Source organism: Tenrec ecaudatus, chromosome 5, assembly GCF_050624435.1.
Source record: "Tenrec ecaudatus isolate mTenEca1 chromosome 5, mTenEca1.hap1, whole genome shotgun sequence".
NCBI lineage: Eukaryota > Metazoa > Chordata > Mammalia > Afrosoricida > Tenrecidae > Tenrec > Tenrec ecaudatus.
Window position 1 is genome coordinate 10,378,425 of NC_134534.1, and position 55,360 is coordinate 10,433,784.

Genomic DNA, 55,360 nt, shown 5'->3' on the forward strand with positions numbered 1-55,360 from the left:
TCTTAAACATTCTTTACTTTCTCTTTGATTGATGTTTTCTCGGTTTTGCTTTGTTATTGTTGTTAGTATATATATATATATATATATATATATATATATATATATATATATATAATCCAGGATAGGTAAATCTATAGAGACAGTAGCTGGATTAATTGTTCCTTGGGGGTATCGCAGGGGAGGCTCGTTAGAAATGGGGAGCTAAAACCATGAGTACAAGAACAGAGACCATGTTCTCAAACTGTTTGTAGTGACATTGTCCCACTCTTCTTGATGTGCTGGAATTATTGAAGTACAAGTGAATTATATGCTAATTAAAACTGTTACTAAATAAAGCTTTAAAAGAGTTGGTCCTGTGAAAGATGTACAAAACTGATAAGTCACTGGCAAATCTAATGCAGAAATGGCATGAGACAAAGTAAATTCCATGAATAAGAAATGAAATGGATAATAGGACAACAAAGCCAAATGTTTGGTTTTTTTAGATCACATAGTATTGTGAACAACTGTACTCCAACAAATTTGAAAATCCGTAAGGAATGGATTTCTAGAGATGTCATTTTTTATCTGAATTACTACAGAATGTTGTAGAAAGTCTCAACCAGCCTAAAACACAAAAAGAAATACAAGTGTGTCATGTAATTTAAGAATATGCCCCAAACTCCACCTTCAAAAAATTCAGGGCCAGATGGTTTTACTGGGGAATTTTATGGAACATTTAGAGAAAACTTAATACCAATGTTACATAAACTGTTCCACACTATACAAATGGACAATGTCCTACCCAAATCATTTTACTAAGCAACTATAAGTCTGATACTTAAGCCAGGCTAAGACATCAGCAAAATTGAAGATTACAGACCAATAATTCTAATGAATATCACTACCAGTATTTTAAATAATATCCTAGTCAACAGAATTCAACAAAGTATAAAAAATAATAATACATCATGATCATTGGAATTCATACCGAATTTGAAGTGATTAATTAATATTAGAGAAACAATCCATGTAATCACCGCTTAAAATAAAGAACCATATGATTCTATTAATTGAGGCAGAGAAGGCATTTGATAAAACACAACAACCATTCCTCATGAAAACATTCAATAAGATAGAAATTTAAGGGAAATTTCTAAACATCACCAAGGCCATAGATGCGAAACCAATAGCCTGCATTTCACTTAGTGGAGAGCAATTGAAAACATTCCTTCTTTGAACAGGAACTAGACCTGGTTGTTCCCTTTTATCACCACTTTTATTTAACGTAACCCTGGATATTTTAGCTACAGTTTTAAACCTCTTAAACACACAAATGGTTTCCATGTAAATAGGAAAAATAAAATTTCCTTTATTCATAGATGACATAATCCTATATACAGATAATCCAAAAGATCAATTTAAAAATTACTTGAACTCAGTGGAAAATTTGGTAGCATTGTAGGCTAGAAGATCAACATATAGAAATCAATTGGATTCTTATATATTAAAGATGATGACACTGAGAAAGATATTAAAAGAACAATACCATTTACAATAATTACACAAAAGACAAAGTATTTAGGAATGAATCTTACCAGAGAAACAAAAAAGTTATACAAGGAAAACTATAAAATGCAACTACATGAAACCAACAGAAATAGACACAAATGAAACAAGGTACCTTGTCCCTGGACAGGCAGACAAAACTTTGGAGAATGTCAAACCAAACCAAGCTCTCTGCCTTTCAGTCAACACTGACTCACAGTGACCTTACAGGACAGACTAGAACTGCCTCTGTAGCTTTCCAAGACAAGGACTCTCTTCAGGAGCAGAACGCTCCATCTGTCTCCCAAGGAGCACCTGGTGATTTCTAACTGAAGAACTTGTGGATCACAAACCAATGTGTAACCACCACACCACACAGGCTCCTGTGAAACTGAAATATGACCCAAATACCTTTTAAATCCAATCCTGATCCGAATCCCACCACAATCCTTCCAAGAAATGGAAAAATTAAGCACCAACTGTATATGGAAAAGAAAGTAACTCAGGATACCTAAAAAACTATTAAAAGATATAAACAAAGTAGAAGGCCTTTGACTCTCAGACTTTGCATTTTATTATGCAGCCACAGTAATCAGACCAGCCTGGTGCTGGTATAACGAGTGGTATAAAGACCAATGGATTAGCATTGAGAACCCAGACATAAACCAAGTTCCTAGAGATACGTAATCTTTGATAATGAACTAAAACACATTAAGTGAGGAAGAGTTAGCTCCATTTAACAAACGGTGCTGGGAAAACTGGATCTTCACCAGCAAAAGCCTGAAACAAGATCCATTTCTCACACCAGGTACAAAAGCAAGCTCAAGATGGATCAAAGACCTACATGTGAACCACACAATCATACAGACCATCAATGAAAATAATAAGGGCAAATTTAATACAAATCACACACACACTACCAAACTTGACGAAAAATGTCCACTCTATAGAATACAAGATAAAGAACTGGGAAGCTCAGATTTGACACTTACGCACATCAAAAGAGTTAACATAGAACCCACAGATTGGGGGACTTATTCACTAATACAACATCAGATAAAGGGCTAAGCTCCAAAATGTATAGGAAACTACAGCATCATAACAACAACAACAACAACAACACAAATACAAATAACCCAATTAAAAATGGGCACAAGACATTAATAGACAATTTACCAAAGATGGTATCCAGGCAGCCAACTACCATATGAAGAAATGTTTGAATTAATTAGCAATTAGAGAAATAGAAAGTAATTGCTGGAGAAGATGCAGAGATCAGAATACTTTTACATGGCTGGTGGGATTGTAGAATTGTTCAACCCTGTGGAAATAAGTATAGCCCTTCCTTAAACAAAGGCAAATACCTTATGATCAAGCAATCTTTCTCCTGGGTAGAAACCCTAACAAAGTAAAGAATACAACACAAACAGACATACTCACGCTGATGTGTATTGCAGCACTTCCAATAATAGGAAAAACATGAAAACAATCAAAATCCCTGGTTATAGAGGAATGCAAATACAATGTAATATTATGCATTAATAAATATCAATGACAATTCTGATGAACACCAAAAGACATGGCAAAACTAGAGAACATTATCCTTAGCAAACTTAGTCAATCTAAGAGATATCTATTGATAACACCATCATTATAATGAAAAACATCCACCCCCCAAAAAAATCCCAAATAATGTACTTTACACACCAAAAGACAAGACTTTGATGACTATGAGGAGGCCAGGCATGGGTTGGGAGGGGAGAAAAAGAGAACCACATTTATGGAGGGTTTAAGAGGATATTGTGGATTTTATTTCTTGAGGTGGACTGTGTAACTATATACAGTGTACTTTAAAACCCAAAACATGAAAAAGAAAAAAATCCCTCGACATTCCTATCCATTGCTGCTAAATATTGTTCTTTGCCTTAGTCTGGGTAGACTAGAGAAACAAATTCATAAACACTCGCACGTATATAAGAAAGAGCTTTATATAAAGATAATTACATTAAGAAAACATCCCAGTCCCGATCAAGTCCATAAGTTTGATATTAGCCCATATGTATCATACCAATGTATAAAGTCCTCTTCAGACTCAGGAAGCACATTCAATGACGTCGAATGCAGGAAGATCACAGGCCAGTTGGTGGGAAGTCTTGTGGATCCAGTGGCATTGTAAGCATCTCAGCGCTGGCGTGGGTCTGTGTCTTCTCAACAGGAAGTGAGCATGTGTCCCGCCTCCTGTGAGCTCTTTATTTCCTTAGGGCCACCAATTGAGGTCATCAAGCTACAACCTGATTGGCAGGCTAGACTCCACCCTTCACTCAATCCTCTCAAATTGACAACAGATTATGTAACTACCAGAGTCTTAGTGGGCTAAAAAAAAAGGGTGAAAAGTAAAACTGAAATGGATTTGACATCTTTAATGACAAATTCACTGCAAACACAAGAGCTCACAGGAAAAGGGGAACTGGAATCCCTGAGAGTGTGCTGTGCTGCCCACCTGACATTGTGCTAAACACTTCATCTGCCCCCAAAAGTGCTCCCTTCGGGCTGGTGGTGCAGATGAAACTGAGATCCTGGCTGCTTCAGGCCACACTGTGACTGCCCTGGGCTGCAGGCACCTGTGCCCTCGTGGGGCCCCTTCTCCATAAAAGCAATCAACAGAGAAAGAAAGAATGAAAGAAAGAACAAATGAATGAATGAATGAGAGAGAGAGAGAGAGAGAGAGAGAGAGAGAGAGAGAATGCACTGTGTTTATTAGAGAGACAAATATGAGGCACCTAATTTTACAGTTCAAAAACAAAATGTAAAAATAGATTTAAAATTTTAAGAAAGACAAACCCATACTGCTCTGATGGACTAGAGCAGTGTGGTTTGCAACCTTCCTAATGCCACAACCTTTTAATACAGCTCCTTGTGTTGTCATGAAGCCCCAACTATAAAATTATTTTTGTTGCTACTTCACAACTGTAATTTTGCTACTTCTAGGAATTGGGCAACCCTGTGAAAGGATTGTTCGACCCCCAAAGGGGTCGTGACCCAAAGTCTGAGAACCCCTGGACTAGAGGAAGCCCCAAGAATGTGACCTGGAGGAGATTCCACCCCTAGGATCTGCTGTCAGCTGAGCTGTAGGCTTAGAAAGGGAATAACAAGTCCAGGCAGTAACGTCCCTCTCAGTACACTCAAGCCTAGGAGAGCAGCAGGGCAGAGTGTGGCCCTGAACAGTCAGAGGCAGGAGGTGTGGGTCAGAACAGATGAAAACAGGACAGCCAGGGAGAAGGGGAAGTGCATCCTTCTATCAAAGGATTACAACCAGTGTCCCCAAACAGTCTACCAGCTGTTGGCCAGAAAATGAATTCACTGTCAGCCTCAGTGTCAGACCTGTTAACTACAATAAAAAAACAAACAAACTGGACAATTGTGAGAGGGCTTCAAAAAGGTCTTAGGAAAGATCCAAGATGACCACCCGGGACACCCAATGGGGCAGTTCTACTCTGTCCCCTGGGGTTTCTGTGAGTCACAATTGCCTAGAGGGAGACCCCGTGTGCTGTGATGGGTACTGTGGAAATCTTGGGACACTCCACGATACAGAACCTGAGCCAACAGGAGGGGGCAGGGCAGCTGTCCTTCCTTCCTGAGCCTGGGCCATTCTAAGGTGCAGCATGCCCAAGGCCGGGGGTAGCAATGTGGATATGGGTATAGGGAAGGGGTCCTGAGTGCCACCCAAGAGGATGTCCTGTGACTTAACTCAGCAAATAGGGAAGGGGCTTCAAAAAACTCATGGAAACTGGAAGTCCTAGACTATGGAATTTTCTTTCTTTCTTTTTTTTTAGATCATTTTATTGGGGCCTCATACAACTTCTATCACAATGCATATATACATCCATTGTGTCAAGCACATTTGTACATTTGTGGCCCTCATTCTCAAAATATTTGCTTTCTAATTAAGCACTTGGTATCAGCTCCTCACTCCCCCCCCCTCTCTCTATAGTCCCCTATCCCTCATGAACCCTTGATAATTTAAAATTATTATTATTTTGTCATGTCATACACTGTCTGAAGTCTCCCTCCCTTCACTCATATTTCTGTTGTTTGTCCCCCAGGAAGGAGGTTATATGTATATCAATATAATAAGTTTCCTTATACTCAGCTCTCCCTTTCTACCCCACCTCCCGTCGACCCTCCTGTATCACCACTAGTCCTGACGGGATCATCTGTCCTGGATCCCCTGTGTTTCTGGGTCTTATGTGTACCAGTGTACATTATCTGGTCTAGCTGGATTTGTAAAATAGAATTGGGATTATGATAGTGACCGGGAGGAAGCACTTAAGAATTAGAGGAAAGTTGTATGTTTCATTGTTGCTACACTGCACACTGACTGGCTCATCTCCTCCCTGAGACCCTTCTGTAAGGGGATGTCCCATTACATACAGATGGGATTTGGGTCCCCATTCTTCACTCATCTCATTTACAATATGATTTTTTTGTTCTTTGATGCCAGGTATCAGACAATGAAATTTTTCTATGAAGATTGTGAAGCCCCATTATAGCTGCCACACTCTGAAAATCACTGCATCCAGATGGGAGTGGAGTCCCCAGGGATTCTGAGCTGTGAGTCCCAGTGTGGACTGCAATGAGATGACCCAGAGACTTTTTAGATCCAATATTCCATGGACAGATCCTGATCAAAAGCACAGAACTGCAGTATAGAAAGCCATATCCCTGTGTGCGCTAGACGTTCTACAGAAATGAAGGGTGGATGCTCCCCTAAAACCAGTGCCCTCAGATCTGCTCAAATAAAAAAAACATGCCTAGTTTTAAAGATGAATATTCCATTTAACTCATGAAAAAAAAAAAGGGTACCTTAAGCTTGGTTTTGGACAAGAATACTGAAAGTAACCAGACTGTCAGACCAGTCAAATCTGTCTAGGAAGCAGGTCAGTCAGCATGCTTATTAGAAGCAGGGCTGGAAAGGCCATGTGGAGGGTACTCTGCAGCTAAGTCGTCAGCAGAGATTGATCCTGGAGAAGGAAGGGGCATTGAAACAAGAGGAACCCGGGGACGAGACGCAGGGCGGAGGGACTGCAGCACAGGGCTGAAGCTTCAGGAGGGCGGGGGGGGGGGGGGGCGGGGTGTAGTGCAGCACAGTGGCGCTATGAGGTGGAGCCAGTGCGATGGCACCTGCAACAACACGGGCTGTCCAATGGACAAGCGCAACTCGGACGATGAGATGGAAACCTGGGGAGCGGTGAGTGAAAGTTCATGGGGAAGCCCTCAGCAGAGGGTGTGGGGGCCGCACAACTGGAAGGGGGACCTGCACACGTCACTGAGAAATACGTGCAGAAACCTTGGATTTGCCGTGTTTAGTCTCAACAACCAAGGATGAACATATGGGGCCTTTAAGATCGTGGAAAATGGAATGAAAAGATAATGGAATTTTTAATTAAATGCGTTTGGCATCGTTTTTCCCATTTGTGCCTCAAAAAATTGTTTACTTATGTGCCTTGAAGGACAAGAGGATTATGAACACATTCAAATCTTCTTCTCTCTGCCCCCTCCCTCCCTCACTTTCTGCCACTGTGTAACCCACACCATCGAGTCAATTCCAACATATAACCACCCTCTATAGGGCTTCTGAGCCCATCAAGTTTTACAGGAAGAGCCTCATCTAGCTGCTGGATCTGAACTGCCAACCTTGCGGTTAGTGACTCGATGCCCAAGTCACAGTGCCTCTAGAGCTATGCAGCCACACCCTACCCTGACTTAACCTTTAGCCACCTACCTCACCCCTCTACCAACTGAACATTGGAGCACAGATGTCTGGCCTTGGTTTGTTTCTTGCCTCTTCTGGGTATATGCCCCATAGGGGGTTGCTGGGCCATACGGTACCTTGATTTCTATCTGTTTTAGATAATGCCAGATTGATTTCTGTAGTGGCGGTACATACTTACAGGTCCAACAGCAGTGGATGAGAGTTCCTGTCTCCCCACAGCCCCTCCAACACTTGTTGCTTTCTGATTTTTTTAATTGGGCTATCTTTGATGGTGTTAGGTGGTACCTCATTGTTGTCTTAATTTGCATTTCTCTTATGGCTAAAGATCGGGAACATTTTCTCATATGTTTGTTGGCCGTTCAGATTTCTGCCCCTGTAAAACTTCTGTTCAGGTCCTTTGCCCACCTTCTCAGTGGGCAATTCATTTTTTGCTTTTTGGAAGCTAGCAGAGTATTGCAGATTTTAACAATAAGGCCTTTGTCTGATGTGTCACTGCTAAAGATGATTTTCCAGGCTGTGGACTCTCTTATTACTCTCGTAGTGAATTCTTTTGATGGACACAGGTGTTTCATCTTCAGTATATCCCATTTTTCCATTTGTGCCTCCTCTGTGTTTGTGTCCTTCCCTATTTCTGATAGCCTGTGTGTTCCCTGCGCCAAAGTTCTCAAGCTGGTCCCAATTCCCTCGTTGATGGCTCTAATAGTTTGGGGTTTAACTTCAAGGCCTGTGATCCACCTTGAGTTTATTCTTGTGCATGGAGTGAGATAAGGGTCTTGCTTCATTTTTCTGCAGGTAAATATCCATATGTTCCAGCACCACTTGTTAAAGAGGGCATCTGCTCCCCACTGGATATTTTCTGGGCCCTTATCAAAGATCAGTTGTCTGTATACTGATGATTTTATTTCTGGGTTTTCAGTTCTTTTCCATTGGTCCGAGTATCTGTCATTGTACCAATATCATGCAGTTTTGACAACTGTGGCTGTATAGTATGTGCTAAAGTCAGGTAAAGCAATCCCTCCCACTGTAACCTTCTTCTTGAGAAGTTCTCTGCTAATTCTGGGCTTCTTCCCTCTCTATATAAAATTGCTAATCAGTTTTTCCACTTCGTTGAAGAAAGATGAGGGTAATTATATCTGGATTGCATTAAACTTACATAGTACCTTAGGCACAACTGACAACTTTAGTATATTGTCTTCCAATCGATGAGCATGGGATATTCTTCCATTTGTTGAGGTCACTCTTGGTTTCTTGTAATAGTGTTCTGTAGTTTTCCCCATAAAGATCTTTTGTTCTTTTAGTCAGGTATATCCCTAGATATTTCAGTTTGTGTTTGGCTATTGTGAAGGGTACCACCTTTTTGATCTCCTCTTCTGTGGTCTTATCTAATGTGTATAACAGTCCAATGGACTTCTGTTTGTTGATCTTGTATCCTGTCACTCTTCCAAACTCCTCTATTGCTTCCAGTACCCCCCTTGAAGTACTTTTGGGATTTTCCATACATAAAATCATATCATCTGCAAATAACGATAGTTTCCCCTCTTCTTTCCCCAAACAAATACCTTTGATGTCTTTTCTTGGCCTTATGCTGTTAGCTAAAACCTCCTGCACAATATCAAATAAGAGTGGAGAGAAGGGGCATCCTTGTCTGGTCCCCTTTTTCAGTGGAATTGTTTGTCTTTTCTCCACTGACTACCACGTTGGCTGTTGGTTTTTCATATATAGCTTGTTTTGTCTTGAGGAAATTTCCGTCCATTCCTATCTTCTCAAGGGTCTTAAAAAGGAATTGGTGTTGGATGTTGTCGAAAGCTTTTTCTACATCTATTGATAGTATCATGTGGTTCTTGCAACTTTTCATGTCAATGTGACAAATGATATTAATAGTGGTTCATATGTTGAACCATCCCTGAATCTCTGGTATGAATCCCACTTGGTCATGGTGAATTGTTTGTTTTATAACTTTTGTATTCTGTTGGATAGTATTTTGTTAAGGATTTTTGAATCAATGTTCATTACGGATATTGGTCTGTAGTTCTCAATTCTTGTGGGATCCTTGCCTGGTTTTGGTATCAGAGTTATACGAGCTTCATAGAAGGAGTTCGGGAGCTTGCCGACTTTTTCTATGTTCTGGAAGAGTGTGTAGGATTCGTGTTAGCTCTTCCCTAAATTCTTTGTAGAATTCTCCAGTGAAGCCATCTGGTCCAGGGGATATTTTTGTTGGTAGGCCCTTGATAACCTTGTCTATTTTGTCTATTGCTATGTGTCTGTTGAGATTCTTGACATCCATCGAGGATAGCCTACATACATAGCCTGAGATAATGCCAAACACTGGCAACTATTCCCCAAGGAAAATCTTACTATCACAACTTCATTGCTAAGGACAAGACTCTATGATTTCCAATAACTTGCCTGAGTTATGATCAACATGTGACTCCTTACCCTGACAAAGTGCTTGCCCTTTCTGTTATGCTACATGGCTCTTGATTCTTGCAAAAGTTCTTTTCTTTTTGAGCTCAAAGTCCATATATCTGGCGATGGTTCTTCCAGGTAAGAAGCATCCTGAAGCCAAATTTCAAATCCCCCAGGAACATGTGCATCCCCCTCCATCCGGAGCCTTGCACCCCTCCAAGATGAAGGCGCTGACATCACTTATGGCCTGTGGGAGGCGTGTTGTCTGATAATAGAGTTGAATAGTCCCAAGTTGACTTGGGATTTAGAAGTCAAGGAGCCTCCCCCTACCTAAGTCAGAACTCCCTCGCTGCTGCAGCAACTGGCTGGTCCCTAAGCCCTGACTGAAATAAGCAGTCATTTCAGAAAGGCCTGGTCCCTACAAAATTCTGTGCTGGGAGGCCCCAGTGAGATCAGAAGACAGAGGCCCCTGTCTATCTGCTTTCTGTGATGAGTAAAGACAAGCATCTACTATAGGGAGATTTGAGGGAAATTTCTGAAATGAGGGAAACATTTCATATCTCACATAACTCACAAAATTCATTGAATCAAATGTTCAATATTTGACCATTTCTCTAAAGGAAAGTTTTGCTTCAAATCTGTAAAAAAAATGAATCATTAACTCTTGTGAGCAATATGGCTTCTGATTTGTTTGGCTTGTTTGCTAATTGGGCATTCACCCCAGCAAGGATGGTTACCATATCCCAAAGCTCGACCTGGACAAAGACTGCAAAAGATCCTTGAACGGAAAGCCAAAACTCGCCACGTAGGACAGGAAAAGGGACAAACACAAGGATGAATCACTCGCAAAGATGCAAGAGTCAAATGTCTTGTACACAACTTCCATGAAACTGGGCCCCTGGTGGGGTGGGGAAGCACTTCTGTAATTAGATTCACCCAGTGCAGCTTCTCAGGTGATTTGCTCACCATGAAGATTGAGTAAGTGAGCAGGAGTACAAGGGGGAAATGCAGTCCTGACACACACCTGCCCAGTAGTTCCTCTGGAATGACTGCCTCATGAGCTCCGTGTAGGTTCCACATGAGCACGTTGTAGTGTTTTGGAATTCCCATGTTACCCATAATTTCTTAGGACACATGCAATTTAATGCATTTGCATAGCCGATAAAACCCATAAAACACCATTCTGGTACTCTCTGCTTTCAGCCCAGATTCACTTGATACCAATAATGATATTCTCTCATTCCATGCCCTTTTCAGAATTTCTGGCAGGTTCCTGTCAATATGTTATTGCAAGCATATTGAAATTACCTTCAGCAAGCTTTTACTTGTAGATGATATTATATGATCATTTGTGCATTGTATTGGAAAGGGCACACATACGAATCCCTTCAAGTTAGTTGGCCAAGTAGCTCTTTCATGGATTGAAAGAAGACTCATTAAGGACCAGCATATGCAGATGACATGCTTTGCTTGCTACCAGTGAAGAGAAGCTGAATTTCAACAAGATGGCAAATGAGGCATACAAGTTAGACACATCCTCTACCACAAAGACACCAAAGACCAAATGAAGTTTGGAGCACTAGCTTCAGAGGAAAGAAAATAGAAGTGAGATAAATACTGAGCAATAAAACAGCTGAACAAAAGAGATCAGAGAGGAGAGAGAAGGCTGCCCTGTCAGCTGGCCTGATGGGATGCAGCCATCTGTGCTTTGCCACCAACGTGTCATTGACACAGAGCCTTGGTGGCACAAGTACCCACCAGGGGCTGACCAGAGGAAAGGTAAGATCCCCTTTGTTCCACACAACCTCATGGTGACCAGAAGGACTCCCATCTTCTCCCACTCAGAGGCTGGTGACACCCTACTGCACAATCCTGTTCTACCTGAAGTCAGAGCATTGTGCTTCATGAATGATTTTGCAATGTCCTCTTTGACAATGAATGCTGTGCCATTACTCTTGATTGAGTCATTCCCGGCATAGGAAATCATATGCAATTTTTTTTTATTCCAAATGGCCAATATCAGTCCATTTCAACTCACGGATGCCTAGGATATTGATCATTATGCATCCCATTTTATTTTTGATCACTTCCCTTTTTCCTAGATTCAAACATTGTACATTCCAGACTCTGATTATGCATAGATTTCCCTAGCTGTTTCTTCTTCGCTTGCATTGTGTCCCATCAGCAAATCCCACAGGCTTTCCTCCATTCGTGCCGCCATGGCCGACGCTATGTTGAGAAAGCAGCTCCTCCTCGGGCACATTTTGAGTGCCGTCCAAGACCCAGGCAGCTGATTCCTTCTTGGCTGTCTCTTCTTACTTTGGCAGCTCCACTGAGACCTGTTCACTCTGTGCCAACCCTGCTGGCACTTGAAGCGCCAGTGACAGAGCTTCCAGCACCGCACCAATGCATGAGCCACCACAGGACAGCAGCAAAACATCTCTGCCTTCAACACTTTCAAGAGGCCTCGTGCAGCAGATTTACCTAACGCAACTCATCTCTTCGTTACTTAATGGCCGGTTCCGTGAGCATGGCTTGTGGACCCAAGAACTTCCATCTTTTCTCCCCTGTCATGACCCTACCGCTAGGTCAGTTTGGGGGATTTTTGTTTTCTTTACACTGAATTGCAATACATAGTGAGGGCTACAATCCTTGATCTTCATCCACAAGAGCTCCAAGTCCTCCTCACTTTCAGCAAGCAAGGTTGTGCTAGCTGCATATCACAGGCTTTTCACAGCCTTCCTCAAATCCCGATGCCATATTCTTCTTCATTAAAATCCAGCTTCTCTGATCTTTGGTCGGCCCACAAGTTGAATGAGTATGGTGAGAGGCTGCTACCCAGATGCAAGCCTCTCCTGAGATTAAAGCATGTAACATGAGTGTGTTCTTTCCCATAACTGACTCTGGATCCACGTACAGGTTCTTCAGCGATGGTGTCGGGAAGGTGAGCTGCACAGAGTGCCAGATTATTAGAACAAAGAGTTCTTTCATTGAAGGATGACTTGAGTGAAGGCCCAATATCCATCTGCTACCTTAATATTTAACATATAAATATATGTGCATAGGCCTACATTCATATAATTATATCAGTATATTACATGTAAACATGCTTATCTTTATACCTCTCTAAATGCCTTTTGCCTCCTATTTCTTTCCCTATTTGCTTTTACTTCCCTCTTGTCCCACTATCATATTTGACCTAGGTTCAGATCTCAATAATTCCTCTCGGCTGCATTGCACTTGATCAAACCTCAGCAGGCATTCCATGTTATCCTCGCCATCGATTTTAGAGCTCTTGTTGTTCCCTTGTTCCTGGGCTTGTTGGCTTCCCCCTCCCTTTCCCCCACCTCCTCCTCTCCTATGTCCCCCCAAACCATCGGTCCTGTTGTTTTCTCCTCAGGATTGTAAACAATCCTGCCAATCTTATATAAGTAGACGTGTGTGTGGAGGGGCGGACCTATAAATAGCCTCAGGTCTGTCTGCTGACCCTTATGAATGATTTCCAATAGGGTCTGATGAGACGCCAAACCCTACCCTCCAAGTCAGAAGTCTGTTTTCAGACAAATCATCCGCAATCCTCAATGCATCGTGACTCCATGGTTAATCAATTTCTGACTGAAGACATTAGAATTCTTTCACTTCCTTATTACTAGCTCTTGTGTTTGGAGCCTCAATTTGAATGATACTTGCACTGACTGAATGTCCTTGTATGTGGGTGCATACTCTCCATCACGAACAGCATTGGACCTCAAGACGGATCTTGAGATAGCCATTGTGATCATGAATGCAGTCCTCCTGAATCTGTTATTTCCAGCATAGGAAACCATCTGATTTTCTGATTCAAAATGGGCAGCAGTAGTCTGCTTCAACTCAATAACCCCTAGAATATCAATCTCCAGCCCTTCCATTTCATTTTTTATGACTTCCAATGTTCCTAGATTCATACTCCCTACATTGCAAGTTCCAATTACTAATAGAAGTCAGACTCTAGACCACTGAAATAAACAATAATATCCAAGAGAAAATGGTTCCTTTGAGCAATCAATTACATGAGAGTGAGAGGACAACATTTGCCCAAAACAAATATGTGCAAGCAGAAATGGATAGACAATCCCAAGGAAGGAGAAGGAACCCAGGCAGAAGAGGAGAGATGCTCAAACATTGTGGGAAATGTAACCAATGTTGTGGAACCCCAAGTGAGCCAAAGTCATCACTGTCTCTTGTTATATAAGACTGCAAGCAGGTTGCCAAATTGTTGTATTTTATTTTTAATAATAATTTATTGATCTATCTTACAAACTCCAGTATACCCATTCACGTTGTACTGTGTAAATGAACTTCATCACAGCAAATTGAAGATGCGAAATGAGCCAAATAAGGTGTTGTAACTACAGTGACTGTAAATCTATGAGTGGAAACTTGCACAAGTCACTGTTGTCATCATTAAAGGAGCCTGCTCCGGGAATCGCCAGCTGCCTTTCTCCGGAAGGCGCAGCAGTGACACGCTCCGAACACTACCAGATTCTGCTCCTCATCCTGCGCAGGAGAAAACTTGCCCGACCCACAGACACCTTGGCAGGAAGAAGGCAGAACAGAATCCCCGGAGAGGGACCCTGGAGAAGTCTGTGACACACTGCATGACATCAGAAAACGCGAAGGTTGGCAGAGCCCATACTTCATCTCACTTTTCCTCAGCAAACAATTGTCATCCGGTAAGTTCTCGCTGGAGACGGGGGCAGGAATAGGAGGAGAGGTGCTCTGGGCAGAGGCTGAGATGTTCAGGCTGGATTTGGGAAAGGAGTAGACGGATTGGTTGTTTGTTTGAACATTTTCACCCCCAGCGAGGCAGCATATCTGCATCAGTTCTCCTTAATGGGGGGGCAATCTTGAGAACATCCACAGGCAAGCCTGCCAAGGCAACAGTTCATCTTTGTCAGATCGACTTTACAGATGCTGCTTGTTTCCCACCTTCCCTCATGATCACTGATGCCTTCCTTGGCCAACACCCCACCGGATGGAATGCTCCCGGGGGCTTTTCCATGAACTCTGGTGTCAGATGTATGGGACGTGTTCCAACTGTGTTCTACCTGGAGTTATGTGCCTTTTTGAGTTCCTCAATCAATGTGTTTGTTGATTTTCCCTCCTGTTGTTTCTTAGCCTTGCTATTAGTGGATCTATTGTATTTATATTTTCCTAAAATCAGCTTGAAGATTGTTCCTGCTCTCCAGCATCATTTCCCTGAGGGTCACATTGATTTCTAGTCTCCCCTTTAAGTATCTTCCATCTATTTGTTCTTCCGTGTTATAATATCTTTTATGAACTTCTTGGTTTCGATGTTTGGCTTGTGTCTTTTCTGTCTTTTTATTTAGTAAAAATACTTGAAGCTCTCATTGTATCTCTTGGTACATCTCAGCTGTATTCAATAAACCTTTATTTGTAACATTCCCATCGTCATTTTTCTTTGACCTATGAGTCTTGATAGAGGTTTCCTTTTATTTGTTTCCAAACACTGGGATTCTAATTCTATTTTTATTATTAATTGATAATTAAATGAAATGGTAATAAAAATGTAAACTGGTTGTATACATTTTAAAGTATACTTTTTATGTAGCATGCAGATTTTTGTGTATTCCCATTAGATCAAGTTTGTAATTGCATTTCTCTGATCGTCTAAATCTTTATGGCATTTTAATATTTGACCTACTTAGTTACTAATATTAAAAAAGTAGTATTTATATGGTTTGAGGATACAGACTTAGTTCACACAAGTTTTGAGTTATTAATATAGAATTAATCTCTTTAGCTTAATAATCTTTTTAGAGTTTCAGTTAATTTTGCCTAATATGAATATGTATATGCTAGCTTTATATTATCATCGGCTTAGTTTGTCTTTTTCCATGCCTTCAGATTTAACTTCCTAACCTGGGGATGCTAACTACTATGTCAGAAATTCAAAACCACGAGCCACGCTGAGAGAGAAATGTAAGATGTTCTGCTCCTGTAAAGAGTTACAGTCCCAGAAACCCACAGGTGCAGTTCTATATTGTCCTATAAGCCGCTGTTAGTCGGCATCAACTCTTGGTTGTTGAGAGAACTTTAATATTCTAAATGTATTCTTTGTCCCAATAGCATGTTTCTAGATTTTTGTTTCTTATCTAATATGACAAGTTCTGATTTTTGCTTTGGGGAGAGTTAATCCATTTATATTCATTATGAATTTTTATTTACCTTTGTACATTTAATACGGGTGTTCTATTTTTTTTCTGCCTTTTCTGTGCTTCCTTCCTTTTTCCTCTCACTGATCTAGATACTAAATATTCCATTTTTATCCACTTAGTGCTTAGCCCTGAATTGTTAACATGCAGACTCTCTTCTAAGACTGCTTCTTCCTTGCAAAGGAGCCTGGGTGGTGTAGTGGTTGAGAGTCAGACTGCTAACCTGGAGGCCAGCAGTTCAAAAGCACCAGCCGCTCTGCAGCACAGAGACGAGGCTTTCTGCTTTCATACAGGGTTACAGTCTCAGAAAAACACAAGGCAGTCCCATTCTGTTCCTTAGGGTCACTGAGTCAGAAAATACTTTGTGGCAGTAAGATTTAAGGTCTTTTGGTTACTTCCTTGAAAAATGAGAAGATATTTTAATATTTTATTGTGATTTCCCTCCCCCTAATTTCTATATTATAAACTAGAAATTTAGTCATAGCTAGTTTTGCAGCCCAAATTAGTTGCTATAGATAATTTGTAATGTAGATGCAAAGCTTTCTTCAATTTGCACATGTTTGCTCATGCTTCCTTCTTAGATTTCAAAACGATCCTTATTGGGGAAATGTCATTTCATCACAACTGCACCATCCAGGAGTCCTGTCAAGGAGAGTCCATTATATCTCCCTTTGTTGGTTGTTAATCTGATAATGGCCTTCATTTTTATTAATGTTAGGAGGGCAGTCTTGTCAGTGTGTTAGTCTGGGTAGACTAGTGACCCAAATTCATAGACACTCTTATGTGTACAGGAAAGAGCTTTATATATTATATATTAATATTATATACTGAGAAAACATCCAGCCCAGTCCAGATCCAGTCCATGTGTCTGAGATTAGCTCAGGTGTCCGATACCAATCTATAAAGTCCTCTTCAGGCTCATACAATACAAGCAATGACGCCGAATGCAGGAAGATCACAGGCCAGTGTGTGGAAGGTCTTGTGGATCCAGGGGCAGTAGAAACATCTCAGTGCTGGCAGGGGTCTCCCGTGGCTCCTTTAGCTCCAGGGCTCTAGCGTAACTCCATGTGTCTTGTCAACAGGAATGTCTCTCAGGGAGTGAGCATGTGTTCGTCTCCAGCGAGTTATTCATCTCGTTAGCACCTCCAAATGTGGTCATCAAGCTGCCACCTGATTGACAGGCTGAACTCCATCCCTTCATTCTTAAGTCTCAAATGGCAACAGGTTATGTGACTAACATAGTTGGACTGAAATTTTGATAGAGTAACTTTTCTTAGCATCTTAAAAGTGGTATCCCATCTGCTCTTGCACCTGACAATTCTACCCTCGACAAACTGCTGTTGTGAGCTTCCTGCCTTTCAACCTGGGATCGTGACACCTTTATGTGCAGCAGGTGGGAGTGCTGTCTCCTGCTGTGTCACTGCACAGTCACCAGCATGTGTCGACCTCTGAAGGTACTGCTGCATGGCCGTCATCCCAGGTCTCTGTTGTCCGCACTGGCTCTCAACTTCACCCAACACCACGTCCTCCTCTGGCAGTTGATTCCTGCTGAGGAGGCACCCAAGCCAGCCAAGCGATGTTCTGCTGAAATCTGCAAGAGCTTCACCCTCTCTTTTTAGGAAAAAAATCATTAACTCTGTTTTCCTTACCACCTTAGTCTGCAGGTTCCACTGAAACAGGGCTCTGATGAGGTTTAAGATACAAGTGGCATAGCTTTCCGCATCACAGCTACACATAAGCCCCTGCAGTGCAGCAAACTGCCACTGGGTGGAGCTTCCATGAACGTCGTTCCTCTCCAGATGATCCCGTTTTTGTTTGGAGAGGCTTGAAGGTCCTCATGTCTTTCTGTTCCACAGTCCCATTACCATCTGTGCATTTCATTTTTATTTATCTTTTCAAGACTCATTGTGCTACTTAAACCGAACATTTGTGTTTTTCAAATATGGAAAATATAGTCATTTTCTCTGTGCTTAGTGCTTTGTCTCATTTTTTTCTGTTCTAACATATACATTTTATTCCCATATTTCTTAATTTCCTAAAATTTTGTTTCTTTATATTCCTCTACTGAACTATAGTTAAGTTCTAAAACCTACCTTCTAGTTCACTAGTTCTCCCCTACATTAACTCTAATAGACTTAGAGCTTATTCACTGTCTTAGTAGGTATGATGCTATGTTTCATTTCTAGTGGTTTTTTGGGGGGGTGTCATTTTTTCAATTTTCCTGGTCATTTTTAAGGTAACACTGTCTTTTCTCTTATTGTTTCCTTTTTTATATTTAAAACAATTGTACATACTTCTCTTGTAATTCACATCAGATTATTCTATTTTATGAATTTTACTTATAGTAAGTTGATTCCCCCTTGGGTTTTGTGTTATTGGGCTACAAGTTCACCTTACATGGGAGTTTACCTGTGCATCTCCTATAGATCCTGTACTGAGTGTGTTTGAATTTCCAATCTAATGGCTAATCGGCTGGACCATGCTTAGCTTCTGAGATGAGATCCAATCGGTGTGTTCAGGGCAGCACAACCATAGGCAAGTGCTGTTTGCTCCCAGGAGCTTTTCCATTTGTATCTACCAAACGCCTCAGGTCGACTACAAGCTGAGGCGCATTTATTTTAATCACTCCTCTTTAAAGCTTTATACTGAGTGTTATTTTGCTCTTAAAATACCCAAGGACCCAAACTATTTATAGAGAACGGCCTGACCTGAACGCTACCTGCTTCTAGATCCTTCCCTCCCGCCCTCTTTGATGGCTCACTCCACTCCCACCATAGGTTCCACTGCTGTCCATTGTGGGCATAGGTTTCCAGCTCTGCCACCTGAGATGATTAAGGTTTATTGTGCCAACCTGGCCGATAAGCACATATGGGATTACTTGAATGTCAGAGAGATAAATGGCTCGTTGAGCCTTACCTTTCTGGTTCTCTGGTGTCTTGCTCTCTAATTGTCGGACCATTGGCCGGCTGCCTTTGCTGGCAAGGCTCACTTCCTATGAGACCTCCCTGAGGAAAAGCCACATGGACTTACTGTGATGCAGCCCTGGGTCCTGGAACCACGTGGAGACTCCTGTCAGCGCTGTGATGCTCACACTGCCACTGGATTAAAAGACTTTCTTCTCACTGGCCTGCGATCCTCCTACATTTGGCATCATTGTGTGTGTGTGTGTTTGTGAATTTGAGGTTGAATTTGTAGATTGGTGTCGGACATATGGGTTAAGTTGGACTTAAGGGCTTGGACTGGACTGGGTTGGGATGTTTTCTGAATGTATACTTACCCTATATTTAAAACTCTCTCTTCTACAGATGAGTTTATGTGGATTTGTTTCTCTAGTTTACCTAGATTAACACACACCCCAAGTACTGCTGGCTGTCACTTCTGCATGTGTTCCTCTTTCCTCCATCCAGTGTTAGTTGCCTCTACTCATTCTTCCATCTATGTAATTCCTTCCTTAAGGAGCATCTTCCTTCCTTCTCCAGTGCCCTTGATGACCATTGCAAGGACCCACAGCACCCCCTCTCTCACCCGCTTCATTGTTCAGTCATTCCATGTCTATTCCCATGCAGGTTACAACCTGGTCTTATTTCAATTACAGCAAGATTGTGTACAATCCTGAAGGACAGAGGCTACAAGCACTGTCTACAGGGAGTTCACAGCCACATACAAAGCAGCCATCTAGTTGGTAACTACAAATCATGCCCTTTGACCAGTTGAGTCTTAACCTACGGTGAGCTAAGAACATGTATATGTTTACCCTCTGCAGGGGAAAGTGTCCTTATTGCCACTTCCAACACATTAGCCAAGTGCTCTCTAGGGCCCCTGTGTGTCCTGGCAGGAGTTTACAGTCTAGCTATGGTGTCTCCGGTGTCTAAATGACATCCTGCTACATGGTGATTTAAGTCAGATTTCAGTCAACTGACCAGTTGGAATTGCTAACATGACATCACTAGTGTGCGTAAGCTGTTCTATTGTGTGTCTCTTCCAAAGGCTGAAGTCTCTGGGGGAAGTATTCAGATTACCATGCCAACACCCTCTCTGTATGACAAGGTTTACCTAACCCTTTATGTAATTGCCAAAGGGGCTAGTCCATGACAATGAACCCAGCGTGTCCCTCAAAATATTCTGACACTATTTTACATGCCAGATACAAGTACTTTATTCTCTGGAAGGTTGTGGGCCAACTCCCACTTTCTTATCTTAGGCACTTTGCCAGTATGGAACCCACCCCTCCTTATCTTACTTTATGGAGCTGACTCCCTAACAAACAACTGAGTTCTGCACGTTTTCCTTCTGTTTTATACACAGCACTTTCCCCAGGTTCTTGTACTCCCATGTGTTTCTTCTCTGTACTGCGTGCCAACACTGTGGCCCAATCCAGCGCCAGCACTTATCTTTCTTATTGCAATACCCGTAGAGCTAGACTTTCCAGTTACGCCTTTACAATGATCCCTTGTCAACGGTAACCCCAAATTTAAAAAAATGCATCAACTTATGCTATGCCTGTCTTCAAAGGCCTGCAAGGTGCCCGAGGTGCCCACACCCTCTAAATTCCAGTGTTCTTTGAACTCATCTGATTCTATCTACCTCACTTTTCCCAGGCTAAGCTTTCCTTGGAGTCTTTACACGTACGGATTTCTCCACTTGAAATCCTTTTTCCAAGATTAGATATAGGGTTTACTTCTTTCCTCCACTAAGTCTTGGTCCAAACATCACTTTTTGATAAAATTGCAAACTTACCATCCTCCATCCCCATGTCCTCTTTGCACGTGAGTAACATTCTCTCTGATCCTTCAGTTGACAACAAAAATCAAGGGCAGGTTGGAGGGAAATAGGGAGCTAATCAGTGAGGAGAAGAAAGAATGCATGTTCGAAAACTGATTGTGGTAATGATTATATACAGCTCTTCTTGATATCATTGAACTATAGAGTTGTGTATGTGGATTATGTGCCAATAAAATTGTCTTAAACTAAATTGATGATAAAATCAAGAAATCCTGCGATTTCACACTCTCCTTGGGTTGAGGGCTGAGGAGCCTGGAGTCGTCCTTATTTCAGTCACAAGGAGCAAGGAATTTCAAAGTTGAGAGGGTTGTAATTTAGTCACTATTTCATGCTTAGCACTGGCAATTGCATCACGAAATCCTTTCCCTTTAGGAAAAATGTCAAAGACCTCTAAAAGAATTCCCACCTTCTTCTCCCTTCCAATTTAACTTTGTACTCCCTTCCTGTCTGATCCTAGCAACATGCCTTCCATTTTGGAGAATTATGTGAAGAAACTGCTTGAGAAGACTGGAAAAGGAGATCTGAAGCCCATCAAAGACATCAGTGTAGCCAACAAATTGCAACAGTTTAACGTGATATGGAAGGAGCGCCGCTCATTTTCATTGTTTTCTAAGGTAGAGGACAAGCCAGCAGAATTCTCCATCTTGGACATCCTGGAGGACTCGGGTTCTTCATCAGCCCCAGGTACTGCCAGCCAGTGGTGAGGGGACAAGGAATACAGCAGAAGGTGCCCAGGTAGAGGTAGCTCACCAAGAAAGACTCCCTGAAACACCAGACAGGCAGGTCTCAGGATCAACCTTCCCGACAGGCAAAAGGGCAATGGATTAGATTATATCAGAATCTACTAACTAGTTGGGCCCAGAAAATATGAGGTCATTTAGGACTTACGTCAACCTTTAGAGGTAAAGGTGTTATATCCATTTTATATACAAGAAATAGAACATAATAAACCCATTTGGTCAAGACTACAGACCCGGTAGAACTAGGATGCAAAGCAATGTCTGTCTGCCACAAGCCTTTTCAGCTCCAGTGTGCTGCCACCCAGGAACAGGTGCTGTACCTGCTGCACCAGGAGACACTCTGGCAGTAAAGACAATTCTATGAGGCTCCTGTCCAAGTGATGTCATCAGTTCTTAGGGTGAAGCTAGTAACTCTGCTTATCAACCCCTGGATGGAATCAAGCATTTGAAATACTGACTTAAAACATTAAACATGATGAATGACTTAAAATATTAAACACAAACACCCAGTAAACAGTTGCACAGAGCCCTGGTGGTATAGTGGCTTCTACTTCATGTTGCTTGCTAACCGTGAGGTGGTTGTGGTTGTTGTTGCTGCTGCTGCTATTTTGTTGAAGCCGCCATCAAGTCAGTTCCAACACATAGAGTAACAGAACAATATACAACACGGTCCTGGGCCATCCTCACAGTCTTTCCCTGCTCAAGGCCATTGTTGCCGTCACCGTGTCAATCCATGTCGTTGAGGGTCTTCATCTGTTTTGTTGCCCTTCCTCTTCACCAAGCACATTGTACTTCTCCAGGGACTGGTTTCTCCTGGCAATATATCCAAAGTATTTAAGTCGAAGTCTTGCCATCTTGGCCTCTTAAGGAACATTCTAGCTGTATGTCTTCTGTGACAGATTTGTTTATCCATTTAGTGGTGCCTGGTACTTTCCAGCACCGTAATTCAAATGCATCTCTTCTTCTTCAGTTCCTATTCAATGTTGAGCTTTCATCAGCATACGAAACGACAGAAGATACCATGGCTCAGACCAAGTGAACCTTAGTCCTCAAAGTAATGTCTTTGCTTGTGAGAACTCTACAGAGGTCTTGAGCATCAGAGTCATCTAATGGAAACCGTCTTTTGATCTTTCGACTGTTGCTCCCATGAGCATCCATTGTGGATCCAGGCAAGACAAAGTCCTTTTCTCCACTTATGATGATGTTAATTATTGGTCTAGTTGGGAGGATTTTGGTCTTCCTTACATTGAGTCACAGTATATACTGAAGGCTACAATCCTGGATTTTCATCAGCAAGTGCTTTAAGTCTTCCTCCCTTTCAGCAAGCAAGGTTGTCATCTGTTTAATGCAGGTTGTTAATGAGCCTTCCTCTCATCCTGATGATACATTCTTCTTCATATAATCCAGTTTCTTTGATGATTTTACTCAGCATACAAATTGAATAAGTATGCTAAGAAGATACAACCTTGAATCACACCTTTGCTGATGTTAAACCATGCAGTATTCCCTTGTTCTGGCCTCACAACCACCTCTGAATACATGTACAAGTTCCCGATGAACTGTTAGTGTGGGTTGACTAGCCTCCTTGGCAGTAATCCCAAGTATGGCTCAGGGTAAATGTTAACTGTGTATTTAAGTTTATCTTATCTGGAATGTCTACTAGAGAGATTAAAATGAATAGTTTCTTAAGAATTACAGGCCTACAATATAAAACAACAATTTTTATTCAAAACAATGTACCACTTTGGGTACAAAATTACTGACATAATTAGACCACCAGGGAGGTTAAAGAAACAAATTCAAGGAGATTTATTTGTGTTTAAGAAAGAGCTTTATATACAAGAGCAATTGAATATTGAGGAAACATTCTAGCCTAGTCAATGTCAAGTCCCTCTCCTATCCTCTTAAACCCCTGATAGATTATTTTCATCTCTTACACTGACTGCTGTCTTCCTTCCGCCATGTTTTCTGTTGTTCTTCCCCCTGTAGATGGGTGTATTGTTATGTGTTGATCATTGTGATCAGTTCCTCCTTTCGCCTTTCCTCTGCCCTTCTTCCCCCTGCCCTCTGGTATCACCATTATCATCTCTTATCTATAAACTTGTACATGGTCTGGTCTAGTCTGAATTGAGACATGGCACTGGGGGTCACGGTAGTGGGGGAGAGGAAGCCTCAAGGAACCACAATATAGTGTGTTTCATGGATGCTTTACTGCACCCTGGTGACTCATCCCTTCCGTGTAGCCCCTCTGTGCATCGATTGTTCCCTTGTCTTCAGATGGGCTTTGGGTCTCTGCTCCAACCCCCCTCATTCTCAATAATATGTTTTTGTTTGTTAGATGTCTGCTGATGTCTATTACCCACTCCCTATGACTGCTTCTTCCATGTGGACTTGCCGCTTCACTGCTGAATGGCTGCTTGTGTAACTTCAAGCATTTAAGACCCCAGACACTATATCTTTTAATAGCCGGGAACCATCTGCTTTCTTCACCACATTTGCTTATGTACCATTTTGTCTTCAGCGATTGTGTCGTGATGGTGAACATCTCAGACTGCCAATTTGTTAGAACAAAGTGTTCTTGTATTGAGAGGAGGGTATGAACAGAGACCCAAAGTCCATCCCTATCTCACTGTATTGCCGTATAAATATATGTACATGGTCCAATACCTCTATTTTTGTGGATTAATGTATTTGCATATGTACACTGCTATGTTTATACCTGTATCCATTAGTTTGCTTCCTAGGTCCTTCCTCCTGCCCCACTGTCACTGTTCCCTTATTTCTGCCTCATGGTACCTCTTCTTAGCTAGTTTGCTGTCACTCTGACACTCCCACCCCCTTGGGTCCCTATTTGCTCCTTGTTATTGACTGTATCACACCCCATTTGTTTTCTTGTCCATAGCGCAGCCTGCTCACCACCCCTTTCCCCCACTGCCCTCTCCTCCTCCCAGGTCTCCCCAGGACCTTTGGTCCTGCTGTTCTCTCCTTGGGCATGCCTCCCATGCCTATCCTCTGTAGGTAGGCATACCTACCACGACATAGCCCAAAATGATAAAAATAAATAAATAAATAAGAAAATTTAAAAAAAAATTTAAGAGAAGAAATATACAAAAACCCAAAGTCTGTTCTCTGGGCTTTGTGACAGTCCAGGAACTGTCCCTCCAAGTCTGGAGCGCCCCCTTGGGGGCTCCTCAGGGCCCATAGCTCTACCTTGTTCCAGCTGCTGATCTGGTATGCTCCTTTCTTGGTTAACTCAAGGGGGATTCAGACCGCACTGCCTCACACTGCCTCCCAATGTAACCCCAGAAATATCCTCTGTCGCAATCTGCTCCAATAAGGGGACAGCATGACATGTGCTGTTTCTGGTTGCCCATTGCCTGTTGTGTTCCATTAGCTCCCCGCAGGGATGTCATCCTCCAGGCCTGGTGTGCCAGTGTGGGGTCCAGTCCCACTCTCTCTTTATCTTCCTCCCTCCTGGCCTGCCTCCGTGTGGGTGTAGTATGCTGTCCCCTCTCCCCAACTTGTAATTTCAGTGCTGCTGTCTGCCACAACCACTTCCAGGGAGGGGGTCAGTTTGGCTCTGGTTGGTGCCAGCCCTGTACCTCTCTCTTTCCATGTATTCTTCCACGTGGCCATGTGGTCCTCATGGTTTGGTGCATTGTGGTAGGGTCTGCATTCCACTCCCAATTCTGTGGAGACCTGCCCAGTAATCTCCCCCTCGGTGGGTTAGTGCCTTGCTCCCTCCGTCATGTCAAATTGACAAAAGGTTATGTACTGACCACATGACCATAATCAAGTGTTCTGGCATTTCTATTCTTCTCAAGGTTATCCGTAGATTATTATGACCCACAGAGTCAAATGCCCTGGAATAGTCCATAAAACACAAGTAACATTTCCTTGTCTTCTCTACTTTGACCCAAGATTCACTTGATAGCAGCAATGTTGTTCCATGTCTTCTTCTGAATCTGACCTCAGGCAGTTGTCAGTGAATGTACTGCTGCATGTGTTGTTGGGTGAGCTTCAGCAGAATTTTGCTTGCATGTGGTATCAGTGATGTATTTCTATTGCTTAAGCATTTTGTTACATCACCTTTCTTGTAATGGGCACAAATATGAATCACTTCCACCCAGTTGGACTGGTGCCTGTCATGTCCAAATTTCCTGGCATAGACTAGAGCGCTTCCAGTCCTTCATCAACTTGTTGAAACAACACAAGGAATGCATTCGAAGCACTAGTCACTCCATGGAGAAACATGAAGCTTGCTACTCTTGTAAAGAGTTGGAATTGACTCAATGGTAGTGAATCTGGTGATTTTCATTTTGTTTTGCTTTGAGTAGCCATTGAATGCCCTCTAACTAAAACTGACTCCATCCACATGAGAGCAGAACTGTGCTCAACAGGGTTTCCAATGGCTGCTTTCTAAGAAGCCTATCATCAGGTCGTGCTCATGAAATGCCTCTGGGTAAATGCAAATCTCCAGCCTTTGGGTTTTTAGGGCAAGAACATTAGCCATTTGTTCCACCCAAGGAATCCTGAAGCTGGATACTACTATTGAGTCCATTCTGACTCATAGCGACCCTATAGGACAGAGTAGAGCAGATCCCGAGGGATTCTGAGACTAGAAATATTCATGAGAACACACCTTCCTCCCAAAGAGCTGCAGTAGTTTTGAACCATCAGCCTTGAGTTTAACAGTCCCAAGCTTAACCCACTGTGCAAAGAAGGCTTCAGAGGCAGGGGCAGGGGCTTCAGTCACCCCATTACTTGAACTACATGTTTCTATGTTAATTCTTGACTAAACCTAAGGTCAACTTTTCTCCTCCCCAGAAACTGTCTCATCAAAACCAATCCCCATCCAACAACTTGAGAGCCAGGAGACAAAGCTTGATGTGAATGTAGGGACAACCACAGGCCTAGAAATGAAGGTGTTGTATGAAGCTACTGAGTTCGAAGAAGTAGCCCTTGAATTTCAGTATGTTACAATTCCTCTCAAAACCTGGACAGAACTTCAAAACAGGTGAGTCCATGAGAAAGGACCAGACCACGTCAGCAGTGTCCCGGGGAAGCTTTCCTCTTGGTTATGTGGCATCTAGAAGCTTTACTACTGAGACTAGGAATGAGGATGATGGTGTCAGAGATTATACTTCCCTTATAGGGCATGCATTTCTTCATTCAGCAAATAGTCACTGAGATTTACCTGGTCCAAGCCAGGGCATTTTCTATTGTCAACCAGGCATGTGAAATTGGGACACTGACTAAGAAAGCCTGAAGAAGAGTTGATGCACTTGAATTGTGTTGCTAGCAAAGAATACTGGAAATGCCATGGACTACTACAAGGACAAACAAATCTGTCTTGGAAGTACAGTCAGAGTGCACCCTAGAGGTCATGATGGCAAGACTTCGCCTTACATACTTTGGACATATTGTCAGGAGAGGCCAGTCCCTGGAGAAGGGCACTGTGGTTGGTAACGTGGAGGGCCACTGTAGAGAGGAAAGCCCTCGGGGAGATGGACTGACACTGGCTGTAACAATGGGCTCCTGTGTTGTTGTGTTCTGTTGTGCATAGGGTTGCGATGGGTTAGAACCATCTCAAAGGCACCTGACAACAACAATCCCCCAGTTAGTCAGCTAGCCTCCCTCCCCTTCAGGGTGACCTTTAAAAATGTTTCCTTTTGTGTGTAACTTTTCTCTGGGCTTTTAAAGGCTTGGTCTCTTACGATAAGGTGCCCTGTGATTGACTAATTCATAGCATAATGTTCTCTGTACCATGAAGAATGTAACGTAAAGTTCAGTCATGTTGTAAGGTATTTGTCATATTTGTGGTTTTATTTATAACGATATAGTATTGAAATCAAAACTTGAAATTCAGGAAAGAAAAAGGATCTAGTTGCAGCCGGTGTGATCATGAGGGGTCAATAGGAAAAGGTATCAGAAGTTCAAAAATAAACAACCAAATTAGTGTGAAGGGCTGGGGATGTAGCAGAGACCCAAAACCCACCTGAAAGATAATTGTACATTCCCTCTCAGAAGGGCCTCACAGAAGGGAATGATAAATCCAGTGTGCATTATAGCTCTGATGAAACACAGAAGTATCCTCAAGTTCATTAATATTTCCTCCCCTTACTATTATGGTTTTTATTTGTTTTACTGAAGTAGTCGCATAAGACTTTCATATGTTCATTTCTATAAATAAGATCGTTCATGACATGAAAGCCAAGATAGACAACCTTCAGAAACAGTAACAGGAGTAATGGTTCCCAGAGGGAAGGGGGAAGAGACAGCATTGATGACTGTATAACCCCACTCAAGGGGAGTGAACAAGGGAACCGAATGTGAATGAATAATGGGATGGTATAAGATGTGAAAAAAAAAAAGGAAAAATAAGGGTCCCTGGGGGTAGGGTGGGGTAAGGGATGGTTTTAAAGGGAGCTGTTACCAAGGAGCTCAAGAAGAAAAAAATGTTTTGAAGCTGATTGTAGTAGCAATGGTACAATTCTGCCTGATGTGATTGAACTATGGAATATTATGCCATCTTGAAGAGGTCCCAATAAAATGATTTTCAAAAGAAGGGAAACGAACCAAGTCCTTTCAGGAAATGCAACAAGAGGCATGTAATGTTTTTCCAGTAAAAGAGTGCTGAGACAGATTCAGGGACGGGTACTCTGAAGGTGATAAACAGGACCCGGTGAAAGAGGACAAGGATGAAGGAGTATGTTAGGTCTCTTGATGGTGCAAGAATTTAACCTGAGAACAGAAAGGTCACAAAATACCATCAAGAGAAGGAGCAAAGGGGTCTACATGGAGGATCTATATCTCCTGGGACAGGACAGAGCCTCGTGTTTTCAGGAATCAGAGAAAGGCCAGCTGGATGGAGGCTGGGCCAGCCAGGACAGAACCAAACTCATGGTCATCAAGCCAATGGGGACTCATAGTGACACAATAAGACAGGGTAGAATTCTCTGGGAGTTTCCCAGATTGTATCTCTTTAGAGCATATGCAAATTCATATGGTGGTAGGAAGTGCTGTCTTTTCCTGAGGGGTGGGTGGTGGGTTTGAACTGCTGAATTTGCAGTTACCAGCCCAATGCATAACCACTAAGCCACAAGGGCTCCCATCCACACAGGATAAGGGGAGTGGGGTGTAAAATGAGGCTTGGGAGATAAGCCGAAGACACAGTAAGGAGCTCAAATTTTACGACAAGGATCAGAGGACAACCCGGGAGCAGATATATTGAGTAACCTCTCCCGGCATACAGGAAGTGAAGTGCCTCAGTATTGGATACACCTGGTATCTAGAGCATTGTCCCCGTAGTGGCCTTGGTGGACAATCAGTGTTGGGGCCTCAACCTTAAATGAAGATGAAATTTGTCTACAAGGCTTCCAATCTCTCACATGTCCCAAAAAACTGTATTCAATTGAACTGTATTCAATCTACCTACCAAGGACAGGGAATCCATTAAGACCCACCTGTACTAGTCTTGGAAATGATGCAGGATCCTCTCTGTTCCCTCCTGCTTTATCCATTCTCCTCTAATCCCCATCCTGATTGGGTCATCCCTGTGCGTTTCCCTGGAGGCTGTTCTCGATCATCTGGATTGGTTTAGTTCTAGGCTTTTCTCGTGGGGTACCCTAGTAGGTAAATGTAAACCCCTTTTGGAGCCCAGGTTGCATCGGGTGTTACACCAACTGTAAGGTCAGAAGTTCTAAACCACCAGCCACCACTCCGGAGAGAGACAAAGCTTTCTAAAATCATCAAGGGTCTCCAAGTTCTACCTTGTCCTACAGAGTTGCTGTGAGTCAGAATTGACTCTGTGGCAGTGAGTTTGGTTTTCGGTTTCTCATGATCTATATTGTTTAATAACACGAAGATGCCCTTAACAATAGGGCACACATACTCTTCCACCCTAAGCATCAGGAAAAAAATGTTCTGTTCCCATGGGTGTCTTAGCTTCTTATGTCAGTCAGTAGCTTCCAACCCATTGAGAATACATCTGTCAAAGCCTACATGTACTGCCCTCCTTCTCGGTCCTCTGCAGAAGTGTGGCCTAGGACAAGACAAGAAGATTTAGTCTTCCAACTCTGATGCTTCTCTCCCTTCCTTACACCCCCAGGAAACGAGTAGAGAAAGAGCCATGGTTTCTGCAGCAGCTCCGCAGGAAAAATGCTAACCTTTACGTGGTGACTGAGATCATGAAACTGACCAAGAGTACACCATTGCACACCAATGGAAGTGTGAAGGGTGGGGGAGAGTTATCCATCCCCCAGATTCCGTATGTCAAGGTAAAGATCTGTCTTATAGTGGGATGAAGGCACAAAGGTCCTGCCAGACTTGCCCCCCTCCCTTATGGCTCTAGGTCCAAACCAGGGTCGCTGTCTGGGACTTGGGGTCAGACAGAGTCATTATTTCTGATTTCTCAGCTGCTGAGATATAGTCAATTACTTAATATACTCCTTCTACCATCTCTTCTCAGTTGTATTCCTCTGTGCCTATGATTTTAAACCCATTGGGAGGGAGGTATCTGATATGCAGTGGACAGCATTAATATAGGATTAAGTTTCCACCTGTGTGGTAGTTAGGTTTATTGTACAAGCCTGGCCAATAGTAACATGTGGAATTCATGAAGTCGCAGTTTGATTGGAGGGCAAAGATACATGGCTCTACAAGGCCTGCTCCCCTCCCTCTTGTTCTCCTCTGATTGGAGCATGCTGAAGGGTTCCTGCTGCTTTACCTAAGTTCTCTGCCTCAGCCTGTGAGCTACGCCACCTGTGGGACCGGCCAGGACAGTCCGTGGATCCTATGTCTAGAGCTTGATGCTCCTTCCAGACCTGCTTCCCCATTGCTGCTGGTGTGTGCATTGTACATCGCTAGAGCTAGAGGCTGGTGAATTCAACATTCCATCCTGGCCTGCTTTGCTAAGCTACTGAGCTACTGACTGTTAGTGACCTGCCCTGCTGCTAGTTGCCTGTGGGCACACTCTGCTTTCTTTGCCCCAAAGAAGACTGCTGTTTCCTTTTCCTTGGACCCAGCAGCTCACATGAGTTGAAGGACTTTCAGTACATTAACTGTTCCACAGAAGTGAGTTGAACTGAACCCTCTATGTTGCAGTGTTGATTAATTAGCTGTTATATTCCTTCCCACTGTGCAAACGTGGGAAGACCTTGCAACACAGGGAATCTAGAACAGATAAAACCCTCAGGACTCCTATTGAGAGCAGTGATACCAGGAGGGGGAGGGGAGGTGGGTGGAGAAAGGGGGAACCAATCACAATGATCGACATATAACCCCCTCCCAGGGGGATGGACAACCAAATGTGGGTGAAGGTAGACAGTAGTCGGAATAAGATATGAAAAAAAAATTATCAAGGGTGTGAGGCAGGGGGGAAATGAGCTGATCCCAAGAGATCAAGTACAAAGAAAATGTTTTGAAGAGGAGAATGGCAACATATGTACAAATGTGCTTGACACGATGGATGTACATATGGATTGTGATAAGAGCTGTAAGAGTCCCCCCAAAAAGATTTTAAGAACAACGAAAACTTCATTCATGATTGCAACTTTAGGACATCATGCTGAGTGAAATAAGTCAAAAAAGACAAATATTGTACAAGTCCACTATGGTAAAGGTCTAGACAAGAGCATCACATTAAAAGAACCATTATTTTTGGTCACCAGGGGTGTTGAGGAGGAAAGTATAAATCTGTGGCCAAAGCAGAAACACAGGTTAACTTGTGCAAACGGGAGAGCCACAGGCAGTATGAGTGAGGTCAGCAGGCATTCATGTTTTAATTATGGCAGAGATGACACTGGGAGGAGTGCAAGGGTTAACAGAGGCCAGGACCATTAGATACTCAATCCTGTGATCACAAGAAGGCGGGAGTCCATGCACCAACTGCCATGCAGGCTAAGTGAGAGTGGAAAGGAGAGTGAGACTACAGGCAGGCAGACATAGAGGTTGGACAGAACATGCTTCTTCACGTACATTGACTTTTACTGAAAAGTAAAAGCTCCATGGATGTGGTGCCCACACAGGGGGAAGCTCCAAAAACTTCTTAGATAAAACCAAATGCCTTCAGGGAATGACTTATGGGGCTGGGGAGTTCAGGATCATGGTCTCAGGGGACGCTGAGGTCATTTGGCATACACAGTTCACAAAGACAATGTTCTACTTCCTATATTGGTGAGTAACCACTGGGATTTCCCAAGCTCATGTGTAGCCATCTAAGGTCTCTCCCTATTCAGAGCAATGAAGAGTGCAAAGACATGGAAACCATCAGTCAAATGGACCAATGGACCACCTGAAACCCAGTCTCTACAACCCTGAGTCCAGAATGAGAATGCTCCACCTGCTCACAGGAAAGGGTCCTAGATAGAGTGGAAGAGAAATCTGGAATAAAACTAAAATCATGAAAAGACCAGGTTTACTGGCCACCCCGAGAATGGTGGAACTCTTGAGATTATGGCCCTCAGACACTTGTCAGGCCTAGAAATGAATTCACCCCCCCACGGCTTAATGTTCGAGCTAACGTTATACAGGCAATAAGGGCAACTTTAACACTACGGAAGAGCTCACATCTTGGAACAACCAACTTCTGGGAGCCAATGGGAAGGACAATGTTCAGAAGGGTCAGGAATGAGAAATGGAAACAGGCAACACAGAAAGTGAGATGAGTGATGGAAGAGTGTGGGGATTGAAATCAGTGCCATGGAACAAAGTGAAAATGAATCATTTAATGGAAAGCTCAATTCCTAATAAAAAGTTTAAAGAGAAGGAAAAAAATCCAAATGTTGCAATATAATCATTAAATTTTGAAATATGAAGGTAAATACTGAATGAAATAGTGGGAAAATGAGTAATAACTGAAAAAACAGAAACCAGAAGTAGAGAGGTGACTGTTGTGGATATATTTTTTAGGGGGTTTCTTTTTTTTAAACATTTTATTAGGGACTCATACAACTCTTATCACAATCTATACATATACATACATCAATTGTATAATGCACATCTGTATATTCTGTGCCCTAATCATTTTCAAAGCATTTGCTCTTCACTTAAGCCCTTTGCATCAAATCTTCTTTTTCCCCCTCCCTCCCTGCTCCCCCCTCCCTCATGAGTCCTTGGTAATTTATAAATTATTATTTTGTCATATCTTGCCATATCCGGCATCTCCCTTCACCCCCTTTTCTGTTGTCCGTCCCCCAGGGATGAGGTCACATGTAGATCCTTGTAATCGGTTCTCCCCGGAGAGGGGGATATTTTTTGCTCTCAGGAGCTTTTTAATCAATTTGCCTTCTAAATTTTTACATAGATGTATTATTTTCATTAGAAATAAAATCATGTTTTTCAATGATACTGTAAGGCAAATAACTTTGTATTTCTGAACCTGGTTTTTCTCCTCAGGGTAAAGTTCAGGGGAAGGGTCTCAAAGTGCACAAGGAGAAGATGGACCTGCCAGAGGACATGGTGATAGCCTATCAGAGGAAGCAGCTGGTTTTCAAGGAGGATGGCTGGGGTGAGCAGAGGCTGAAGGAGGTGGGTGGGATGAGGGAGTCTGCAGGTCCAGAGAAGATCATCTGGAAGGAAAAAAAATCATCCACTTACAATCAGTTTCTGTTTGAGGATGTAGGAGGTGTCAGGATATACACACAAGTATATGTCTTCCAAAACTCCCAAGAATGTCTCAGCTCCCTGGGAGATACAAACTGCCTATGTGGAGAGGCTTAAAGGGGTGCCCAACATGGAAATGGCCTTTAATAGGAACCCCCTTGAGCAGACTGAGCTTTTTAATGGTTCCAACCCCCAACCAAGTAGCTTTTACCAGTTGGCCCCTTCTCCCCACTAACTTTCCTCCCACCGCTCACTTTCTCAAAGGCTCACCCATCGAGTCGTGGTGTCATTTCCTTATCTAAATGTCATGCCCCAAACCATTGAAGTCTGTCCTCCAATGAATTCACTCAAAGGCAGTCACCAGTGAACACACTCCACTAGCCCCTCCTGGGAATGCTCCTCTCCTGCACACGGACATGACCCAGTTCTCTGAGGTCTCCTTTTCTCATCTGCCTCCCACAGGCTCTTTCCCTCATCAAATATTTACATGGTGGTCTTGTCCAGAGACAAATCTCTCCATGTGAAGGCTGCATCACCCAGGAAGAGGGCAGGGTGGGGAGTAGAGGAGGCAGGGCAGGAAATCAAAGGACAGCAGGGAGACAACGCTACAGGATGAGGGAAGGAGGAAATCCCCTTTTTCCCCCACAAGATAAGGAAGTTCTTAGATGTCAGAGCCCAGAATTAGCACATGAGGCACCTTCTTAAAATGCAGTTCTGGATCCTCCTCAGAGGATTCAGAGAGTCTGACCCAGAAGACAGATTGAGGAAATCTGTCTACACAAGCAAAACAGGGAATCATTTTAACAAGCAAGTGATTGTCCTACCAATAGTCCCCAGGCCACTCTGAGAAGAGCTGCCACAGTCTGGCCTGGCTGAGGACACTGGGGAGGCTGCAGGTACAAGACAGTGACAGTCTCCCCACAGAATAGCCGCTCTCTCACTCCTCTGCTCCCTTCCAGACATCCTGTACTACTCCAGGGATGATGAGCAGGAAACATTCCAAGATGGTGAGTTCCTGCTCTGCCTCCCTCCCACCTCCCCCTCTCCCCTGCCTTTGGCCCTGACCCTGGCCCCTGGGTCAATGGAAACCCAGACTATGTCCTTGCAGTCCCGGGATCTGGGGTGGGGTGGGGCTGCCTGAGGCTCTCCTACGACCTCAACGATTCCGAAACTCTCTGTTTTGCAGTTGCAGAAATTACCACACTGCTACGACATGCAGGTAAGGCCCAGGAAGAAGGGAAAGGAAGAAGGAAAATATACGAGAAGAATGAAAACTGGTAACAGAGGGAAAGGGAGGGGGCGACTCATGCATGTTTAGTGAGGGAGCACTTTTGTCTCTCGTTCCAGAAGTGGAAATAGAATACTTCCGTTCAGGTGAGTGTATTTAATTTGGTCTCTCCACCGCACAGCTCTACACGAAGGTCCAAACCAAACCCAGCCCGACTGTGGTGGCTGATGATACCAAAGACTTTGTAATCTGGTCTGGGCAAAGCGTGTGGGATGGACAGGAGACAGTTGGGGAGGGAGGGAGGGAGGGAGGGAGGGAGGGAGGGAGGGAGGGAGGCTGGCAAAACCACCCATCCTCTGCAACTAACTCTTGAACGAGAAGAACTGACTTTCTCTTTCTTTCCAACACAGATGTTCTCCCAATAGGTGAGTGGGGTTGCTGGAAGCAGGAGGGAACTGATGGGGTGAGCGGGACAGGTGGCCCCTGCCTGTGTCACCCCAGCTCTGTGGCCTTTGCTCTGCATTTCCTGTGGCGTGGGAATGAGCCCAGAGAACTAATGATCCAGGAAGGGGCTAGATCAGCAGTTCTCAACCTGTGGGTCACCACACATTTGGGGGTTGAACAACCCTTTCACAGGGGTCGCCTAATACATCCTGCATATCAGGTATTTACAATATAATTCATAACAGTAGGAAAATTACAGTTATGAAGTAGCAAAGAAAATAATTTGATGGTTGGGGGTTACCCCAACATGAGGAACTCTATGAAAGGTTCGTGGCATTAGAAAGGCTGAGAACCACTTGGCTAGGCGTAATGCAAAGGGTATGGGGCAGCCAGAGGAGGTGAGGGATGGACAGAATGGGGGAAGGAAGGCACTAAGGTGGAGGAGGCAATAAGGAGGCAGAACTCTCTAAAGTGTGGCAAAGGCCACCGGGGTTGATGGGAAAGGGAGACCATCAATCACTTGCTGTTCTCTCTCTAGGAAGAATAGAGGAACCCCGTTCTCAAAGTGAGTGTGTGCTCCGGGACAACCTGCATGGGAAACCACAAGCCTGAGTATCCCATAAACTCACACCATGGAGCTCTAGTTCCTTTTTTGCCTTCTCTCCATGCCATTATTCATTTATTTCTTAGAGTATCCATGCAGCAAAGGTTTATGCAAAGGACTGAGCAACACAGATTCTGGGCACTGGGAATATAGTGATAATCATTCTGGGCACTGGGCGTGCTGGGCGTGGCGTGCGTGATTGGAAGCCGGGTGGAGGAAGGGGACCAGTAACAAGTCAGACAGGAAGGCGCGACTCTCTCAAGCTTCCAATGTACAGATCACATCTTCTCAGCAGAGGACACAGTCATGACAGGAAGTATCTGGGAGGGGCAATGCATGTCCAACATCCACCCATCAATTACTTTTTTTCTTTTATTATTATGATAATAAAAATTTTTTACTTTTACAATTCAGTGAAACCAACTACATTAATCATGCTCCAGTGCCTTATTTTCTATCCTGATAAATACAAGCCACAATGATATAACAATAGGGGTAGCTCATGTATGCCAGGCACTACCCCAGTCACATTACACTCAGAACTCACTTTGTCCTCATGATATGAAACAAATGCATCAACCAATGTGGAAACTGAGCTCAGAAACTGAAAATCTCACCTTTGAGCCAAGCACTAAACAAACACACAAACCAAACAAAAAAAACCAAACTCCCTGAGATCGAATCAATTCTGACTCATATCAACACTATAGACTAGGAAAGAACTTCACTGTGGGTTCCCAAGACTATTAACTGTTTATGGGAACAGAAAGGCCCATCTGCATCCCAAGGAAATCCACATATGGTGGATTCGAACTGTAGACCTGTGGTTGACAGTCCAAGGCAGAACCCACTCCATTGCTGAGGTCCTTACTAGAATAACTAAATGCTCTTCCTGACATTTCCCAGAAAAGAGCACTTGGTCATTTTCTTATAGTGACCTCTTTCAAAATCTCCATCTTAACCTCCCTGTATTCTATCCCTCAATGCAGACATGTGACACTGTCCCTCTTTCTATCCTATCTCGGCATCTCCATCCCCTGGATTGGGCTTCTCTTCACAGAAACACTTTGGGACAGTCAGCAGCTGAAAGAGCTAGAGGAGCTTGGCCCATTTTAATGGGGAAGGGCTGATGATCCTAGGAATGTGCTACTCAGTACATTGTTCCATTTTCTGTTTGCCGGTGATCTGTGGGGGCAGATTTCAGTCTTCTACTAGAGGAGATAGAAAATGAGATGAAAGCCTTGGACAGCTTCCCAAGAAAGCTTCAAGATACACTATTCCATAGCATTCTGGCTATGCTCAAAGACGGGGAAGATTTTCAGAATCTTATGGATCTGGTAAGGAGAGCAGCCCCATTGGTGCACGGGGCAAAGGTGTGGGGATGAACAACACAGAGAGCATGGACTTAGAGATATGAATGCCTAGATACATGGGGGAGAGGAATGGAAAAACACCAGAGGAATGACATTAGGTCAGAGTTCAGAGGTTCTGGTTCCAGGGAAATCACCAGGGCCAAAGAGATAGACATCCCCTGGGAAGATGGAGAATGCTTGCCTTCCCCTAACTGTTTATTCATTTTTAGATCTAAAAAATAATCAGAAAATGACATGTAATGGTATTATTGTTATTATTGCCAGTGATGATTAATATTTATGTCCTCTAGTTGGATGAGAACTGCTCGGGTCATTTGGAAGGCCATGGTGGCACCATCCTAAATGAACTACAAAAGAATTATGAAGATCCAGGGGCCGTCCCAGTGCACTGCATCCTTTACCTGCTGGAAGCCATAATGGGTGAGAGTGATTTCAGGGGGAGGGAGATTCACAGGCTGGAGCCCCGGGCCCTTGAACAGCACGCGTTAGAGGCCACATCCCAGAAACCCTTCATATACCATGATTTTTCATTCTCACATGGTGCCTATCACAAAAGGCAGGAGGACTTTGTGTAATAGACTTATATTTGACTCAGAAGCCTGAGACCTAGAAAGCACCTGCCAGGATATCACCAGAGAGAAGGATCCCCGCACCTGCTTTCTAGATCTGAAGACTGTTGCCTAGAGCAGAAAGACTTCCTGTCGCTGAGAATTCGGCTTTCCAGTCTAATGAGACTTATCCCTCCCCATCAGGTTCCCCTCACTGGTTCTACTAGTTCCCCAGGGGCAAAGGGCCATCTGGACTCAACACTCTCTTCCCCAAATGTCTCCCCACCCCAGTGCTGACTGACATCCAACATGACCTGCTCGCTCAGTCCATGGAGAGGAGGATCCTGGCCCAGCAAAGAGAGATGGTAAGGGAGCCCTGGGGGCTAGCAGACAGGGGAGGGGGAGAAGGAACCTAAGACAAGGATGGTTCTGAGAATGACAGGATGCAGCTCCCCCTGGAAGGGATAATGGGATCCCAGGTGGTATGTAAACCCTCTGCTGCAGCCTCCAAATGGAGGGAGGGCAAAAGAGGTGTGAGAGGACCTCACCAGGGTCAGGTTCCCCTGGCAACCTTTGAAGAGGGGCCAAATAGTTCTAAATTAGTCACAGGGATATAAGTCCTGCCTCGAGCTGAAGAGAGATGAGTCTGACTGCCACTTTTACCCTCTCTTGTACACGCTGCTCTCTGTTTCTCTCCCCATAGAAATGTATGTTGTTACTAGGTGTCCCTGAGTCAGTGCTGACATCTAGCACTGCTATAGACAACACCACTCTGCCTGGTCTTGCCCCATCCTCACAATGAGTGTGTTTTCAGTCCATTGTTGCAGCCACTGAGTCAATCTGTCTCATCCAGGCTCCTCTTCCTTTTCTCATCCCTCAACTTAACAAGCACCAGGTCCTGTTCCAGGGACTGGTCTCTCCTGAAACATGTCCAATGTACGTGAGATGAAGTCTTGCCACCCTCACTTCTAATGAGCATTCTGTCTGTATTTCTTTAAAGACAGACTTGTCTGTTCTTCTGGTGGTCAAGGGCAATTTGAACACTCAGCATTAACACTGTAATTCAAATTCATCAATCCTTCACCGGCCATCCTGATTTACTGTCCAGCTTTCACATATATATCTCACTCAGTTGAAAGTGCCGTGGCTTGGGTGCAGCTTAGTGCTCAAAGGGAAATTTTCACTCTTGGCACTTTAAACAGGTCTGGTTCAGCCAATTCACCCAATGCAATATATCCTCTGATTGTTTTTGACTGCTGTTTCTATAAGAATTGATGATGGATCCAAGTAACCTGAAATCCTGGACAGGTTCAATCCTTTCTGTGTTTAACATGAAGTTGTCTTGATCCTGTGATAAGGATTTTGGTTTTCTTTGCTTTGAGTTGAAATCCGTACTTAAAGTGACAGTCTTCCCTTTTCATCAGCAAACGCTTCAAGTTCTCCTGACTTTCACAAGCAGGATTGTGTCATCTGCACGTTACAGGTTGTTCATTAACTGGCTTTCCTCCAATCCTGATACCACAATCTCCCTCCTATAACCCAGATTCTCTGATATTTTGTTCAGCTCACAGATTGAATAATTATGGTCCAGGGATACAATCATGATTGTTCAATGTCTCCCTTCTCATGTATACCATCCACATGAGCCCAATGAAGTGTTCTGAAATTTCTTTCTTCTCAAGATTGACCATGGTTTCTTATGATTCACAAGTCAAATACCATTATAATCAATAAAAAACAAATATACTCTGCTCTGTTCATCTCTGTTTTCAGCCAAAATTCATGTCATATCAGCAATAATATCTCTTGTTCCATGTCCACTTTATAATTGGGCTTGTATTTTTGCATCTGTACCCATTTTTGAATTATTTTGAAGATAATCTTACTTGCATGTGATATTTAGTCTATTGTTCAATAATTTCCACATCTCGTGGAGTCAGCTTTCTTTGAAAAGGATACAAATGTGGATCTCTTGCATTTGCTTGGCCAGATCTCTCTTCCAAATTCCTGGGCAGAGACTGATGCACGCCTGCAGTGCTGTGACGGCGTGTTGAAACATTCCCATTGCTCCCCCGTCAACTTCTCAAGCTCTGTTTGGGTCACAGCCTCAGTTTAACTTGAACTTCTTCCTTCTGGACAGTGGATTCTTGCTCATATACCACCTGTTCATTCAAAATTTTACCAAAACAAAATGTTATAATCCCACTGCCATAGAGTCAATTCTGACTTATAGTAGCTCTATGAGGGGGTAGCCCCCCAAATTGGATTTTTTTCAAAGCTGTGTATTTATTTATTTGTTTGTTTCTACAAAACACCCTTATCACCTTCAAAGTGCTCTCCAGTACACTTAATTTATTTGTTAAGGCTGAGATTCCATTCTTGGAAACATCTTTCAAACTCATCTGTTTGGATGGCTGACAGCCCCTGCCTAGTTTCTTTCCTTCACCTCTTATATATCAACAAATCACTGTCCTTTCATGTCCTGCTTCATTCCAGCAAACAAAAAGAAGTATCACAGAGCAAGTTCAGGTGAGTAAGGTGTGGGGCCAGAGAGGCATGCTGGTTCTTTTTTCCCAAAGCTGGCATAGTGAGATGGCTGTGTGAGCAGGTGCATTGTGGTGGCAAAACTAGTCCCCTGTCTGGCACAAATGAGGCCCCTTTTGTCACATACTGCTAAGCAATAATTTCAGAACTTCTAAATAGAGAGATTAACTGTCTGACCCAGTGGGACGCACTTGACATGCAGTGACAGTGGACATCTTCATCTGTTCCGGAAGTTGACGTCATCCAGAATGAGGGTTGTCATCAGTCAACATTTCACCTTTTTTGAAATAAGGAAACCACTCACTCACTTGAGTTTTTCTCATAGCGCTGTCCTGTCCACTGTGTTCAACATCACAACAGTTTCTGCGGCATTGTTCCAGAGTAGGATTACAGACTTCACAACTGCACGCTGTTCTCTTAAATTGACCATTACATATAAAAGGATGTTCAAGTGAAACTGCTTTTATGAAAAAATACATGTTGACCAGAGAGAACCGTCCCAGGAAACGCCACTGAGTCCACTAACCCAGAGTGAGTTGCTATGAAATGTGAACCATGAAAGCTCTAATCCGCCGAGTGCAATTCCATTTTAGGTGGAGTTCCCCCTCATATATTTATTTTCTGAGGCTGGGCATCTTTATGAGAACATATAAACTTCACTTTTATTCCCGGAGCTGCAGGTGAGTTTGAACAACAACTTGGGGTTCATAATAGGGCACCTGACAGTGACAACTGGGTTCCCAAGTTTGCTGTAGAAATCCTTTGATAAAGCAATTCAAGGTTTGATATTTTTCCTCAGTTCTTTCAACCTACAATATACTTTGCATACTCTTTCTGTTCGGCAATCAGTGCACATTTAATTCTAATACTTTGTCTTTGCAAGCTTCCTTTGGGTCACTGTACCAAAAACAACTGGTGGACATTCAGTCACTTCAACAGGTATCATCTGATCAAGAACTGAACACTTTGAAGGAAGAAGTCCAAGCTGCACTCACGGCAGTTTGCAAAAACATTTCTATTCAGCTATTTCATTTCACCATTTCTTCTCTTTGATTTTTACATCATCAAAAGGGAATTTCAAATTATCTTTAGTCATCTACTTTGATTCTCCCCCTCTTTTTCCTCCGTCTTTTTAATGACCGTATGCTTTCTTCATCTATGATGCTCCTGATGCCGCCCCACAGCTCATCAGTCCTCACCTATGAGTGTCCCTGGGTCAGGTTTGTTCTTGAGATGTTCTCTACTTACATGGGTACATGCTCAAGGTCATGCTTTAGCTCTCATGAACTTGTTTTCATTTTTTTCAATTTAAACCTGAACTTACATATAGACAATTGATGTTTTTTTTTTTTCCACAATTGGCTCTTGACCTTGTTTTGGCTGATAACATTGATGATGTGGTTTCTCATCAGATGTAGTCTATTTGGTTCCTGATAATTCCATTTGGTGCAACCATGTGTACAGTCTGTTTAATTACTGAGACGTTCTTTTCAATGAAGATGTCCTTAGGCTTACAGATTTATACAATATGATTGATATCTAGCTTGATCTCTATCAAGGCCATATTGTTCAAATACTCATGTTACCTCTTTGATTCATACTTTTGCATTACAGTCATTAGGAATTATCAAAGCATCTTGATTACTTGTTTGATCAATTTCACACTGAAGGAGGTCTTCAATGACTTCATCTTTGACTGTTTTGGTTTTTGCATAAATTTGAGTAACAGCTGTGTTGATAAAATTTCCATGTAGGTTTATAAATATCATCCTATCACAGACAGCATTGTGCTTTCAGATAGATCTTGAAATGTTTTCTTATGAATTAATGTCTCGCTTTATTTTTCAATTGACATTGCCCACATAGTAAACATGATGCTCCGACTCAAAACAGCACGCACTATCCCATATGGACCTTATGGATTCCATTTTATTTCTTACCACTCCCAATTTTCCTAGATGCATATTTCATACATTAAACATTCAAATTATAAATGGATGTTAGAATGCCTTTATTCTAATTTTGACTTGGGCTCATCAGCAAAGGAGGGTCCCTAAAGCTTCGCAGCATCCAAGTCATTAAGTTAGAGTCTGCTTTAGGGAGCCTGGTTCTGAGTGACTTTCAACCTGAGGAGATTACCTTCTGATCTTCTATCAGAAAATGTTCTTCTCATAGGTTTTCAGTGGCTGCATCTTCAGAAGCAGGTGACTTCTCCCTTCTTCCTCATCTGCCTTAGTCTGAAAGCTCTGCTGCAGCCTGTCTACTACCTGTGACCCCACAGGCATTTCAATTATGAGTGGCATAACTCCCCGCATGACAGCAACACACAAGACACCACAGAGTGACAAGTGCATGTTGGATCTAGACCAATACATACACATGAGCACAAATATATGCACTCACATATATACACGTATAGAACTTCAAACACTGACATTTGTTCTGCAAACTGCATGTTGCTGCCAAGGAGCAAGAGTTCTACGAACTTGTCCAGTATTTCATGAATCACAAGTCATGACCAACATGGGACTCCTGCTTCCCCTAAAAGCAAATCTTTTGGCACAGCCCTCGGTTCTTTCAGAAGCTTTTCCCCCTTGACCTGAAAGGCCAACCTGTCCATCTGACCCTGGTTTCCTAGGTGAAGAGCATCCTGCAGCCAAACTTCAAATATCCCTGGTGCATACCCTTCACCCTCAAGCCCGAGCTCCTCGCCGGCCTCCACGATGAGGAGCTGGACATCACCTACGGACTGCTGGAGGAGTGTGGCCTCACCATGGAGCCACACAACCCCAGATCCACCTGGGATGTGGAAGCAAAGCAGCCTCTCTGTTCCCTCTATGGGACGCTCTCATTGCTGCAGCAGCTGGTTGATCCCTAAGCCCTGCCTGAAATATGCAGTCAGTCCAGAAAGGCCTAGGCCCTCCACAGACCTCTGCTGTGAGTGTCTCCAGTGAGTTCAGGAGACGTGGGACTATGTCTATCTGCTTTGGGGGAGAGACAGAGGTTGACTAGGAGGAGATTTGAGGGAACTCTCTGGAATTAGGGAAACATTCTGTATCTTCATATAATACATAAAATCTATCAAATCACATGTTAAAAGATTTGCGTATTTCACTGTATGTAGATTTTGCTTCCAAACAGTGTACACAGATCATAACTCATCATCAGCAATATATTTTCTGGTATGGTGGATTGCTGATTTCAATATACTTTAGAACACAAGAAAAAAAATCATGTGGTTGGAGGAATGGGTGGATGGATATATGGTCAAGCATGTAGCAGAATGGTAATAATTGGGGGACCTTGGTGAAGGATATCCAAATTTCCTTTCTTATTTTTGAAATGTTTTGTAAGACTGAGATGGTTTAAAAATAAAAGGTTGTCAAATATATGTGTACAGTCAACTCTCATTTGGCAACGTTCTGCAAAGTCAACACAAGCAGTGTTTGGAACAGTGAACAGAGAGACACTGATGTAAAGACAAGGCAAAGTTAGTGACCTATGAGCCTCTGGTCACAAATTTCCTCAGCTGTTGAATGCTTATTTGTGTTTTACATGTGTTTCTGTTTAAAGCCATTTAATAGACATTGTGATTCTCTCACATTGAATTTACAGCCAACAACACTAACTGATGCTTGAATGAATCTTATTTCACATGTTTTGCTCAGTAAAGCACAACGCAGCCTTGTAGGGCTCAGAAAGAGTTGACAGCACTACACTTGGTAGTGGGGTAGGCTTGGTGGAGTGTTCAGTTGATTTAAACGGTGAAATCCTGATAAAAACCCTCCATAGTATATAAATAGAAGGGAAATTTTATTTAGACTATTTTTATTAGAAAATAGTCCCCATATCATACAATTCTATTTTTTATTTTAATTTTTTAAAATGTTTTATTAGGGGCTCATACAACTCTTATCACAATCCATACATACATCAATTGTGTAAAGCACATCTGTACATGCTTTGCCCTCATCATTTTCAAAGCATTTGCTCTCCACTTAAGCCCTTGGCATCAGGTTCTCTTATTTTTCCCTCCCTCCCCACTACCCTCTCCCTATGAGCTCTTGCTAATTCTTTTGTCATATTTTTCCTTGTCCGACGTCTCACTTCACCCCCTTTTCTGTTGTCCATCCCCCAGGGAGGTCACATGTAGATCCTTGTAATTGGTTCCCTCTTTCCAACCCACTCTCCCTCTATCCTCCCAGTATCGCCCCTCACAGTCCTGGTCCTGAAGGGATCATCCACCCTGGAATCCCTGTGCCTCCAGCTCCTATCTGCACCAGTGTACATCCTCTGCTCTATCCAGACTTGCAAGGTAGAATTCGGGTCATGATAGTTGGTGGGGGGCGGGTGGTGGGGGGAGCAAGCATTTAGGAACTGGAGGAAAGGAAAGCTATATTTTTCATCGATGCTAGCTACATCACACCCCGACTGACTCATTTCCTCCCATACAATTCCATAGTTCATTCATATCAAGAATAGTTGTACAATCCTCACTACAATCAACTTTAGAACATTTTCTTCTTTCTTGCACTCTTTGTTATTAGCTCCCCATTTCCCCTCCACCCTCCTGTCAGATTGCTCTCTATAGATTCACTCATCCTGAATTTCATATTCTGAAAAAGATACAAAACAAAAAGCAAAGAAACAAAAATCTAGCAATGAGAACAGCAAAAATAGAGAAAAACCTTAATCCAAAAGAAAGCAGAAAATATTAAAAACTAGAGCAACTTTAAAATGGCTCAAAAGGGAGATTAAATGATAAAATATTAGATTTTAACATAACAACATCTGCCATAACCCACTTCCCTATGCAGTATGCAGGACAGCTAGGCTAGTCACAGTCCTTGTTTATGTTCAGAGGAGATTCACCAGAAGCTTAATCCACACATATTTCCCCTTCACTTTTTAAAAACCAATATAACTTTTAAATGGGTCAAAAAGGCCATCAAATATGATGTTACATTTTACCCTAACTATATCTACTAAAATCTTCTCTACAATACTCTCTGTGTGATAACATGCTTATTCACATCCTTTAACTGTGGTCAGAGGGTATTCACCAGAGCCGTACTCTATGCATGGGCCCTGCAAGTGGATTTGGGCGTCCACTGAGTCATCCATAGCCTTCTGCAAAGTAGGAGTTCACAACATAAGCTCTGATACCTGCCCTTGTTCGAATTTGCAACCTCAGTTAGATGGCTGCTTGTTTGAAGACAAGCTTTTAAGATCGCGAATGCCCCAATGATCTCCAAATTCATATAACCGGGTACTTACCCATCTAGTTTCTTCACCACAGTATACTATATATAGCACTTATATGCAGAGGGAAAACATTTTAAAAACATAATAAAGGTTACCTACACCAAACTAGCAGCCAACATTATTCTCACGACAGAGAAACTGAAGCATTTCCTCTGAGAAGGGCAACCTGACAAATATAGACTTCATCACCCTTCTTATTCAACATCATTCTGAAATTCCTAACTAGAATAAAGGGCAAGAGAAAGGAGGGACATTCAAATTGGTAATAAAAAAGTAAAACCATGCCTATTCACAAATAATATGACCCTTTAGAGCAGCGATCCTCAACCTGTGGGTCGCCACCCCTTTGAGGGTTCAATGACCCTTTCACAGGGGTCACCCAATTCATAACAGTAGCAAAATAACAGTTATGAAGTAGCAACGAAAATAATTTTATGGTGGGGGGGCCATCACACCATGAGCATCTGTATTAATAGTCCAGGCATTAGAAAGGTTGAGAACAGCTGTGTTAGACCTTTTACCTATGAGTTTCTGAGAATAACTTTAAAAAAAATCATGTTATTGGGGGCTCATACAACTCTTATCACAATCCATACATACATCAGTTCTATAAAGCACATTTTTACATTAATTACCCTCATCATCTCAAAACTATTGCTCTCCACTTAAACCCCTGGCTTCAACTCCTCATTTTTTACCTCCTCCCTCCACGTTTTCCCTTCCCTCATGAACCCTTGATAATTTATAAGTTATTATTTTGTCATATCTTACACTGTCTGATGTCTCCCTTCACCCACTTTTCTGTTGTCCTTCCCCCAGGGAGGAGGTTATATGTAGATCCTTATAATCTGTTCCCCTTCTCTAGCCCACCCTCCCTCCACCCTCCTGGTATCTTTCCACTCTCATCACTGGTCCTGAAGGGATCATCTGTCCTGGATTCCCTGTGTTTCCAGTTCCTATCTGTACCAGTGTACATCCTCTGGTCTACCAGATTTGTAAGATAGAATTGGGATCATGATACTGGGAGACTGACTTTTTATGGGCATAGAAAGCCTCATCTTTTTCCCACAGAGTAGCTGGTGATTTTGAACTGCTGACCTTGCAGATCTTAGGCCAATTGGAAACCACTACACCACTCAGGCTCCATGATAGACTCCAGTCACTAGAGAAGCCTCCAGAATGTGGCAGTGGTGAGAGTGGCAAAACTGGGAGGGTGGAGGGAAGGTAAGGTAGAAGTGGGGAATGGATTACAAGGATCTACATATAACCCCTCCCTGGGGGATAGACAAGAGAAAAGTGGGTGAAGGGAGACATCGGACAGTGCAAGATATGACAACATAATAATAATTTATAAATTATCAAGAGTTCATGAGGGAGGGGGTAGCAGGGAGGGAGGGGGGAAAATGAGGAACTGATATCAAATGCGCTTGACACAATGGATGACTGTATGGATTGTGATAAGAATTGTACAAGCCCCCAATAAAATGATTTTTAAAAAATGTAGCCAGAAAGTGAACCTACTCCTAGGACCTGGTGTCAGCTAAACAATAGGCTTAGCACGTGACTAACAAGGCCAATAGGAACTTCCTAGTACATACACTCAAGCCTAGGAGAGCAACTGAGGAGTGCGCTCCTGAACAGAGCTTAGAGCAGCGGTTCTCAATTGGTGGGTCTCGACCCTTTTTAGGGGTCAAACTACCCTTTTACAGGGGTCGCCCAATTCATAACAGTAGCAAAATGACAGTGATGAAGTAGCAACAAAAATAATTTGATGGTGGGGGGGTGGGTCACCACGTTAAAGGATCTCGGCATGAGGAAGGTTGAGAACCACTGGCTCAGAGGCAGGAGGGTGGGCAAGGATGGATAGAAACAAGACAGCTGGGGAGAAGGAAGAGGACCATCATCATGACAGGAGGCTAGATTTAGAGACAAAGAGGGTTATCTCCCCCATGCCTGCAAAGACCCACATAGCAGGGCTGCGAAGAAACCAGGCATCCGTCAGACACCTAAGGGAAAATCCAGAAGTGAGCATGCTCAGACACCAGCCCTCTGAGCCCAGGTGGGAGGTATACCTGGGGGCAAAAATTATGCCCAGGTTCATGATATCACCCAGGTGCGCCTTAACACAGCCAATGGGGTTAACTAATACCTTCAAGTAGGCCTCCCAGGCAGAAGTTTCAATAATCAGCCTGAAGGAAGGTGAGCTCTTTTTTGGCTCTCTGCTCTGGCTTAGGTGCAAGCTCTAGGTTTGAGGGCGGGGGTACACACACACTGCCTGGGCCCTGGGGCCCCAGCTCCCTCTCAGGCCTCCTTTTACTCTGCTAGTCCAGCTTCAGGTGGAGGGTGGGTCTGTCCCACATGCAAGGTGAGTAAGTGCCTTTGGGCCCTCTTGGGCACTTGGCCTTTTGGACCCAGGGATCCCCCAGTTCTACACATGTGGGTGTTCTATTCCATATGGTTGTTCCAGGTGGGTGTCTCAGCTAGTGACTCCCCTCCATAGGACCTGAGATTCCATTCAGAGTGGACCCCAGCACAGCTGCCACATGGCTGAGCACACTTTCCAAAAATAGTGTGTACACTGTTGAGACTGTAAAACCAGACACCCTTTCCTGCATTGAAAGTCACTTGGATTGTGCAGTGCTTCTGCGACGTGAAGTCTTTCAGCGTGCGAAGCAATGAAGCGAGGCAAATCATCCAGAAACCTCACATCTCTCGTGCTGTGACTCGGATTAGAACCTTTGGACTGCACCTGCAAGGCAGCCCCAGCTCGGGAGACTCTTCTGTCCCTGGAGCCGCACAGATCTCGGCCTCACTGGTGGCTTGGTGCTCTTTTCGGTTGGGACTTCACCTTTCCACCTGTGAGAGACAGAGAAGCTCAGGTGGCTGGGTCGAACCTAAACTGCAGTTTGAATCCACCAGTCCTCATAAGAGGGAGGTGAGCCTTTGGCTCTCAGACAAGGCTGCAGACCCCCCAGTGTTAGGTTTCTGCGGAGGTATATCCCAGTTCTTGCTTCGTGCTGAGGGAAGAATTCACACAGTCGCAGCTCAGTTGTAATCCAAGTGACTTAGTGAGGAAAGGGAAGTTTCAGGTATTCACAGGGAATTGCAGTGTGCCCTGAGGGAGCGTTTGGACCCAAGACCCGGGCTGTGCATGTGTGCCCCCTGCCCTGCGACCTGCTAGAGCAGGGCTTCTCAACCTTCCTAATGCCTCAACCCTTTAATACAGTTCCTCACGTTGTGGTGAGCCCCCAATCATAAAATTATTTTCCTGGCTACTTCATAATTGTAAGTTTGCCACTGATATGAATCAGGAGACCCCTTTGAAAGGATTGTTCAACCCAAGGGGGTCGTGGCCTTTAAGTGTTATGCAGTTTAAGAGTTGTTTACACTGGTTGGTCTCTGCAGGACACCCACTCCTCAGTCTCCAGACCTCCCTCCACCATTTCTTCCCTGCAGGATAGCAGACCCCATGACTCCTGCTGACCTCACTAAGATGCTCCAACCACGGGCAGGGGCGGGGCGGGGTGGGTACCCACCAATCTCTTCCTGACCCCTCAGATGTACCTTCCCCGCTCCTCCTGGTTTTCCAGGCTAGTCCACCCTATTCCCAACATTGGAACTTCCCTGTTTTGGTGTCCACTCCCAGTCTGTTTAGTTGGTTTGGCTACCCTCCGCCAGTTCTTTTTGTTTCGGTTTCAGCTATTTCTAGTTCCCCAAAGCAGCATTCTGCTGGTGTACAGATGAGCAGGTGCAAAGGACAAACCTCGTTGTCTCAAGTTCAGCTCTGCCTGGTTTGGGGTTTGGTTTTGACCTTCTTGCTGGATTTTAAATTTTCCTTTTACCAAACTTTGGTAAGAGGCATTTGAAAGTAAGGTCGCTGAAGGATTGCTAATCTCGTTGAGCACAGTGCCTCTGGCCTCTCCAGCCTCTGGGTCATTTCCACCCCTGGTCCAGGATACCCTATGGATCAGTGTATTCCGAACCCAGGACTGCACATTCCCTGGAGTGACAGCTCCCTTTCCCTTCGGAGGTTCTGTTTTGTCACCCTCAGATGGTGACTCCCTTTCAGAGGTTCCAAGTGGGTGTCTCAGTTAGTGACTCCCCTCCATAGGACCTGAGATTCCATTCAGAGTTATTGGCACCCAAAAGCCTGGCCTCCGTTCTAGGAAACAGCACCAGACCAGCCGGCTAAGGCTGGTGCTAATCGTGCCGTGGATGTAGGGGTCTGTCTATGGCTCCAGGTTCCAGAGAACTGGAGCCTTAGGTTAAAACTCCACGATGCAGGGCAATCTAACCCCTTGCTGTGCGTTTTCTAGATAGGTGACCAGGACTCTGTCTCTTGGACAACGCTGTTGCGCTATCACCTGTGTATTGGTCCAGATTTCACCTCTAGATGCCAAGCAAGCAGACCCTGGTGTTTGTCTGCCATTCCTTCACTCCCAGTGCATTCTAGGTGACTGGAAGCCTGGACCAGAGTTTAGCACACTTTCCCTCCCTCCTCTAATACAGCCACAACCTGAAATATGTAATGGATGGGAACATGGGCAGAGATTCCCTTGTTCAGGCTTTTTTTCTCATGAGAAACAGTAAAGACTTTTGTCCCAAAGGTGCCAAAGACCCTATGAAGGGCCCCTCTCAAGTCCCCGGACAATTCTTAAACCTTTCGGCCTAATTGAACTCAAGCAGATTAAGAGTAAATGAGGCAGTTACTCAGATGATCCAGAACAGTACACAGATGCCAGGGTTACCTTTTATAATACAGATTTTAAGCAAGATGATTAGCTGCAGGAGGAGACAAGGAGAGATGTCAGACATGCTGAGTATTAGTCTCCATAGGTAATTAGTGCCATCTACCACCTGCCAGATTCTAAAAAAAAAAAAAAAAAAACCCTGCACAAGGTACACAGTCCCATGTGTGTTGGCATTTGTGCCACGGGGCAAAGGATTTTCCAAATAGAAATCTGGCTCCCCGAGGGCCATGTTGTCATTATAAACCAACAGGTCACTGGCAGCACACAGTCTTATAGGGAAAACGCAGGAGGAAAGCAATCTGCTGGCCAGGGTACAATTGGTACCCGGATAAAGCAGCCGCGCTGCACAGCCCCGCAGCAAAGGCTTGCTGCTCCTGCTCTGGACCGCTGGCTGGGCCTGGATGGGAAGGCGGCCAATCCATTATTTCCCTCCTTGCTGCTGTCTACTCTCGTCTCACCTCCTTCCTCACACTCCAGCGGTAGCCTGACACTTAGGGATAACGTACGTTTCCACTGGGCCTGGAGACCTTAATCCTCAGGGCAGGTAGAGAGAGGTCACTCACACTTAAAGCCAACTCAATTGACTCAGGAAACTCTGATGCACTGGGACGAGGCACCGCCAGTAGCTCTGTGACGTCTCAGAAGGCCCCATGGGAACCTGAGTGTAAGCCCCTATGAAGTTTCACAGGGTGACCTTTCCTTGCACCAGAACCAGCCACAGCCTCTGAGGGGTCTTTAATGCAGCAAGGTGCCACAAGGAGCCCAATGCAGGAGGTGTTCCATCCATATGGGCTTAGTCAGGCCCCAGAGGAGGGAAAGCTGCCCCATGGTCTTCCTGGAGACCTAGTTCTTATAAAACCTGGACAGATGGATCCAATTCCCGGCTCAAGCCAATCAGGAAGGCCCTTCCCAGTGATTCTACCCCCACTGTCGTTAAAGTTCCAGCACAAAACGCTTGGATCTTCCTTTCCTGGGTGAAAGCGTGGAAGCCCTCGCACGTGGACCCCTCAGACACAGGTCAAAGGAGCAAGGTGAGTACTCCTGTGAATCTTTGGGTGGTTGTAAGATGGTGTTGTGCCGACACCCCGACAGATAAGTGCCCCGCAGAACACCTGTCCTCAGACCCAACAGACTTGAAGCTGGGAAATGCTTTCACACAATTCCTGTGTGCAAAGCAAACTTGTATCCCTGCCTGTCAGTCCAGTGGTCACAGCTCCTAAGAGTTCTTTTCAGATCTTCCCGTGTGACATGAACCCACACTTCCATGGGCACTGCTATCCCACAGCTCCCACGTGTCCTCAGGTGGGAGGGGCAGGAGGGAAGTTCAAGACTCTCTTGTGGAAGGAAGGCCCTGAGTGAAGCCTCTGTGAGGAGGGGGGTGGGAGGTGGGCGTTCACCCTGAGCAGTGAAGCCGGGAGCCCTGGCAGAGGAGGGGGCAGTTAAAGGTGATGCTTACAAAGTCCAGGTGGTCAATTGCTATGAAACAAATCTGCTGTAAGAGAAATTCGACAGAGGAGATTTGTTTCCCAGGCTCTTGCTCTATACGGAGAATGCTCCCACCCATTGGGTGCCTTCCCTACACTATGTCAGGGCGGCCTCCTTCCCACCTGGTCTCCCTGATTCCAGTTCCTGTGATCCCAATTCCCTCTTCCTGCTGTCCTGCTTTTGGGTAGAAAGTGTCTTTTGGCTCTCTGTAACTGACTGTTCTTAGGAACACCTCTTCCTCTTGGGTGTTTTTGTTTATTTTAGGGGTTTGCCTACTGTTTTGATAAAGATTTATGATTTCAGAAACCCTTGGAGTAGCTCTACTTTGTCCTATGGGCAAATATGAGTCAGAACCCACTGGATGCAGGGGGGTTCTCGGTGGCCCACTGACTCCAGAAATAGCTCCAGCTCCAAATCAGAAGGGTGTCTTAGAGCCATAGTCTTGATGCTTCGCCAGTGGTGTCAGACCAGGAAGTCTGGTCTTATGGGGAATTTGATCTTTGGCTCTTTATTTTTCTCCCACTCTATCTGGGACCCTCAGTTGTGACCCCAGGATTCTGTAACAGTATCTGGCGCCATCTAGTGCCTCTGGTCTCAGGGTTGTGCAGGCTGTGGTTCATGAGGTTCACTCGTCCTTTGTGTACTTGCTCCTTTGAACCTTTGCTCTTCCTCATTCTCCTTTGCTCAGATAGGAAAAGAGTCATAGTTGTATATTAGATGCCTCTCTGCAGCCTTTTAAGACTCTGGTGACAAATCACCAAAGTAGAAAGCAGAACTCTTTTTTAAACAACATAATGCCAATTGACCTAGATAGTCCTCAGGTCCATATCCTCTCCCATAGAGCCCAGGAACTTGACATATTTGAATATACCTGAGTAGATTTCATGATTGTGCTCCTTGTGTGCTTCATTGTCTGTATATTAATACATAATGGGATTCATAAAACTGATGGAAAACGGCATAAAAATAATGGAATTTACCATGGCCTTTTTTCTTTATTTTTTCAAAAAATTAAACATTTTTATCGGGGGGCCCTTACATCTCTTATGACAATCCATACATTCATCCACTGTGACAAACACGTTTGCCCATATGTATTTTTTTACCTGAGCCCTTGATAGCAGCTCCTCATTTTTCTCCCTCCTCCTCCACCCACCCTCCCTTATGAAACCTTGATAATTTATAGATTATTATTTTCATATCTTACATGGTCCTCTGCCACCCTTCACCCACTTTTCCATTGTTACTCCCCCTGGAAGGGGGCTATATGTTGATCCTTGTGATCAATTCCCCATCTCTCCCCCCCACCTTCTCCTTATCTTCCTGGTATCTCTATTCTCATTGTTGGCCCTGAAAAGTTTATCTATCCTGGATTCCCTATGTTTCGGGCTCTTATCTGTATTAGTGTGCATGTTCTGGTGTACTCCAATTTGTATGGTAGAATTGAGGTCATGAGAGTGGGGGGCAAGGAAGCATTAAAGAACTAGGGGAAAATTGTGTGTTTCATCGGTTTGGTGCTATACTGCACCCTGATTGACTCACCTCTTCCTTGTGACCTTTCTGTGAGTGGATGTCCTATTGTCTAGAGATGGGCTTTCGGACTCCACTCTACATACACTCCCACCTCCATTCACATTGGGTACGATTTTGTTCTGGGTCTTAGATGCTTGATACCTGATCCCATCGACATCTCATGATCACACAGGCGGGTGTGCTTCTTCCATGTGGGCTTTGTTACTTCTCAGCTAGAAGGCGCTTTTTTATCTTCAAGCCATTAAAAAAATCATTAAAAAAATCATACAATTCTTATCACAATCCATACATACATCCATTGTGTCAAGAACACATGTGCACTTGTTGCCATCATCATTCTCAAAACATTTGCCTTCTACTTGAGCCCTTAATATCTGTTGCTCATTTTCCCCCTCCATCCCCACTCCCCGCTACCTCATGAACCCTTAATTATTCATATATTATAATTATTTTGTCATATATTACACTGTCTGACATCTCCCCCTGCACTCTTCTCTGCTGTCCCTCCCCCAGGGAGGAGGCTATACGTAGATTCCTGTAATCAGTTCCTCCTTTCTATCCTACATTCTCTCCACCCTCCAGGCATCGCCACTCTCAACACTGGTTCTGGAGGAGTCATCTGTCCTGGATTCCCTGTGTTTCCTGTTGCTGTCTGTACCAATGTACATCCTCTGGTCTAGCCAGATTTGCAAGGAAGAATTGGGATCATGATAGTGAGGGGGGGGGAGGAAGTATTTAAGAACTAGAGGAAAGGTATATGTTTCATCATTGCTACTCTGCACCCTGACTGGTTCATCTCCTCCCCACAACCCCTCAGCATGGGATGTCTGGTTGGCTAGCATTGGGCTTTGCGTCTCCACTCTGCACTCACCCACATTTTCAATGATATGATTTTTTTGTTCCTTGATGCTTGATACCTGATCCCTTCGACAGCTCGTGGTCACACAGGCTAGTGTGTTTCTTCCATGTGGGCTTTGTTGCTTCTCAGCTATATGGCCACTTGTTTATCTTCAAGCCTTTAAGACCCCAGATGCTATATCTTTTGATAATTGGGCACCATCAGCTTTCTTCACCACATTTGCTTATGCACGTGTTTGTCTTCATTGATCATGTCAGGGAGGGGGACACCCACTGATATGGTTTTTAGCTCTTTGATGTCTGATAACTGGTCTCTTCTACACCTCGTGGTCAGCAAGCTGGTGTGCTTCTTCCATGTGGACTTTGATGCTTATCTTCAAGCCTTTAAGACCCCAGATGCTATATCTTTTGGTAGCCGGGCACCGTCAGCTTTCTTCACCACATTTGTTTATGCACACATTTTTCTTCAGCAATTGTGTCGGGAAGGTGTGCATCCTGGAATGCCAATTTAATAGAACAACGTGTTCTTGCATTGAGTAAGTGCTTGAGTGGATGCCCAATGTCCATCTGCTGCCTTAATACTAAACCTCTAAATATATGCACATAGATCTGTTTCCCCACACACATATAAATATATTTACATATGTACATTCCTGTCTTTGGACCTCTATAAATACCCTTTATCACCTAATTCTTTCCTCTATTTCCTTTTACTTTCCTATTGTCTCACTATCATGCTCAACCTTCATTTGGGTTTCAGTAATTTCTCTCGGTTACCTTGCCATTGCTGAATCCCTACCAGGCCACTCACACCCTCCTTGCTACTGATCTTGGATCACTTATTGGTTCCCTGTCCCTTGGTTGGTCAGCACCACCTCCCTGTCCCCTCCACCTGCTCTCCTGTGTCCCTCCGGAACCATTGGTCCTGTTGTTTTCTCCTCCATACTATTCATCCAGTCCATCTTATCTAGATAGATCTGTAGAGATAATAATATGCACCAAAAAATCAAGTCATTGCAAGATAGGCAATGAGTGAAAACACAGCTATGACAATAAAAAGGGAAACTGATTACCCATAGAAGAATAAATTAATTAAAAGAAAAAAATTTTAGAAAGAAAGAAAAACCTGTAAATAGATAAAGGTCTGCTTTTTTTTTATCTCTAGGCGTGTCCTTCAATCAAGTCCAATGGGTACCATGCTCTGGCCCCAGTGTCTGTTCTTTGTACTCCCTTGGGGGCTCCCTGCTCTGCTCCCATGGTTGCTCTGCCACACGCTTTTAGTGCATTGCCTCAGTGTCACAGGGTTGGTCTGGGCCAGTACCGACCCTGAGTCTCCAGTGTTGTCCCCCTTATGGCCTTGGGTCATCAAGGGACGATGTGTCTCCTAGTGGGATCAGCCATATTGTCCACTTTGTTCATTGGCTATTCAGAGTGGAGATATCGTCCTCCAGGCTTGATGGGCCAGGTTGTGCTCTACTCTCTCTTCCTCTCCCTTCTTTTGCTCCCATTTGTGCTGATCTGACATGCCCCTCTCCCCTAGTTGGAGCTTCAGTGCTGTCCTCTCAAGTAAATTCTTCTGGGGTGAGGGGCAGTTATCCATGTAGCTAGTTTGGGGGCCGAGCCCTCAAGCCCCTTCACTGGCTCCCCACTCCTTGCCGGCACACCGCAGTCGTCTGGCAC

General features: G+C 43.8%; 1 protein-coding gene across 1 annotated transcript; it reads left to right on the top strand.

The window, feature by feature from the left end:
* The first annotated feature begins 21,164 nt into the window (after positions 1–21,164).
* LOC142448584 (gasdermin-C-like) lies at positions 21,165–42,666 on the top strand. The gene is made up of 10 exons (XM_075550537.1): positions 21,165–21,403; positions 29,554–29,722; positions 32,841–32,952; positions 34,007–34,054; positions 34,234–34,266; positions 34,395–34,421; positions 36,521–36,660; positions 36,987–37,116; positions 37,536–37,609; positions 42,427–42,666. The coding sequence occupies exons 1-10, from the start codon at positions 21,165–21,167 to the stop codon at positions 42,664–42,666; spliced, it is 1,212 nt and encodes a 403-aa protein (XP_075406652.1).
* Positions 42,667–55,360: the final 12,694 nt, after the last annotated feature.

What these genes read in the sequence shown, in the direction of transcription:
- LOC142448584 (XM_075550537.1), top strand. Translation starts at nt 21,165, where the DNA reads ATGCCTTCCATTTTGGAGAATTATGTGAAGAAACTGCTTGAGAAGACT. An exon ending in CACACTGCTACGACATGCAG is followed by an intron (nt 34,267 to 34,394) that starts GTAAGGCCCAGG and finishes CTCTCGTTCCAG; the next exon opens with AAGTGGAAATAGAATACTTC. An exon ending in TGGCCCAGCAAAGAGAGATG is followed by an intron (nt 37,610 to 42,426) that starts GTAAGGGAGCCC and finishes CTGGTTTCCTAG; the next exon opens with GTGAAGAGCATCCTGCAGCC.